The 72,089-nt window shown below is 41.8% G+C and overlaps 3 protein-coding genes and 1 pseudogene across 7 annotated transcripts; 1 reads left to right on the top strand and 3 right to left on the bottom strand.

Annotated features, from left to right (window-relative positions):
• Positions 1-5,869, bottom strand: part of LOC112219141 — a 228,866-nt pseudogene extending 222,997 nt beyond the window's left edge.
• Positions 5,870-36,913: 31,044 nt separating this feature from the next.
• znf277 (zinc finger protein 277) lies at positions 36,914-46,449 on the top strand. Of its 3 annotated transcripts, none has more exons than XM_024422024.2 (12): positions 36,914-37,056; positions 37,735-37,933; positions 40,100-40,316; positions 43,321-43,409; positions 43,523-43,605; positions 44,023-44,225; positions 44,506-44,638; positions 44,782-44,846; positions 44,982-45,078; positions 45,191-45,233; positions 45,497-45,671; positions 45,906-46,449. In XM_024422024.2, exons 2-12 carry the CDS (start codon positions 37,843-37,845, stop codon positions 46,090-46,092), a joined length of 1,383 nt encoding a protein of 460 aa, XP_024277792.1. In that variant the 5' UTR covers positions 36,914-37,056; positions 37,735-37,842; the 3' UTR covers positions 46,093-46,449. The 3 variants fall into 3 exon arrangements, with proteins under 3 accessions (XP_024277792.1, XP_024277794.1, XP_042157656.1); XM_024422026.2 differs by having other exon boundaries at positions 36,918-37,056; positions 37,735-37,876; XM_042301722.1 differs by lacking the exon at positions 36,914-37,056 and having other exon boundaries at positions 37,268-37,933.
• Positions 46,450-51,302: 4,853 nt separating this feature from the next.
• Positions 51,303-58,617, bottom strand: tmem168b (transmembrane protein 168b). Its single transcript, XM_024422028.2, has 5 exons — positions 57,264-58,617; positions 56,810-57,115; positions 56,421-56,563; positions 53,702-53,976; positions 51,303-53,539 (listed from the first exon to the last, which is right to left on the bottom strand). The coding sequence occupies exons 1-5, from the start codon at positions 58,089-58,091 to the stop codon at positions 52,992-52,994; spliced, it is 2,100 nt and encodes a 699-aa protein (XP_024277796.1). The 5' UTR covers positions 58,092-58,617; the 3' UTR covers positions 51,303-52,991.
• An 850-nt stretch (positions 58,618-59,467) lies between these two features.
• Positions 59,468-71,762, bottom strand: bmt2 (base methyltransferase of 25S rRNA 2 homolog). Of its 3 annotated transcripts, none has more exons than XM_024422030.2 (5): positions 71,641-71,762; positions 63,964-64,105; positions 63,544-63,675; positions 63,248-63,362; positions 59,468-62,887 (listed from the first exon to the last, which is right to left on the bottom strand). In XM_024422030.2, coding segments are annotated over exons 1-5 (1,023 nt in total). In that variant the 5' UTR covers positions 71,642-71,762; the 3' UTR covers positions 59,468-62,254. The 3 variants fall into 3 exon arrangements, with proteins under 3 accessions (XP_024277798.1, XP_024277797.1, XP_024277799.1); XM_024422029.1 differs by lacking the exon at positions 71,641-71,762 and adding an exon at positions 70,844-71,108; XM_024422031.2 differs by lacking the exon at positions 71,641-71,762 and adding an exon at positions 64,371-64,656.
• Positions 71,763-72,089: the final 327 nt, after the last annotated feature.

Raw genomic sequence — 72,089 nt, 5'->3', positions numbered from 1 at the left:
GAAAATATTTGGCATGGGTCCTCAGATCCTCAAAAGGTTCTATAGCTGCACCATCGAGAGCATCCTGACTGGTTGCATCACCACCTGGTATGGCAACTGCTCGGCCTCCAACCACAAGGCACTACAAAGGGTAGTGCGTACGGCCCAGTACATCACCAGGGACAAGCCTCCTGCCATCCAGGACCTCTATACCAGGCGGTGTCAGAGGAAGGCCCTAAAAATTGTCCAAGACTCCAGCCACCCTAGTCATAGACTGTTCTCTCTGCTACTGCACGGCAAGTCTAGGTCCAAGAGGCTTCTAAACAGCTTCTACCCCCAAGCCATAAGACTCCTGAACAGCTAATCAAATGGCTACCAAGACTATTTGCACCCCCGCTTCTGCTACTCTCTATTATTATCTATGCATAGCCACTTTAATAAACCTACCTGCATGTACATAATTACCTCAATTTCCTCAACACCGGTGCCCCCGCACATTGACACATTGACTCTTAACCGGTACCCCCTGTATATAGCCCCACTGTTGTTATTTACTGCCGCTCCTTAATTATTATTTTTTTCTTATCTCTTACTTTTTAGTTATTTTTTCAAACTGCATTGTTGGTTAATTAAGGGCTTGTAAGTAAGCATTTCACTGTAAGGTCTCTATACCTGTTCTATTCAGCGCATGTGACAAATAACATTTGATTGAATTTTATTTGAGAATGGAATTTGTGTCATTTTTCACTCAGAGAGCACATATTGCATGCAGGCATTTTTCATACTCTGTTCTCCGAGACGACAGCATGACGGCCAGACATGTGAAATAACACAGTGACACAGACAGATCAAAGACAGGCTAATGCATCAGTGGCTTTAATTAACACAACCACCAGAGCCCTATACTACTAAGCAGGTTTGAGGAGTTAGCGAGGCAACTTATGTCAACTCTGAGTTCAACTCGGGATAACCGGTCATATGACAGTTGCTCACCTTTAGCCAGGTAAATTTATATGGCAAAGAATCCTTCAGAACTAACCTGCTCCTTGGCAGGCAAACTCACGGCTATCTCCCCTTTCCCTGAATGAAAATGACTGTGAGCTGTGAGTTGAGGACCAATTAAATATTTTGATTAACAACAGTTACAACACAATATACAAACATATCTTACAAAAAATAGAACGAATTAAGGACCAATGAAATCAGATTCCCTTCCTCTCTGAAAGATTGTGTCATCAGCACCTTAATTGGAGGAAGACGACTGATTAAATATTTTATTAATCAAAATGTTGTTGTTGTTCAAAATAGTCATTAAAATAATTATCACATTACACATTTAGTAATGCCACGTTGCATTTGAAAGTTCATGCACAGTAAATGATTTTAATAGATAAACCTGTGGGGGAAAAGTGCTTGTGCATTGATAATGCCAAAGCACATCAAAGATAGTAATAAAATAAAATGGCACCTATTTCACTGCATAGCCTGCTGAATTTCCAAGATAACTTTTCATGTTTATTTTGGTAGAAATTAAAATGTGGCACTCACTAACCCATGGATTAATGGTTAAGCATTAACTCAATGAATAGTTAGGCATTTGACTAGCCATGTGCGACATGCACATGTGGTTACAAGCCTGCTTGAGTTAGCGGCAGCTGCATGATCAATATCCACCTTCGTAGTATGGATGAAGCCTGAGCTGGAATGTGAAGCTAACTGAAGCTGGCTAGCTTTATAAAAACCTGAATAGATCTAGCTTCAGTCGTAGTATACTCCTCTGGCAGATACTCAAAACTTTGTTGTGACTGAGCATGAGTTTGAGACTTTTGAAAGTATCCACTTCAGAGGGCAGGTGCATCAAATAGGCATTTGTGGTTCATGTCCTTACCTAATGCTATGCTTATTAGCTTGAACTCAGCAAACCTAGCATCCATTTGTGAGAATTTCAAATAGATAGAGTTTCCCGACCTGGTGTCCTAGCTGTTGACAAAACAAAAAATAGAGACATAGCAGTGTCTATTGCTTTGAAAGAATAACAACCCTCCACGCAAATACTGTTTGCCCACGGCTGGTGAAAATGGTCAACAATATTAGTTGTTTCAACTTGGTTTCATTGTTATTTCAAAGTCCTTAATACAGTGTTGACAAACATTGTTACTGAATGTTATTGAATAGGTAGGTACCAGTTGGTCCCCCACTTCAAAAGTGTTTCCACTCAGGGAGATAGAAACCTTGGAAGTAGAATAATAGAAGCTTTTCAAACAGACAAAACAGAGGAGAAAAGAACAGGAGACAGGTAGACACGGACAGAACAAGATCCGCCCAAGGACACAACCCCCTAACCAATCAATGGTCAACTGCCCGTTAGAACAAACGTATCTGGTTTTAAACAGCCTATGTCACCGCGATATGAGTCAGATGCATTAATTCTAGTATCAAAATTGACTACAAAGTGTAAAGAGGATCATTTTGGTCATAAAGTCAGTCTTGTCAAAAACTCAGTTTTGTGAGTTCATCACGACTTCCTGGAGGGTTGGGTATGGATTACTAACAAGCCCACGTTTGCCAATGATGCCCAATATTAGGGCAGGGAATTGCCAGGAACCTCACAATACAATAGTATCATGATACTTAGCTGCCGATACAATATCTACTGGGATTCTCACGATTCTATGTGTATTGCGATTCGATACTGCAATACTGTGTATTGCGATTCTATGTTCCAAACATATTGCTCACCATATGTCTGCTGCAGAGGGACAAGAGAGACCCATGAGCAGTGGTGTAAAGTATTTTTAAGTAAAAAATACTTTAAAGTACTAAAGTATTTTTTTTGAGTATCTGTACTTAACTATTTATATTTTTGATGACTTTTACTTTTACTTCACTAGATTACTGAAGAAAATAATGTACTTTTTACTCCATACATTTTCCCTGACACCCAAAAGTACTCGTAACATTTTGAATGCTTAGCAGGACAGGAAAATGGTCTAATGCACGCACTTAAAGAGCAAATCCCTGGTCATCCCTATTTATTTTCAAGATGGAGAACAAGCTATGAAGGAAAAAAGTTTTGGTGTGGGTACAGCTGACTAGCGCAAAAATAACATTGTGATAGTCAAAACGATACGATATATTGTCAAATCACTGCTTGCAATCCATATCCTGGGCATCACTGCTGCAACGCACACACATTTAGCTCGACAAATAGGAGTGAAAATGCGCTTCCATAAAAGTTGTTCAACAATCTTGGGCAGATGGCCAGGATATGGATTTCATCTGACTAGCTTCTTCTTGGGCTGTGAGAGGAAGATTTGCATGGCTAACATTAGACCTGAAGACAGGACCACCATTAATAATGTAATCAGTGCTGTGTGTGTTTGTGTCTTGTATGTTGTAAGGAGGTGCCTCCATATCCATAGTGCTGCAATGGACTACTCCTGGGCCTAGGTGAGTAATGCCAACCAGTCAGTGCCATGCTGGCACATGTGCCTTGTGAATTAGTTGTGAATCACAATCTCTGATTGGCTATGTCCAACTGTATATTTACTGTTGGATTCCATGACTGTATGGTGACAGTCTTGCTCCCCCTCCCTCTCTCTCTGTTATAGGAGCTAGCTTGGATCTGTAAGTCAGGCTCTTTCATGACCAGTATCTGTGACGAGAGGTCTAGAGCTGGTCTACTGGCACTGACAAAAACGTCAGAAGGGACGAAAGATGATTACTAATAAGACAGGACATCACAAGTGTTTAGTAATATCAGAATCACCTTTATTCACCAAATACATTTGCATGTAGAGGAATTTGACTAAATTAACAGATTTTACAGACAGTCAAACTGAATATACGGACAATATAACCCCACCCTTTCAATACATGTGTCACTCATCAACTCTAACTTGTTTTTCTACAGATGGAGGACAGAAGTGAAGCTTTGGTCATGGAGTCCTCTGACAGAAAGATAGGTTGATACTGATGTCTGAATTAGGAAAGATTGTGTACTCCGCATTAAAATGATACCAGACACATCTATAACTTTTCAATGTCCTTCCTTCCGTGGCCTCCAATTGCTCTTAAATACAAGTAAAACTAAATGCATGCTTTTCAACCGATCGCTACCTGCACCTGCCCGCCTGTCCAACATCACTACTCTGGACGGCTCTTACTTAGAATACATGGACAACTACAAATACTTAGGTGTCTGGTTAGACTGTAAACTCTCCTTCCAGACCCATATCAAACATCTCCAATCCAAAGTTAAATCTAGAATTGGCTTCCTATTTCGCAACAAAGCATCCTTCACTCATGCTGCCAAACATACCCTTGTAAAACTGACCATCCTACCAATCCTCGACTTCAACGATGTCATTTACAAAATAGCCTCCAATACCCTACTCAACAAATTGGATGCAGTCTATCACAGTGCAATCCGTTTTGTCACCAAAGCCCCATATTCTACCCACCATTGCGACCTGTACGCTCTCGTTGGCTGGCCCTCGCTATATTTTGCTTCACTAAAGTTGCTTTGAAAAAGTAGTTCACCACGTCCAAACTACTTCATGATATATCATATCTAAATCTGAAATAGACTATAAATTGCAAGAACTGATTACTCTGAGGTCAGATTTTAACAGAATGTGTTATTTAGACTATTACACACAAAAACTGTTTTAGTGAGAATTAGGCAGGTCTGATGTCAAAAAAGAAAGGACAATTCTTGCCTACTTCATTCATAATTCATGCTATTTTTGTGTGTAGTTCCAGTAGTTAGCTACACCACTACATGGCAAAAAAGTAATTAACTACTGAAAACACTACCGAGATCTGAATTTAGTTAAACTACCACCAAGCTACTGCATTTAGTTCACTACACCCCAAAACTGCCCATAACTGACAGAGGCTGGACCATCCACTGTGTGACTCTTCAATGACATCCAGCTCCAACATCTTCCCCACTTCTTGTTTTATTGCCGCTCTCTTCACCTCTGACACTCTGTAAGGTTTTTGATGGACCCTTATCCCCGGAGGTGTGATGATGTCATGTTGGTTGTGATGGGTGTGTCCTGGCAAGGAAGAAACTCCATCTTTATTTTTCATAACCAACTCACGTAACTCTTGGGTCTGGGATGGCGATACCAAGGGTAATCTCCAGCAGGTTCTCGGTGGAAGTGGCCAAAAGTACTGACGCCTGTATGTGTGAAAACGGGGTTGAAACCAACAGCTGCTCCACTGTGACATCATTGGACTGGTGAAAGGTGAGTACACAAGCAGGATTTATATGTACACCATCTATTACCTTGACATTCTGTCTGGCGTTCTGTAGTGTGGGATCTTCTAGCTGAGCAGTACCAAACCTTCCCCTATTCTGTGTTACATCTCATGGGCATAAGAATTTCCAAGCCTCTCGCTTCCTGTTACTCTTCTTCCACCATTTCTGGCCCATTTATCCCTACTGGTTTTCCTGCCTCTTCGTCGCGTCCTTCCCCTTCTTCTCCCAGGAGAACTTGAGTGTCGGCTATGGGAGTCGGGCAGGTAAGTACCAATTTGTTAGTTTTCCTTTCATAGGTCAGGGAGTTCTTTGGTAGAGGTTTCACTTTCTTTTCACTGAAAAATGTAAATCGTATCTGGCATGCCCTATTACTGGCATCGCAATCTCCTGTAGTCCTTTCCACAATTCTTGAAAATATGGGCAGTTGCGATCCAGTAGCACGGGATATCGCAGGTTCTCAATCAACCCTAGGTTACCTCTGAACCGCCCTCTGGTGGTGTTAATCTTTACATCTGCGGTTGGGTAAGTTTGGGTGTCCCCGTGTACACAGGTGATGTCCCTGGTTGGAGCGGCAGTCCTCTGCAGCTGGGTTAATAGTGATAGCATGATGAGGGAAACCATGCTCCCGGAGTCTAGAAGGGCATCTACTTCTTTTGAACCCGTACTTGACTGAGGTGAGTGGGTGGTGGTGGGATTGGATATGGGCAGAGATTACATGGCAGTGGTTTATATTGGAAATGTCAACCTGCATGGGTTCCTCCTTCCTGGGACAGTGCCATGCGATATGCCCTATTTCGCCACAGTGGTAGCACTCCCGGGTGTCGGTATCAACCCCTCTATTCCTCATCTTTGCTTCAGGTTGGAAACCCTGATCCTGGCGCCCACGTTCCCCATCCTCTCTTTGGATTCTTCCTTTCCAAACCCGGGGAGTCTCCAGTTGGGATGTCTTGCTTCCCCCTCCTTTGAGGCCTCCCTTTTCCTGGGTGGTTCTGTCCGGACGACTGGGTTTGAGCAGTTCGTCAGTTTCTCAGCATCTCTCAACGAGGTCCACCACTCCGTCCGCTGTGGTGGGACTGCCCTGGCTGACAACCTTCTTTAGCTCGTAAGGTATGGTCCGGATGTAGTGGTCATTCACTATTCCCTTCCACAATGTCCCCAGTACTGAGAGTTGCGGGCTCTAGCCATTTGTTTGCTAGGTGAACCAGGTCAAACATCTATGACCTGGGTGCCTTCTCAGGTTGATATGTCCAAGTATGGAACCTCTGGGCCCTCAAAGAGACACTGACTCCCAACCATGATACATTAAGATGGCAGCAGCACAGTTTTGCTGAGCATGTTGTGTCACACTGTGTGTTTGTTTCAATTGTTACAAGTTTTTCTTACCTAGCAAAACCGTTATAGGCTGCGAGAGTTGTCATTAAACAACAGGCCAAATCTAAAATACAGGATCGAAGCAATTCAAATGTTAAATTGACATCTGTTGGTTTCTACCCGAGATGATAAAGCCGGTGTGGTGCCCTCCCTGAAAGCAGAGAGGATACATCTGTGCTGTGACTGACGGTCTAAACACGTTGGGCCGACTAGCCTTGGATACTCCTCCACAGTCAGGTTTTTATCTGTGCTTCGCCACTCTACCGGAGTCTTCGGACTCCTCTCCTGCCCCGCTGTGCAGTGGAAGCAGGAGGTTGGTATCTGCCCTGTGAAATAACGTTTAGATGCACTGGGCTTCCTAGCTCAGGATACCCCGCCCAGGATACCCTAAACCCTACTTTGACTGATGGTATAGCAGCTGTAGTCTTTCAGAGGGATCCGATTGTTTTACCATTTGACTCGTACTGTGACATGCACATCAAATCTTCTCATCTACAGGGTTTGGTCTGGCTAAAACTGTGTTTGTTCTATCAGATGATTGTAGTTTGGATTATTTTAAATCATCTAAGTGCAGAGAAATTTTAGGAAGAAACAAATCAAGGTGTTTTATTATTCTTCTGCTTTTGGTGTCAGGAAACATTCACCCAAACCAAGGCCCATTGGCTATGGATGAACTTCCCACTCCAAATGATTTTAAAACTACATCAGGTTTGGGACTGATGCATATTAATGCAAGGAGTTTGATGCCAAAATTAGACATGATAAAAGTCTGGGTTCACTCTGCTGACCCAGATGTCTTAGTACTGTCTGAGACCTGGATTAAGAAACCTGTTATAAATCAGTCTATAGCCTTGGATGGTAATAATGTTTATTGATGTGATTGACAAAGTAAGGGGGGGGGGTATAGTCATCTATATTAAAGACATATGTGGTTTGATAGGATGTTATAGACCTCCATCTGCAAAAGTAGAATCAGTGGATTCTCGGGCTGAACTGATACATGGTTGGGGGGGAAATGAAATGGTCCTCATGGGTGATTTAAACTGGGATTGGTTATCTCCAAACTCTGAAGCCATAGAGGACTGTGTAATACATGACATTTTACTCAAATTACAAATGCGGTTACAAGACTCAATCCCAAAGACATCCTAAGTCAACACTTATCGATGTTATTCTAACAAACAATCCGCATAAATTCTCGCCCGTTGCATTAGAGACACCAAAATCCAGTGCCCACTCGGTTCATAGTCAAACAAAGTTTTAGGCAGTTCTGTGAGCAGGCATTCCTGCATGAACTTTATGCATGCAACTGGGATATAATTGTGCTTATTCCAGATATCGAAGAGGTATTCTCCTATTTTCATTCTGTGTTTTCTACTATCTGTGATTAACACATCCCTCTCAAAAAGTACCAGGTAAGAGATAGAGACAATCCCTGGTTTACAGTGGAATTATCTGGTTTGATCCATAAACAAAATACACAATGGGCCAAAGCCAGAAAGGGTCATTCCCAGACTGAATGGCAGTTATTCAGGGCACTGAGAAATAAGTGCACCTTGTCAATACGGAAATGCAAATCTAGCTTCTATTAGGCATCTACCAAGGCAAACCTCAATAAACCCTAACGAAATTATGGAAAACAATTAAATCCATGAATGCTAACATGTACTCCTCTGGTCTTCCGCTGAAATTGACCTCAAATTCAATGGATGTGACTGACAAGAATAAACTGCTTGACATGTTTAATGAGTATTTAGCTAAAGTTGGGAATTTATTTGATAATGAACTCCTTCCAAACATCTCAAACGTGGCTGTGAATGAAACTGTCACATGCCGGCCTACGGTTCATTTATTTGTGTGTCACACTTTTACATAAAGGTGTAGATCTGTCCCAGTTGGATAACTATCGTCCCATATCTAAACTGTCTACACATTTGATTTGAACACAGTTTGTAGCTCAGTAGGGTATGGAATCTGAGTTTCGAAGGCTGACAAAAGGACTCCCCAGGGCTCAGTTTTAGGTCCGATCCTTTTTACACTGTATATAAATGATTTAGGGAAGACTGTTGACTCTGCAAATCTCCATCTGTATGCTGATGACACAATTATTTATTCCAGCGCGTCTAATATTGAGAAGGCTTTTCAGGACTTACAGTTGGACTTACAGCTTTCCAATTAAAGCGTGCTTAATGAAAGGAAAACAACGTTTATGGTTCTCTCTTCCCTGAAAGTTAACAGATGGAGTCACTTGCATATTTGAACTATAACAGGCCAGCTAATTGATAGGGTCACCTATAAGTATCTTGGGATTTGGTTAGATGAAAAGTTTAACTTTAAACAGCACATTGTTACCTTGACCAAGAAACTGAAGTTGAAATTGGGTTTCTATTACAGGAACAAATATTGCTTTTCAATGTTAGTCAGAAAAGATCTTATTCAAAGCATTTTATCATTTCTGGATTATGGTGATATTGTTTATATGCAGGCCTCAATGTACCTTGAAACACAGTGTATCATGGTGTTTAAGATGCATTATAAATGCTAGATCACTTACCCATCACTGTGATTTGTATGCTATGATGCAATGGACCTCTCCACCAGGAGGCTAAAGCACTGGGACACTTGTGTACAAAGCATTGATGGGACAACTCCCTTTGCATCTCTGTTCTTTACTGACCAGATCCGTTACTCAATATGGTCTTCGTTCACAGTCACTGCTGTCCTTGTCTGTTCCTAAGGCTAGAACTGAGATGGGAAAACAAATGTTTTCACATAATGCCCCTTCATCCTGGAACATGCTTCAGAAGATTTAAATTAGGGGAGTTAGTGTCTTTGCCGGTTTAAGACTCTGATCAACAACACTATTTGTGTTAACTGCAGTTGTTTCTAATCTTCAGTTGTATCTTTAACTTGTGACACTGTCTTTTGTATGTATTCTGTAATGCTTTATGGACACGCTGCCATTTCCCTGTTTTGCCTTCTTGCCAGGTCACCCTCGCAAAGGAGGTTAACCTCAAATGGGTTTTACCTGGTTAAAACTTAAAGCGAGGGGGCACTATTTTCATGTCCGGATGAAAAGTGTGCCCAAAGTAAACTTTCTTCACCAATGTGGCAGTTTTAGCTCTTTGTAAGGCAGGGTTTATACATACACAAGCCACAGTCCAAGTGAAGGGTTAAACTGGTTTATTATTATCAGGTTTCAGCAGAATTCCTGATATACACAACTCAAAACAAACAGAGTAAACACTTTGTCACCAGTGGAAGGTCCTCCAATTTTGGTCTTTGGGGGTTCAATCCTGAAATCATCAGCTCCTTTCTTCTGGTAAACCTCCTTTGCCACTGTATGCTCTGTCTCCCCAATAACCTCCTACTCCTTCACCTGCTGGGGTCCAAGGAAAGACAAATAAAGAAAACCTAGAGCACGTTTAAGTAGAGGCCTTGATTGGTTTCACCTGTCTGCAGTTTGGCTCCAATTACAACTGGAGACAGATGTGGCTGTTCTGCTGCAGTCTAGAAGTTTCCCCTGAGCTGTCCATGGCCCTGCCTCTGGAGAATACTTCACATTGCTGTCAGTGGCCCTGGCAGCCAGAAAATACAGAAACCTCGCAGGCACATACCGTCCATCCAACACACAACCCCGGAAACCGCTACACTATACTTAGAACTGAGTTAGCTCACCATCTTGAGATGGCAAATCAGTCAGAAGGGGAGAAGTTCTCAACGTCAAAACTGTATTCTCTCTATAGCAAAGCTAGCTTGGCTTACCGTGCTGTGCTCACCACTGCCCTTGTTTGTTGTTATTGAATGGCAAAGACAAACCCAATATTATTTTGCATGTTATTAGTTAATTGTGGAAATAAATTAAGATATGCAATAATTTTATATATATATATATATATATATATTTTTTTTTTTAATTTTTTTTTTTTTTTTAAATAACAGTATACAATACAATCGAGGTGATGGCATTGGAAATGTTTTTGACTGTTCATTTGCTTCCGTTCTGTAGGTGGCACTGTGTGCTTTTTTTAAAAGGATGGTGACCAAGAATCTCTCAAAGGCCCTAGGATCCAGGTGGGTAGAGGTGGTCTGCCAGTCACTGGGACAACAACCTAACTTGGGATGGGGGAGGTTTTAGCAGGTGGAAAAGTGGAGAACAATTGTAGGTTTACTCAGTAGCTGTGCAAATATTATGGTACAGCTATATGGACACGGAATCATTGGGGTACTTTTTAATGGTAAGTTTACAAACATATATTATGAGAAATATCATTTAAACTTGTATCTCATTATGGTAAATGGTGAAATAAGAAAAGACAGTTATAATTGTAATGGCATAGCAGATAACAAGAAAAGACAGTATCAGTATTTACCTGGCTAAAAGAGAAGGAATATAATATAAATTCTTGACAGGAAACTCATTCAACAATTTTAGATGAAGTTGTGTGGAAATATACTTCTCCCATGGGCAAAGAAATTCAAAAGGGGTGATGATATTATTTAACAATAATTTGGATCAGAATGTGCAAATAGTCCAAACCGATCCGCAAGGTACTGTAAGTATTCAGACCCTTTGCTATGAGCCTCAAAATTTAGCTCAGGTGCTTCCTGTTTCCAATTATCCTCTTTGAGATATTTCTACAATTTCATTGGAGTCTACCTGTGGTAAATTGAATTGATTGGACATGATTTGAAAAGGAACACACCTGTCTATATAAGGTCCCACAGTTAGCAGTGCAAGTCAGAGCTAAAAGCAAGCCATGAGGTTGAAGGAATATTCCGTAAACCTCAGAGACAGGATTGTGCCGAGGCACAGATCTGGGGAAGGGTGCCGAAAACAAAATCTGCAGCATTGAAGGTCTCCAAGAACACAGTAGCCTCAATCATTCCTAAATGTAAGAAGTTTGGAACCACCAAGCTCTTCCTAGAGCTGGCCGGACCGCCAAACTGAGCAATGGGGGAGAAGGGTCTTGGTAAGGGAGGTGACCAAGAACCCAATGGTCACTCTGACAGAGCTCCAGAGTTCCTCTGTGGAAATGGGAGAACCTCCCAGAATGACAACCATCTCTGCAGCACTCCACCAATCAGGCCTTTATGGTCGAGTGGTCAAATGGAAGCCCCTCCTCAGTAAAAGGCACATGACAGCCTGCTTGGAGTTTGCCATAAGGCACCTAAAGACTCTCAGACCATGAGAAACAAGATTGAACTCTTTGTCTGCAATGCAAAGTGTCACGTCTGGAGGAAACCTGGAACCATCCCTATGACTCCATCATTTGTAACAAGTTTCAGCTAATTATTTTGGTAGCATTTCTATGTTAAAAATATAAAAAATATTTGGGGCATTTTCCCCAAAATTTAAGCCCTAGAAATCCAGGGCTTAAAAACAAAAGGCGTCATTGTATGCTGATAATTCATGTTTTCTTTAAATCCGCAATTTGAATCCCTCCATAGCGTCATAGAGGAAATGATGATAAATGTACTATATTATATATTGGATCACTAAAACATACAACTTTTACATTACCGTGTAGTTTACCAATAAAATTATCTGACGGTGAAGTGGACATACTAGGTATTCTTATCCCGAAAGAAAGAAATGATCTCACTACAATACATTTTAATAGAAAGTTGGCAAAAATAGATAAGATCTTGCTTCCATGGAAAAGAAAATGCCTGTCAATTTGTGGAAAAATCTACCTGATTAGCTCTTTAGTCATATTGCAGTATACTTTTTTGCCTATGGCCCTGCCTAAACCCAGTGGTGTAAATAGCTTAAGTAAAAATACTTTAAAGTACTACTTCAGTATTTTGGGGGGTATCTGTACTTTACTTTACTATTTATATTTTTGACTACTTTTACTTTTACTTAACTACATTCCTCAAGAAAAGATTGTACTTTTTACTCCATACATTTTCCCTGACAACCCAAAGTACTCATTACATTTTAAATGCTTATTAGGACAGTAAAATTGTGAAATTCACACACTTATCAAAAGAACACATGGTCATCCCTACTGCCTATGGTCTGGCGGAATCACTGAACACAAATGCTTTTGTAAATAATGTTGGAGTGTTGCAGTGTGCTGTCTGGTTTGCTTAATATAAGGAATTTGAAATCAATTATACTTTTACTTAGACTTTTGATATTTAAGTATATTTTAGCAATTATATTTACTTTTGATACTTAAGTATATTTAGAACCAAATACTTTTAGAATATTACTCAAGTAGTATTTTACTGGGTGACTTTCACTTTTACTTGAGTAACTTTCTATTACGGTATCTATACTTTTACTCAAGTATGAGTACTTTTTCCACCACTACCTAAACCTAACAACTTGATTTTTTAATTATACGAGCAAAAAATATTCAATTTGATTTGGAATGGCAAGCCAGACAAAATAAAAACAGTCCTATTTATATAATGAATATGAATTTGGAGGCCAGATATTATTAAATATTAAAGCATGAGCCCTCTCACTAAAGCCTTCAGTCATACAAAAGCTATACTTTAAATCCAACTAGTTCTCTAGCAGATTAGTAAGAATGGCTCACCCTGTGTTTAAGAATGGCCCTTTTCCGTTTATTCAGATTGCAACCTCTCACTTTCGGTTATTTGAAAATAGAAGAATCTCCAAAATATAGCTATTTTTAAAACAAGCCATGGAAAGGTGGTTACGCCATCCCATCAGATTTGCGCGTAGTAGGAATATTATTTGTTTTTCAACAGGACAATGACCCAAAACACACCTCCAGGCTGTGTGAAGGCTACTTGACCATGAAGGAGAGTGATGGAGTGCTGCATCAGATGACCTGGCCCAATTGAGATGGTTTGGGATGAGTTGGACAGCAGAGTGAAGGAAAAGCAGCTAACAAGTGCTCATCATATGTGGAAACTCCTCCAAGACTGTTGGAAAAGCATTCCTCATGATGCTGGTTGAGCGAATGCCAAGAGTGTGCAAAGCTGTCATCAAGGCAAAGGGTGGCTAATCTAAAACATATTTTGATTTGTTTAACATTTTTTTGGTTATTACATGACTCAATATGTGTTATTTCCTCATTTTGATGTCTTCACTATTATTTTACAATGTAGAAAATAGTACAAATATAGAAAAACCCTTGAATGAGTAGGTGTGTCCAAACTTTTGACTGGTACTGTATATGTCTCAACAAATTAGCTAAAGTTAAGACGTCAGCTAAATGATATGGTCATTATTTAAACTTGCTAGCCAGTTAACTTAACATTGGCTAGCTAGCTAGCTAACAAGCTAGAAATGAACCAAAACAAGTCATGGCTGCTAATATTTCAAATGAGGATGGATGAAAAATGAGGCAAAATCAGGAAGTGCAGTCGCCCTTTAAGATCAACCTGCAGCGCTCTGTGCTCAGACTCTACCTCTGGCCCTATGACTGCTCTGTTCTGCTCCGGCCCCAGTCAACCTGCTGTAACGAAGCTAATTAAAAAGGCCACGCACAGAGCAGGTGGAATCAACCTACATCCATGGCACTCACACACACATTGCTGAGGGAACACACACACACACACAATTATATAGCCTATGCAGACACACACACACACACACACACTGAGCCCTACAGCATCCGACCCAAACAAATTCATGATTTCCGCACCCCTGTATACTTTATGTCCCATTTAACACCGTCATCTATTTTCCCAACCCACCATAGGGTATTGTAAGACATCAGTTACCATGTGGTAGAGGGAGAGGAACACCAGCATGAAGGCAGAAAATCAATAGTAGTATAACAATCCATCCTGACATGACCACATTGCCATTCTTACACTTTCATAGATTACATAATCCATATCAAAACCAATTGAATCAAATAAGGCATTAGGCCTATAGCGAGCTACAGTGGGTGTGAGGGAGGCACAGAGCAGCTGTCCTGCATTAGGCCAGCTTTCCTCCTGTGCTGACTGCTTGCAGTTGTGTTTATATTAACTGACAACCTTGTATTGATTCATATCCACCTAGCCAATACAGTATAGATCTGTAAACCTATTAGGATACTACTACCACCCCATTACCTGGTATCTGGAAGCAAAAAGTATAGTTTCTCACACATTTTCCCCACACAGTTCCTCTATTCAGCCATGAGAAGACTGCAGAGTGAGGAGACACAGAGAGAGCGAGAGAGAGAGAGAGAGAGAGAGAGAGAGAGAGTGTGAGTAGAGAGAGTGAATGCAGTATCAAAGAAAGGGTCAGAATGAAAAAGGTGAGATAGAGGGTATAGCTTGATGTGTAGCCTGAGGTAACGGTAACGGCTTATAATATGTCTAGGTAACACATTCTGTGTGTGTGCAATGAGCATGGGCTAATGCATGGGGAATCAACTCCCCCCCCCCACACACTGAGGCATGACCAACCACCCTCGGCCTCGTCTCTCCATTTTTCTCCCCACCATAGGTTTTGCGTTTTCTGTCACTGGTCTGAAATGTCTTCCTTTGCAGTGCTGCCAGATTGTTGTATTATATGTAGGCCTACCAATAATGCATGAGGAGCCTGAGCGTGGCATTGTTTACTGCGATGTGACAACTGCACTCAAGCACATTAAAGTGTGCTCCACTGATGGAAAAAGCCTTTGTCAAGGCTGAGGCAAATGCATTAATACTGTTGACACGGTGACAAACGAGTTAACGCACCACATCTCTCTTTGAGCATTTGTATTCATGATGATACCCAGCTCCGTAACAAGCTGTGGCAATACTCTAGACAGATTATCTATCTATCATAAACAAACATTTATCTGGTAATGTTATTCTATTGTGCTGCTTTGAAAAAGTGGGCATCTGAGATTTTGTTGATAAAAAGAAAATGGACTGTAGTTGTTATAAAGTAATGATCTACCTAAGGAGTCAGTTTATGAAGTCCATGTCTGAACATTTCCTAAAAGACATTGGAACTAAGATTGGAACGGGCATAGTTCTATAGGACCACACACACACTTCACCGAATGTTGATCTACCGTTCATCTGCCATTCGTTTGGTGTGGTGTGTTTTAGGGACCAGTTCGGCATGGTGTGTTTTAGGGACGTCTGACTTCTGGCATTTTCGCAGAATCGGTTTCCTAATTATGACGACACACTGTTCAGAGGTTCTAAGGGTAATTTCCATGTAAAAGGACCCGTGACCACCAAAATGTGAAGTTCATAGGAGCATATAAAATTGGGTGTCAAAAGAAAGCTAAGAGTTTATCCTTTTGAGAAATTAAGGCATATGCAGTTGAAGTCAGAGGTTTACATACACCTTAGCCAAATACATTTAAATTCAGTTTTTCACAATTCCTGACATTTAATCCTAGTAAAAATTCCCTGTCTTAGGTCAGGTAGCATCACCACTTTATTTTAAGAATGACAAATGTCAGAATAATAGTAGAGAGAATTATTTATTTCAGATTTGATTTCTTTCATCACATTCCCAGTGGGTCAGAAGTTTACATACACTCCATTAGTATTTGGTAGCATTGCCTTTAAATTGTTTAACTTGGGTCAAACATTTTGGGTAGCCTTCCACAAGCTTCCCACATTAAGTTGGGTGAATTATGGTGGATTCGTCCTGACAGAGCTGGTGTAACTGAGTCAGGTTTGTAGGCCTCCTTGCTAGCACACGCTTTTTCAGTTCTGCACACAAATGTTCTATAGGATTGAGGTCAGGGCATTGTGATGGCCACTCCAATGACTTGACTTTGTTGTCCTTAAGCCATTTTGCCACAACTTTGGAAGTATGCTTGGGGTCGTTGTCCATTTGGAAGACCCATTTGCGACCAAGCATTAACTCCCTGACTGATGTCTTGAGATGTTGCTTCAATATATCCACATAATTTTCCTTTCTCATGATGCCATCTATTTTGTGAAGTGCGCCAGGCCCTCCTGCAGCAAAGCACCCCCACAACATGATGCTGCCACCCCTGTGCTTCACGGTTGGATGGTCATTATGGCCAAACAGTTCTATTTTTGTTTCATCAGACCAGAGGACATTTCTCCAAAAAGTACGATCTTTGTCACCATGTGCAGTTGCAAACCGTAGTCTGGCTTTTTTAATGGCGGTTTTGGAGCTATGGCTTTTTCCTTGCAGAGTGGCCTTTTAAGTTATGTTGATATAGGACTCGTTTTACTGTGGATATAGATACTTTTGTACCTGTTTCCTCCAGCATCTTCACAAGGTCCTTTGCTGTTGTTCTGGGATTGATTTACACTTTTCGCACCAAAGTACGTTCATCTCTATTAGACCGAACGAGTCTCCTTCCTGAGCAGTATGACAGCTGCGTGGTCCCATGGTGTTTATACTTGCGGACCTTTGTTTGTACAGATGAACGTGGTACCTTCAGGCGTTTGGAAATTGCTCAGAAGGATGAACCAGACTTGTGGAGGTCTACAATTCTTTCTGAGGTCTTGGCTGATTTATTTTGATTTTCCCATGATGTCAAGCAAAGAGACACTGAGTTTGAAGGTAGGCCTTGAAATACATCCACAGGTCCACCTCCAATTGATAAAATTATGTCAATTGACCTATCAGAAGCTTCTAAAGACATGACATCGTTTTCAGGAATTTTCCAAGCTGTTTAAAGGCACAGTCAATTTAGTGTATGTAAACCTCTTACCCATTGGAATTGTGATATAGTGAATTTTAAGTGAAATAGCCTGTCTGTTAACAATTGTTGGAAAAATTACTTGTGTCATGCACAAAGTAGATGTCCTAACAAACTTGCCAAAACTATAGTTTGTTAACAATAAATTTGTGGAGTGGTTGAAAAATGAGTTTTAATGACTCCAACCTAAGTGTATGTAAACTTCCGACTTCAATTGTATATGTTTTTCAACAATTTTCCATCCTAAAAAATAGGAAAAAGCAAAGGCTTTGATTTCTTGTCAAAGATGGAAAAGGGGTCTTTGAAAACATATACAGTGGGGCAAAAAAAGTATTTAGTCAGCCACCAATTGTGCAAGTTCTCCCACTTAAAAAGATGAGAGAGGCCTGTAATTTTCATCATAGGTACACTTCAACTATGACAGACAAAAGAGAAAAAAAAATCAATTTTTAAATTTTAATGAATTTATTTGCAAATTATGGTGGAAAATAAGTATTTGGTCACCTACAAACAAGCAAGATTTCTGGCTCTCACAGACCTGTAACTTCTTCTTTAAGAGGCTCCTCTGTCCTCCACTCGTTACCTGTATTAATGGCACATGTTTGAGCTTGTTATAAGTATAAAAGACACCTGTCCACAAACAGTCACACTCCAAACTTCACTCTGGCCAAGACCAAAGAGCTGTCAAAGGACACCAGAAACAAAATTGTAGACCTGCACCAGGCTGGGAAGACTGAATCTGCAATAGGTAAGCAGCTTGGTTTGAAGAAATCAACTGTGGGAGCAATTATTAGAAAATGGAAGACATACAAGACCACTGATAATCTCCCTCAATCTGGGGCTCCACACAAGATCTCACCCCGTGGGGTCAAAATGATCACAAGAACGGTGAGCAAAAATCCCAGAACCACACGGGGGGACCTAGTGAATGACCTGTAAGTAACAAAGCCTACCATCAGTAACACACTAACACACTAAGTTTGCTAGAGAGCATTTGGATGATCCCAAAGAAGATTGGGAGAATGTCATATGGTCAGATTAAACCAAAATATAACTTTTTGGTAAAAACTCAACTCGTCGTGTTTGGAGGACAAAGAATGCTGAGTTGCAGCCAAAGAACACCATACCTACTGTGAAGCATGGGGGTGGAAACATAATGCTTTGGGGCTGTTTTTCTGCAAAGGGACCAGGACGACTGATCCGTGTAAAGGAAAGAATGAATGGGGCCATGTATTGTGAGATTTTGAGAGAAAACCTCCTTCCATCAGCAAAGGCATTGAAGATGAAACGTGGCTGGGTCTTTCAGCATGACAATTATCCCAAACACACCGCCCGGGCAATGAAGGAGTGGCTTCGTAAGAAGCATTTCAAGGTCCTGGAGTGGCCTAGCCAGTCTCCAGATCTCAACCCCATAGAAAATCTTTGGAGGGAGTTGGAAGTCCGTGTTGCCCAGCAACAGCCCCAAAACATCACTGCTCTAGAGGAGATCTGCATGGAGGAATGGGCCAAAATACCAGCAACAGTGTGTGAAAACCTTGTGAAGACTTATAGAAAACATTTGACCTCCGTCATTGCCAACAAAGGGTATATAACAAAGTATTGAGATAAACTTTTGTTATTGACCAAATACTTATTTTCCACCATAATTTGCAAATAAATTCATTAAAAATCCTACAATGTGATTTTCTGGTGAAAAAAAATCTAATTTTGTCTGTCATAGTTGAAGTGTACCTATGATGAAAATGACAGGCCTCTCTCATCTTTTTAAGTGGGAGAACTTGCACAATTGGTGGCTGACTAAATACTTTTTTGCCCCACTGTACCAGAAAAAGTCTTGAACGGTATTAATCTCTCTCTCGCTCTCTCTCTGAATATTTCTCAATATGCAAAGACGAATAATGCATTTTTCTACCTTTGTTTACCTATTTAGGATACATCACCATGAAGAGAATTACATTCATATCCATAGTTATGCATTTTTGTGCAGTACAAATCAGGGACCTATGATGAAATTCCATTACCGCAATTATGTTACCGGGTGTTTTTAACTCAACGTGTCATATAATAGCTGACACCCAATTCTTTCTGCATCTGAATCTTTGATTCTTAAATTTGGAGCGGATATCTAACGACGTTTTTGGAAAACGTGGTCGCATAAAATAAATGAAGGAGATTTTACCGACCTTCTGTTGCCAAACTTTGCATCTGCACAGTTCTTTCAGTAAATTTGCAATTGGATTTCTAGGGCTCTGTCTTCCATATCAGCCAATGAGTAATGTTCACATAGGAAAGGCATCTCTGCCTAGTAAATCTACCAGGGATAATACGCTAACGGCATTTTCACACATAGTTTTGAGCTATAGTTCGAATCAGAGTTTGACTATTTGTTACATTGTATTTTTTTTCTCCATTTGGTCTGGTTAATTTCACATTACCAAATATCAAAGGAACTAAAATTCCTAAACAAAACCATGTTTCCCAGCCTGGTCTCATAGACTAGACATAACATAAATCAAATCAAATTTTATTTGTCACATACACATGGTTAGCAGATGTTAATGCGAGTGTAGCGAAATGCTTGTACATTAGTAGTAAATGTAAATCCGGGACACTCAAATTAGTACGAGATGTTACGTTTGAAGATTACTTAAGGCAAGGTTACTTAAGGCAAAAACTAAAGGAAGCTGGTTGGTCATGGTGGATGGGTGGGCTTATAACACGAACGTCTAGCAACCCAGAGGTTGCGTGTTCAAATTTCATCACAGACAACTTTAACACCTCAGCAACTTTGCTTGTGTTGCAGTACCAAAATGTCATAATACTTATAATACCAACTTTTTTTGTCCCTACCAATCTAAAGAACCCGCTGGAGCCAGTTATAACATTTTTATAGAGTCATTTGTTTATAAGTTCAGTTAAATGTTTTAAGCAACAGCAACTAGTCTCTTGTATGCACCAGTCCAATAATGTCCACTTCACTTTCATGCGTATATCCCTTTGGGCAGCTGCAATCAGCCAGCCACATTCCTTACCAGCCATCACTCACCTGCTTCTCTCTGTCCACTCTTCCTGCACATCTATTCCCCCCATATATGTTTTTAAAATATAATTTAGCCTTGATGGCGAGCAGGGATGGAGACCCTGATCAGTCTTCTGTTTTTACATTTCTACATTTGATACATTGGATTAGTGCACAGAGTGAGAAAAGTTGATACATTGGATTAGTGCACAGAGTGAGAAAAGTTGATACATTGGATTAGTGCACAGAGTGAGAAAAGTTGATACATTGGATTAGTGCACAGAGTGAGAAAAGTTGATACATTGGATTAGTGCACAGAGTGAGAAAAGTTGATACATTGGATTAGTGCACAGAGTGAGAAAAGTTGATACATTGGATTAGTGCACAGAGTGAGAAAAGTTGATACATTGGATTAGTGCACAGAGTGAGAAAAGTTGATACATTGTACACCATTTAATCCCTGATATAACCAGGAGCACAGGCCAGTCTGAGTATTGGCTTTGCAAGTTCGCTGTCACGCAGCAGTGCCATAGGAAAAACAGCTTCGTGACAAGCAAGCTTACAGCAATGAAAATGGCTCGTCTCTAGCTCAAACAGTTTTAAAAAATATGACATAACCGGAGCTACCTTTTAATCTTCATGCGGGATTTCACACGCATTTGATATAATTTCACAAACCATGTCGCGGCCCGCTAATTATTGGTTTGATAACAAACACCATTGTTCAAGTCATGTTACCTAGCTAGCTAACAACCTGGTAACTTGACAGTAGTCCTAGGCAAATTTGATTGCCACAGGAAGAAAGTAAAAGGGTCTGCTACTCATGAGATGTGCTTCAAAAGGTAGAATTCATATAGGCCTAACTATATAAAACAATTGATCTCTTTCTGGTGCTCCTTACATTCGGTTTGGTGCCTAACATTTTTTACATTTGGGAGCAGTGTGTGCATGTTTGTGGTAGAGAGAGTGGTGTGTGTTTATGAGAACGAGGGAGACGTGTGTCTGTGTGTTAACTAAAGAGTAAAGGTTTCATGCAGTATTTTCCCCTTACTGCCACAATGACATGCAGATCAGTATGCATGTACAGTATATTCCTTCCTCACATTCCTCCAGCCAACTCACAGGTAGGCCTTTGCAAATATTAGCAAATTAGCCATTCTACGCAGTATTGTATGATACAGTGAACAGTGTGTAGTTAAATTCAATATGTGTTGAATTGAGTAAAACTGTGAATATCAGTGACAGGTTTTTGGTGTAGCACATGCACATAATGTTTAGAAAACAGGAACAACCGTAGGTGGGACGGGGCGAACAAGAAGCTAGGCTACTCTGAATTTTCCCCCCGTGGTATCGCATTACAACTTGGTATCGTGATACTTGGCCTGGTATTGTTAGTAAAATTTGGTATTGTGACAACACTAAACTTTACAACTACTTAGCATGTTAGCTAACCCTTCCCCTAACCCTTTTATCTAACCCTTCAACCTAACCCTAACCCCTAGCCTAGCTAACATTAGTCAGCTAGCTAACATTAGCATTAGACACCTAGCTAACATTAGCCACAACAAATTGGAAGTCGTAACATATCATACATGTTGCAAATTCATAACATATTGTATGAATTGCAATTCGCAACATATCATACTAATTGTAATTTGTACCATATTATACGAAATGGATAATGGACATCCTGTCAAGGCTCAGGAGAAGATCCTGAAACGAAAGGGCAGGCAGAGGTCAGTAATCCACAGCAGAGTCCGAAAGGTAAAGAACGGCAGGCAGAATGGTAAAAACCGGTAAAACTAGAAAACAGGAACTAGAGAAAGACAGGCGCAAGGGAAAATGCTGGTAGGGTTGACGAAAAAAAACAAACTGGCAACAGACACAGGTATAAATACACTGGGGATAATGGGGAAGATGGGCGACACCTGGAGGGGGATGGAGACAAGCACAAAGACAGGTGAAACAGATCAGGGTGTGACACATCCACAAATTAATACATACCATAGGAAATATAACATATCATACTAAATGGAATGTCTCGGGTTTATGTACAGAACAATATGAAATGGTCTGAAACCAGGTTGCAGCCTCAGCCCAGCCCAGTTCCATGCGAGTAATGTGTTTATTGGACAAAAATTATTAAATTAAATCCATTTATGATTAATGAAGCATCACTTGTGTGTCCCAATATTCATATTACTTTTGTTTTGGACTTCCAACAACATATGCGAGGAAACAGCGCAATAGCTGCTCTAACTGAGATGGGAATAGACTATATTCAGTAGACTATATCCGTGGTATAGACCCCGTCTCTCCTAATCTGCATAGGATGCGCTTAGAAATGCGCTGCTACTGACAGAACGTTTCAGAGATATCAAGTTATGATGCTGCGTGTATTTCATCAAATGCTCGCAGTCAAACAACCAAAAATAAAGCTCAACTCTGGCTATTTTCCTGTGTTTGGTCCTGACTGCGCTCGCATCTACAGCGAATCGCACCACATTAAGAATTGAATGTGACCAGGGCCACCCTCTTTGAACGAACCACAGTGAGTTGTTCAGTGCGCCCCTGAGTGCAGATGGGTATCACACCCCTGTAAACAAACCAAACTAAGAGTTTAAACGCACTAGAGTTCGGAAATTTGGTGTGAAAATAATGTCCCCTAAGGAACCAAGGGATACTGATTTCAGCCAGCTGTTACTAGTTTCCCCCAAACTCTTTGCAGTTCTGCCTCTGCATTATTTCTCCTCAGTTTACCGAAAAGCACTCCGATCCCTACAAAATCCCACCCTGAGATAGGGCTTGATTTGAGCTTTAGAGAGCCAGAGCTTGGCAGTAGCAACAGAACAAACTGGAAAAAAGGGCAGGGTACCAACCAAGACTTTATAATGTCAAGACCAGACATAATACTGAGTAATGTATCAAACTTCAGAGTCAATTAAATGTATGCAATGAATGTTCTAAGCTCAAATAACCTCATAATGATTCATAATTTCTTTGTGGTGAACATGTAGTAAAAAATGTAATGTAACCAACCTCCAAACGAACTTCAATGCCATACAACACTCCTTCCGTGGCCTCCAACTGCTTTTAAATACAAGTAAAACTAAATGCATGCTCTTCAACCGATCGCTACCTGCACCTGCCCGCCTGTCCAACATCACTACTCTGGACGGTTCTGACTTAGAATATGTGGACAACTACAAATACCTAGATATCTAGTTAGACTGTAAACTCTACTTCCAGACTCACATTAAGCATCTCCAATCCAAAATTAAATCTAGAATTGGCTTCCTATTTCGCAACAAAGCCTCCTTCACTCATGCTGCAAAACATACCCTCGTAAAACTGACTATTCTACCGATCCTTGACTTCGGTGATGTCATTTACAAAATAGCCTCCAACACTCTACTCAGCAAATTGGATGTAGTCTATCACAGTGCCATCCGTTTTGTCACCAAAGCCCCATATATTACCCACCACTGCGACCTATATGCTCTCGTTGGCTGGCCCTCGCTACATATTCATTGCCAAACCCACTGGCTCCAGGTCATCTATAAGTCTTTGCTAGGTAAAGCCCCGCCCTATCTCAGCTCACTGGTCACCATAGCAACACCCACCCGTAGCACGCGCTCCAGCAGGTATATTTCACTGGTCATCCCCAATGCCAACACCACCTTTGGCCACCTTTCCTTCCAGTTCTTTGCTGCCAATGACTGGAATGAATTGCAAAAATCACTGAAGCTGGAGACTTCACCCTCTCTAACTTTAAGCATCAGCTGTCAGAGCAGCTTACTGATCACTGTACCTGTACACAGCCCATCTGTAAATAGCACACTCAGCTATCAAATCAAATCAAATCAAATTTTATTTGTCACATACACATGGTTAGCAGATGTTAATGCGAGTGTAGCGAAATGCTTGTGCTTCTAGTTCCGACAATGCAGTAATAACGAACAAGTAATCTAACTAACAATTCCAAAAAAACTACTGTCTTATACACAGTGTAAGGGGATAAAGAATATGTACATAAGGATATATGAATGAGTGATGGTACAGAGCAGCATAGGCAAGATACAGTAGATGATATCGAGTACAGTATATACATATGAGATAAGTATGTAAACCAAGTGGCATAGTTAAAGTGGCTAGTGATACATGTATTACATAAGGATGCAGTCGATGATATAGAGTACAGTATCAACGTATGCATATGAGATGAATAATGTAGGGTAAGTAACATTATATAAGGTAGCATTGTTTAAAGTGGCTAGTGATATATTTACATCATTTCCCATCAATTCCCATGATTAAAGTGGCTGGAGTAGAGTCAGTGTCATTGACAGTGTGTTGGCAGTAGCCACTCAATGTTAGTGGTGGCTGTTTAACAGTCTGATGGCCTTGAGATAGAAGCTGTTTTCAGTCTCTCGGTCCCAGCTTTGATGCACCTGTACTGACCTCGCCTTCTGGATGACAGCGGGGTGAACAGGCCGTGGCTCGGGTGGTTGATGTCCTTGATGATCTTTATGGCCTTCCTGTAGCATCGGGTGGTGTAGGTGTCCTGGAGGGCAGGTAGTTTGCCCCCGGTGATGCGTTGTGCAGACCTCACTACCCTCTGGAGAGCCTTACGGTTGAGGGCGGTGCAGTTGCCATACCAGGCGGTGATACAGCCCGCCAGGATGCTCTCGATTGTGCATCTGTAGAAGTTTGTGAGTGCTTTTGGTGACAAGCCGAATTTCTTCAGCCTCCTGAGGTTGAAGAGGCGCTGCTGCGCCTTCCTCACGATGCTGTCTGTGTGAGTGGACCAATTCAGTTTGTCTGTGATGTGTATGCCGAGGAACTTAAAACTTGCTACCCTCTCCACTACTGTTCCATCGATGTGGATGGGGGGTGTTCCCTCTGCTGTTTCCTGAAGTCCACAATCATCTCCTTAGTTTTGTTGACGTTGAGTGTGAGGTTATTTTCCTGACACCACACTCCGAGGGCCCTCACCTCCTCCCTGTAGGCCGTCTCGTCGTTGTTGGTAATCAAGCCTACCACTGTTGTGTCGTCCGCAAACTTGATGATTGAGTTGGAGGCGTGCATGGCCACGCAGTCGTGGGTGAACAGGGAGTACAGGAGAGGGCTCAGAACGCACCCTTGTGGGGCCCCAGTGTTGAGGATCAGCGGGGAGGAGATGTTGTTGCCTACCCTCACCACCTGGGGGCGGCCCGTCAGGAAGTCCAGTACCCAGTTGCACAGGGCGGGGAGACCCAGGGTCTCGAGCTTGATGACGAGCTTGGAGGGTACTATGGTGTTGAATGCCGAGCTGTAGTCGATGAACAGCATTCTCACATAGGTATTCCTCTTGTCCAGATGGGTTAGGGCAGTGTGCAGTGTGGTTGAGATTGCATCGTCTGTGGACCTATTTGGGCGGTAAGCAAATTGGAGTGGGTCAAGGGTGTCAGGTAGGGTGGAGGTGATATGGTCCTTGACTAGTCTCTCAAAGCACTTCATGATGACGGATGTGAGTGCTACGGGGCAGTAGTCGTTTAGCTCAGTTACCTTAGCTTTCTTGGGAACAGGAACAATGGTGGCCCTCTTGAAGCATGTGGGAACAGCAGACTGGTATAGGGATTGATTGAATATGTCCGTAAACACACCGGCCAGCTGGTCTGCGCATGCTCTGAGGGCGCGGCTGGGGATGCCGTCTGGGCCTGCAGCCTTGCGAGGGTTAACACGTTTAAATGTCTTACTCACTTCGGCTGCAGTGAAGGAGAGACCGCATGTTTCCGTTGCAGGCCGTGTCAGTGGCACTGTATTGACCTCAAAGCGGGCAAAAAGTTATTTAGTCTGCCTGGGAGCAAGACATCCTGGTCCGTGACTGGGCTGGGTTTCTTCCTGTAGTCCGTGATTGACTGTAGACCCTGCCACATGCCTCTTGTGTCTGAGCCGTTGAATTGAGATTCTACTTTGTCTCTGTACTGGCGCTTAGCTTGTTTGATAGCCTTGCGGAGGGAATAGCTGCACTGTTTGTATTCAGTCATGTTACCAGACACCTTGCCCTGATTAAAAGCAGTGGTTCGTGCCTTCAGTTTCACACGAATGCTGCCATCAATCCACGGTTTCTGGTTAGGGAATGTTTTAATCGTTGCTATGGGAACGACATCTTCAACGCACGTTCTAATGAACTCGCACACCGAATCAGCGTATTCGTCAATGTTGTTGTCTGACGCAATACGAAACTTCTCCCAGTCCACGTGATGGAAGCAGTCTTGGAGTGTGGAGTCAGCTTGGTCAGACCAGCGTTGGACAGACCTCAGCGTGGGAGCTTCTTGTTTTAGTTTCTGTCTGTAGGCAGGGATCAACAAAATGGAGTCGTGGTCAGCTTTTCCGAAAGGGGGGCGGGGCAGGGCCTTATATGCGTTGCGGAAGTTAGAGTAACAATGATCCAGGGTCTTTCCACCCCTGGTTGCGCAATCGATATGCTGATAAAATTTAGGGAGTCTTGTTTTCAGATTAGCCTTGTTAAAATCCCCAGCTACAATGAATGCAGCCTCCGGATAAATCGTTTCCAGTTTGCAGAGAGTTAAATAAAGTTCGTTCAGAGCCATCGATGTGTCTGCTTGGGGGATATATACGGCTGTGATTATAATCGAAGAGAATTCTCTTGGTAGATAATGCGGTCTACTTTTGATTGTGAGGAATTCTAAATCAGGTGAACAGAAGGATTTGAGTTCCTGTATGTTTCTTTCATCACACCATGTCACGTTGGCCATAAGGCATACGCCCCCGCCCGTCTTCTTACCAGAAAGATGTTTGTTTCTGTCGGCGTGATGCGTGGAGAAACCCGCTGGCTGCACCGCTTCGGATAGCGTCTCTCCAGTTAGCCATGTTTCCGTGAAGCAAAGAACGTTACAGTCTCTGATGTCCCTCTGGAATGCTACCCTTGCTCGGATTTCATCAACCTTGTTGTCAAGAGACTGGACATTGGCAAGAAGAATGCTAGGGAGTGGTGCACGATGTGCCCGTCTCCGGAGTCTGACCAGAAGACCGCCTCGTTTCCCTCTTTTTCTGAGTCGGTTTTTTTTTTGGTCGCTGCATGTGATCCACTCCGTTACACTGGTTGTAAGGCAGAACACAGGATCCGCATCGCGAAAAACATATTCTTGGTCGTACTGATGGTGAGTTGACGCTGATCTTATATTCAGTAGTTCTTCTCGGCTGTATGTAATGAAACCTAAGATGACCTGGGGTACTAGTGTAAGAAATAACACGTAAAAAAACAAAAAACTGCATAGTTTCCTAGGAACGCGAAGCGAGGCGGCCATCTCTGTCGGCGCCGGAAGTATGATGCTACCTCATCCCCATATTAGTATTATTTTTTGCTCTTTTGCACCCCAGTATCTCTACTTGCACATCATCATCTGCACATCTACCACTCCAGTGTTAATGCTGAATTGTAATTATTTCACCTCTATGGCCTATTTATTGCCTTACCTCCCTAATCTTACTACATTTGCACACACTGTACATAGACTTTTATATTGTGTTATTGACTGTACGTTTGTTTATCCCATGTGAAACTCTGTGTTTTTGTTTTTGTCACACTGCTTTGCTTTATCTTGGTCAGGTCACAGTTGTAAATGAGAACTTGTTCTCAACTGGCCTACCTGGTTAAATAAAGGTGAAATAAAAATAAAATAAAACATGCAGAAGGATACAGCCAAGTGTAAATCGTACTCTCCTTGCGTTGTGTTTTGTCCAAATAATCACATCAGCCATTTCTGTTGCGGATGTTAAATAGGAAACAGCACGTTAGTTGTGCAGGGCTTAACAGTATTGATGGCCGTCGATGGCAAAATCCCTTGCATCACATTTTTTAAATTTAAATGTTTTTAGTAGCTACTAAATTTTCTCCCCAATTTCATGGTATCCAATTGTTTTTAGTAGCTACTATCTTGTCTCATCGCTACAACTCCCGTACAGGCTCGGGAGAGACGAAGGTTGAAAGTCATGCGTCCTCCGATACACAACTCAACCAAGCCGCACTGCTTCTTAACACAGCGCCATCCAACCCAGAAGCCAGCCGCACCAATGTGTCAGAGGAAAGACCATGCACTGCGGCCCGCCACAGGAGTCGCTGGTGCGCGATGAGACAAGGATTTCCCTACCAGCCAAACCCTCCCTAACCCGGACGACACTAGGCCAATTGTGCATCGCCCCAAGGACCTCCCGGTCACGGCCGGTTACGACAGAGCCTGGGCGCGAACCCAGAGTCTCTGGTGGCGCAGCTGGCGCTGCAGTACAGCACCCTTAACCACTGCGCCACCCAGGAGGCCCCTGCATCACATTTTCATACTGGATGAACAAAATACAAAAAAACAATACAATATATAACATGTGTAAATAGCTGTTGTTAAATAGGAAACAGCACATTAGTTGTGCAGGGCTTAAGGGTATTGATGGCTGTCGATGGAAAAATCTGTAGCATGAAGACAACTGTGTTAGCAGTGGGCTTATGTGACCACTACGTCGGTGTATGCTAACACACTTATTTACAGCAATCATATGCCAAAGCACTTCCCAGAAAGACCCTCAATCCCTAACAGGTACCATATACCCACACATGTATAAATCAGTAATGTACAGCAAACTTGTAAGCATTGCAAAATAGAAAATAGAAAATAGTATTCAGAACGTTACCTACCCCTTGCATCACATTTTCATACTGAGAAGACCTGACGTTCGCGATCGCCCCCTATCTGCAAGCGGGGCCAATCACAACACGCCTTATTGTCATCAGAGTTGAACCAACCAATAAGAATGCTTGAACATTAAATACACCTTTCTTTAGAGGCAAGTGGAAACATAACCAACCCTGTTACACAAGCACCAGCTGCCTAGCTGCTCTCTCACTAAGCCATGCCTATAGTGCATTGGGAACTCAAACTTTTGAGCACAGCATGTGACAGGCAACCTCCACGGCACATCGGGCTACAATCGCTGCTCATCTATGGTCTGTTTTAGCTAAGAATCAAGCAGTTTAATGAAGGGAACACATGAATAACAGCTTCATAGATGTAGCAAGCAGACCCCTGCCCATTACTAGAGTACTGTAATCATTGGTATTAGCATGCCTCTGGGGTCCCACAGTCCCAAAGTTGAAAGATTCATGGCTTACTAAAAACATGTACTTATGAAAAATAAACGGTAGCTATTTGGTTATGGTAAGAAAACTGTATTTTTCTAGATGTTTAAAGACCCCCGAAGCAACAGTCAGAGCTGCAGACACCAACATATTTGAAATCAATAATCACCATTGGCATGTGGGGGAGTGAGGGCAACAGAGCTAGACCCTTAGCTAGTATAGGTGCATTTCCATATAAATGGACTCATGAGCACCAACATGTGAAGTTCATAGGAGCATGTCAAATTGGGTGTCAAATGAAAGATAAGGCTCTATATTGATGAGAAATGAAGGCATACAGTGCATTCGAAAAGTGTTCAGACCCCTTGACTTTTACACATTTTGTTACTTTACAGCATTATTCTAAAATGGATTCAATTGTTTTTTTCCCTCATCAATAATTGTCCATCCTAACAATTAGGAATAAGCAAAGGCTTTGATTTCTGGTCAAACAGATGGAAAAGGGGTTTTATGCAACATCTAAAAATACATCAAAACACAATGTTGGCCTCCCGAATGGCGTAGCAGTCTAAGGCACTGCATCACTACAGACCCGGGTTCAAACCCAGGCTGTGTCACAACCGGATGTGACTAGGAGTCCCATAGGGCGGCGCACAATTGGCCCAGCATCGTTCGGGGTCGGAGGGTTTGGCCGGGAGGGGGGGTCATTGCACTCCTTGTGGCTGGCAAGGCGCCTGCAGGCTGACTTCGCTCATCAGTTGAACCGGTGTTTCCTCCGAAGCAAGCGGGCAGGTGTTAAGGCGCGCCGTTTGGCGGCTCATGTTTCGGAGGAAGCATGACTCGAGCTTCGCCTCTACCAGCCTGTTGGGGAGTTGCAGCAACAAGACAAGATCCTATTTGGATGTGACAAAAAGGGGGTACATTTAAAAAAATAAAAATCATAATAATGTTGAAGTAAAGACCCCTGCTAACTAACATCAATACTTATTTGCCTTCTGTAAATGTAAGAAACATTGCCTTGTGCCTTGTAATTCTGAAGGAATTACCGAAAAATCAGTAATGGAATTACTGCAGTTGAATTGGCTACAATGGGAAATAACATTAGTCACAAACCACAGTTGGGTCACCTGCTACTGTCCTCCCTTTCACTGGCATACTGTTATGTTCAGCTCATAACTGGTGGTCAAAGCAAGACTGTGAAAACAGTCTGGACAACCCCTCACTGTCCTTCTCTCTGCCACTCTCTCTTCTACCTGTCTCCAGTTAATGTCACCTCTACCAACTCATACTGACACTTACCATGACACCTACCACCTACTCTCTTTCCATTTACTGTAACAAGCATCCTCACCCCCTGAGCACTGACCGAACACCGGACGTCCACGGACTTGAAAAGTTTGGTCAGTCCGCCCTGGGTCGACCAAATCTGAACCAATCATAGACGTCTATGTTTCACAAGTTTGGACAGCACAGTACAGAACAGTAAAGTAAAGTACAGAACAGTACACTACAGAATAGAACAGTACAGTACAGTTGTACATTAGAGTAGAGTTCAGCACAGTAGAGCACACTAGAGTAGAGTACAGTATAATCTACTGTATTGTACTGTACTCTACTGAATTGAACATATCTATTTTACTGTACTCAACTGTACTGAACTCTACTGTACTCTAATGTTCTGTACTGTGTCTAAACTTGTGAAACAGACGTCTGTGATTGGTTCAGATTTGGTCTGGTCCGGACCAACCAAATGTGTTTTTGTTTGGAGGCGGAGCTCATTAGAATAATAACCAGTGTGTAGAATAATACCCAAATATGCAAAAGAAGGATACTACATATTTCTATCTTTGTGTACCTATTCAGGATACATCACAATGAAGGGAATGATATTCACAATTATGCATCTCTCTATAGGTCCCATGATGTAATTCCGTTACCGTAATTCCATTTCCGAATGTAAATCCACTTCACCTACTGTAGTTCAATAACCAAAATACATTTTTTCAAACTCAAGGTGTCATGTCATAGCTGACACCCCATTCTTTCTGCAGACATCTTTGATTCTTAATTTGGAGTAGATATTTAACAGAGTATTTGGAAAACATCTTCACATAAAAAAACTGAGGGAGATTTTACCGTAATTCTGCTACAAAACTTTACATCTGCACAGTTCTTCCAGTAAATGTGTTTTAGTGAAGTTTTCTGTGTAAATTGTTCAAAGTACTGTAGTCCTTGTGCATAGACTTGTATGGTTTGTTAAACTTTGAAATCAAGGGTTTTGGTTTGGCATACATTTTAAAGTGAAAAATCAGTCAAAGCGTAATTCCTTTAACGTGGAATTGCCCATAGCCTAATGGAGGGGAAACAGTGGTCTGAGAGCTTGCCATGCACATTTAACCACCACCAGGCCTGTTGTCAGTTAGCCTACACCCATCACACCATTCCTGAAAGGTTCAGTGGGTTCAAACTGCAGACACCACACTGAGAGAAATAAACTAATAAGTAACAAACAAGTCAACTTTGTCTCCTGTATGTTAAAAACACCAACTATCTCTCTCTGTCATCTGTCTCCCTGTCTCTTCACCAACTACAGGAATAAAGCACTAATTAGAGAATCACATTATCAATATGAGAGACCGTTTTTTCCATTAGAGAGATGGCATCGAGCCCCAGCAGCAGATTGATTTTTCCTGATGAGTGCTTAATTAAAGACAAGAGTCTACTGCAGACGGAGAAGTATCACCTCACTGCCTCCATCTGTGACTACCGCTACCGCACTGCTCAGCAGGCAGTGTCCATGTGGCCAGTCCACACGGCAAGTTGTGTGAAATGGTGCATGGTGGATGAATGTATCCTTCCTAGAAGAAGGTGGAAAATGTCTGCTGTGATTACTCCATATTATTAATCTTATCCCTTTGTGATTCATATACTGTAATACAATCCATTTTGAGTAGTAGGCTATTTGGGTGGTGGGATAGTCTTAAGAAGTCTTCAAAGGTTGTATAAAATAAGTTGTATACTGACTAAACCCTTTACCCTAATCACTGTCTCTTTATTAATCTCTTCCAGACACTGAGCAGCCTGGTGTGATGCAGGGCATCAGCTAAAACTAAGTTGACTATTGGAGTGGTGTATAAGGGCACAAGTCGAGACCCAGATTCAGACACAGGACGCAGGTGGTTAGAGTCCAAGATGTTTATTAACAATCCAAAAGGGTTAGGCAAGAGAATGGTCGTGGACAGACAAAAGGTCAAAACCAGTTCAGAGTTCCAGAGGTACAGAATGACAGGTAGGCTCAAGGTCAGGCAGGCAGGAATGGAGTCCAGAAAAACAGGCAAAGGTCAAAACCAGGAGGACTAGTAAAATAGAAAAGAAAAGCACAGGGAAAACTACACTGGTTGACTTGAACATGCAAGACAAACTAGCACAGAGATACAGGAAACACAGGGATAAATACACCAGGGAAAATAAGTGACACCTGGAGGGGGTGGAGACAATCACAAGGACAGGTGAAACAGAATCAGGGTGTGACATGGTGTCAGTTTGACTGTAAGCTCATGGGTACAAGCCCAATGCCCAGGCCCACAAATGGGATTTGTCTCTCAAGCAGAACATCAGACTCACTGTTTGCCTGCACCTGGAAGATGAATTACGACAAATCCCTGCTTCTGATGACTTTGGGTATTCAATGGGAAGTTTAAGGTCTGAGTGACAATGTAGGCTAATCACTACGAAGGGTATACCTATTTAGGGAAGTAATGTGGTAACTGCCACTCTGAAGTGTAGAATTCAATAATATAACAAAGATAAATAAAATGTACCATTTCATGAACTTAGTCTTTATTCATGCAGCAGGTAAATAATGCCATAGAAGGTTTTGCCATATCGAGAAGATTGAAATACTGCTAACTTCCCTTTTCGTCCTCATGCTAGCTAGCAGTAGCCACAGCAGCCATTATGGAATGGCATATTGTGTTGAACAAAAAGGAGCTGATTGGCTGACACTGCCATTCCAAAATGACGGTGTCGGCTACTACTAGTTAGCATGAGGACAAAAAAGGCAGTTTTCCAGGAAATTAGCAGTATTTCAATCTCTTCGACGTATCAGTGTGGATAAAGGCAACATTTGGAGTACAGTGGCATATTCCATTCCTGCGTTGAGGTACGTTTCCCGACCCATATCTCACACAGGCTCCATAGTGTATTAATGTAACCATGATTGTGTACAGACTCCAGTGCAGCTCAGCGTAAACAAGAGTAATGTTAGGGTAGGACTCTTCTGGCAAAATATAGGGCCCCCCAGAATCTCACATTTCCCTTATTTTTTATTTATTTCAGATACCAAATCAGTAAGCTGCTATATTGACTTTACTTCATATATGGGTTATTGATCTGATAATGAAAATATAACTCCTCCCCTCCGCCTTATAATAAACATTTAAAAATGTTAGAATGTATTGTTGTATTTGTGAATCCACAAAAATGCTAAATATTTTTGGTTTAATGTGTTTTCAATTGCTAAAAAGTTATCAAACACTTTTGAACAACTGGTGCTTTAATTTGGAGCAGATACTTATGGGTTTGGTAAGGAACAGATTGAAGAGAGATCAGAGCAGGAGCCTATCATTCTTATCTCTGCTGGGACAGAACATCCTGTACTCTCAGCTGAATGTCTTAAATGGCATATGAAGAGAAATTGGGTATTGGCTACAATATCTCCTCATTCATGCTTAGAGCTATGAAAATACAAAAAAAAACGTGAATTATTACTCACACAGCACATTCATCCTGACCCCCTAAACCATTTCTGTGGAGAAATTGAGCCTCACAGCTACATAATATGGAAATTGAGGCCTGGGAGTAAAAAAAAACTTCTTAACAAAAAGGGGAAATGGGTGATAGTGAAATAATTTAATGAAGTATGCAGAAGTAAATGTGCCAATTAATAGCTAGAGTATGTCACGTTTTCCCGGCATGGAGATTCAGCTCCAAATCTTGTTAAGGGTTTGAGTTTCTTTAGATAATAAATGGATCAAGCTAAGTTATATTCAGCTCAAGGCTCTGACCTTGGAGCAGTACAGTAGGGGGATTGAAGATGGATAAGTAGGCTAAGGAAGGACACTGAGGATGCTCTACAGTAGGATTTGTTTATAGAGCCTGTCCGATTCTCATATTGGTTGTCTTTGATCATTCTGGAGAAGCTGCTGGGTGGACATCATCTCAACACATAGCTGCCAATGGCAAGGACAATACAGACATTAGCCTGCACTGAATTCATGCATGAACACTGTGGTCTAACAGCAGTTCAGAGAGGAAAGCCATAGAGGGATACGATTATTTTCTCCAATAATGCTCAGATTATTTGTATTTATGGTAAGGATCATCTGGAAATACATAACAGGAGAGTGCCTCAGGTATGAACTACACAATCTAAGTATATTTATGTATATCCTGTTTATTTCTTATATCCAAGACTTCACTACACCTCTGCATCACTAAAGGAATAATAGAAAGCTGTCAGCTAGACATCTGGATAGGTTTATCACAAACCTTGTTGCATTGAACACGATGTGAGAACATTATGTAATGAACAAAAGCCGCTATGGCTTTTTAAGAAATAACTTAAGTCTAAGAGAGAATTGATTGTGAATGGTGATGCTTCTTTTTAATGTAAACTTGGCAAATGCACACTGAAACCATACAATGGTCTTATAGAAGATGTGCTGCTCAGCTTACCCATAGAACACAACAGACAAGCTGTTTACAAAGAAAGTAAGCAATGACTTTCCAGTTGTTGGGTGGGTGTGTAGAACTAAACAGATTAATAAACGCAGCATTTTCCTGAGAAACGTGTCACTCGTGGTTGAATAGAATAGAGGGTGGATAAGAAGCACAGTTTGAAATGGGGACAGCATACACACAGACTTATAAATCAAAATCCACATTTGGAGAAGACAAAGCTTTGCTGATAATAAAGAGTTGGATTTTCCTTGAGGGCTTAATTAAACCCTTAGAATCAAAATGCTATTATCAGTCCCCAACCCTGCACTGCAATTGACAGCATGGCCACTTGTCTTATGAGTCACCAACCATTAGGGCCCTCTGATATTTGTTAGGTAACAATATATCAACATCACTGCAACGTTGATGAGACATAAACGTGTTTCTCTGAGGGGCTATATGGCATGATACGCACCCAGTAGTTATGTCTAGCCTATATAGGGAATAGGGTGCCATTTGGGATGTAATCTATGATTTAAAGTAGGTGGTTACACACCAGTGCTCAGTCTGAAAGAAAAGGATCATGCTTCTGGACACTAGGCAGAGTGACCCATGCGGGTGGTTCTTCCCACATAATGACATCTTTTGAGGCTGCAGACTTCTAAATGATAAAAACAGGTGCTGAGCAGGTAGTTGCTATGCAACAATCAGGTGCGAAGCTAGCAGCAGCAGCCAGGTGGGCTTCAGCAGAAAGGAGTGAGCACACACAGAGGTGGTTATTAGAGACCTCGGAACACTGTGGGGAACTCTAAAAGGCTGCTGGAACCACAGGTAGGACGGAGACTTTTCCAGTTTAATAGGCAACCTGCAGCTTGGGCTTGTCTGGTGAAAGAGAGTCGAGCATAGTGGTTCTCTAAATTGTTTCAAATTCAGAGTTGTAGACTTGAGTCCAGAGCGCTATTGTAATGCACAATACTGTATTGATTGCTTCTTTTCACATCCATTGTGTCAAAGAAAGAACATTCTGTCCGGCCAGGCAAAAAGAAATACACATTTTCTTATTGTAAAACATAAATATAAAGGAGAAAATGAGGCACAAAGATTAAATAGATTGGAGTTGATTGAACTGTTTCATGACAAATTGATGCTATTTGAGCATGCTGTTATAAATACATTTGAAAGTGAGATTGCCATTGCCATCTATGACACCGGTTTATCTCTGAAATAATTCTATCCACAGATAATAAGAGCATATTCTCGCTTCGGTATTTGGAGTTGAGATTGGTTGAGCAAAGAGGGGAACAGTGGGCTGAAACAAATCTACCTCCCTCACCACCGCAGTGGAGGCTGGTAAGGGAGGATGGAATGTAATGAATGGTACCCTTACCACCACCTTCCCTTAATCACCACCACTCCCTCCTCTCTATCCCCAATCCCTGGAGTTTAATTAGGCTCTCTAAGCTCTGTCTGAATAATGCAACACCTGAGCACACCTGAATGTCTCTGCTCAAACAGACAGAACGAGAGAGAGAGAAAAAGAAAGAGGGACAAAGAGAGAGGGGGTGGAGGGGGAGAGATGATTTGCATTTTGCGCAGTACTTCCTGGTAAGCCTGCACTCCAAAGCTATGGTATAGAAGAAAATAACATAGATATTTGTCCACAGATGGGAACATTATAGATTGTATGTCTACAATAATTTACATTCAATAACTGGGTTTACGTCTTTTTTTCTTAAGTGTATGACCATTTGAAATGTGCTTGAAATGCAATGACAAATACTTTACAAGACTACCATCTAGTGGTGTTTTTACACATTTACAGCTGGTCAATTATCCTTCTCCAGGAGGAGAGGGATGTGGAAGCGCGAATGAGCAAGGCGGGGGCTAAGGAAATTATATGGGCACTGGTGGTGCAGAGCTGGCAGGAGCAGTGGAACAGCAACACTAAGGACAGGTATCTATTCCCTGTTCAAAGTCGGGGAGGATGGTATGAAGGGACAGAAGAGAGGAGGCCATTTTTATAAGGCTACGGGTGGGACACAGCCGGTTTAATAAGTCATTATATGTGATAGAAAAGCGTCCAGCAGGAAGGTGTGATTACCGCAAGACATTGGAGGGGTGGGTATAATTTGTGGAACGTTCCAACAGGAATCCGTTCCAAAAACGTCTTAAAGTACAAGGTTGCCAACAAACGCATACAATGTAACATGATCAATTCACCTAACGTTTGCTAAATAACTATCGAGTAGGCATCAACTCACCACGTAGCTTATTCTTAATGTTTGTCAATAGGTTACCAGAGTGAGGACAGACATTTTTCGGAATAAACATGGTGAGTGAAAAACGTTATTAATTAGCCCACTCCCAACCCGGTTTCGTATTATGCCACTATACGACTTTGTATGCGTTATTTGTGGGCAACCTTGTTATTTACGAAGTTTTTGGATCAGATTCCTGTTGGAACGTTCCAAAAATTATACCTACCAACATTGGAACATGTGCTGATACAGTGTGGGCAGTATGATAGGGAGAGAGACTGAGAATAGGGGAGAATGGGATCCAGTAATTGAGTAGCATACTGAGTTGAACATAGTTAGATACAATCACAAATATGTTGTTATATTTTTTAAAGAGAAACGTAGCTGGCAGATAGGATTCAGTTCCTCCCAGTACAGTGGGTGGCGCTAATGCACCATAACGTTGGATGCCAACTGCTGTATTGACCACGTGACATTTGAAGATGGCTGCCTGCGTGGAGAAAAAAATGAATTCAGGTACGTGTCACTATCTCTGGATAACGCAAATAATTAACCCATATGACTCTATAAGAGGTATATATGAACGCAATTTCCTATTTAAGAAATACATAATTTAATACACGTTAACCCTTCAATATTGCTAAAGAACTAGCCAGCTGTTCAACTTGTTAGCTAGTTGAGCTAGCTATACCTAAAGTTACCTGTAAAATGCAATTCTGACAAGTTATTTTTCAGGATTTACTCATACGGTATAATGACTTTGGTACAAATAAAGTAGCTAAGTAATGTGTATAATGTGTTGGAGTCAGTTATTCACAATGTGATATTGTGCTTGTACTCATTGGGGCCGATTCAGACTTAAGAACTTTACGCCTTTTCCTTTTCCTACGCACTTCTCAGTATTTAGTATTCAGACTTACCTTATTCAGTCCCATAACGTGCTCTGCAGTTGTGGCTACCCAAAATATTTTCTTGTGGAGTTTTCATTCAATAGGATTTTCAATACATTATCTTAAAGCCATCCCGTTTAAATACGGTGTACGTTTTGGTTTTTTAGCTCGAATTCTGTCAACAGACTAGAATATCGAGAACGTGGTTCAGAATATTAAGGATCAAATAAAGAAATCCATCAAAATATATGTATATTCCTCTGTTTCAGCTACAATTGGTAAATTTGAAAGGGGTACACATAATCTCTGAATGTCTCCCCTATGTGGAAGCTGGGTAGTAAATTGCAACAGCACTAGGCTGCATTCAAAAGACATTTGCCCGTAACGTGGCGGAGACTCACGCTTGAGCATTTTACTTTCGGTTTTGGTCCACCAGCTTTAAACGGTTGTAAAAATGTTATTGAAAATATTCACATCGATTTTAATGGTACAGGGATTACTTTTCACGATTCAGTATTTGATTTCTCACAATTTCAGTTTGAGTTAACTGTAGAATTTAACAACCAGGAAATGAGTGGGCTGCTTAACCCGATTTCCACTAGATAACTCGGCCACAAAATACAATATAATGCAAAAATATATATAATCCTATGTGTAGCTCCTTTAAAAATAGTCTGATTTTGTAGATTATTTAGATTTAGTAAGTAACGTTATTTATGAATCAAAAGTTCTACAACCCATGTTGGAATATTAGCGTACATAGAATTATAATGGTGAGAAAAGTGTACAAATAGTAGGCTATACCCTCATTTATTGCCGGCAGTAACCATGGAACTGTGTGATGACGGGCAAAGTATTGCGCCATGAGTCGGGTTCTGTTACTGCTTGGTCTGCGTTCCGCTCCATAACGATTTAAAAAGCCTACATGTCTTTCAAAAACATATATTATCAACTGTTACTAATCCTCAGCAACAACCGCACGGCCGTGACTGTGTTTACAGAGGAAGCAAATTAAGGTAAACGAAACGATGTAATTAAATGGAATGATAATTTAGGTTATACCAACTGAAGGGAACTAAAAGTAAATTGACAGTTGAATGTGTGGTTATTAGGCCTACTGACGGTCGATACTGATAGTGGCTAATATTTAACATGATAGAAATGGTAAACGGCTAAGTCTGGGTAGCCTGAAATTAAGACATTCTAGGGTGCCCACCCTGCTAGTTAAAAGGCTGTACAATTTAAATTCTGCATAATGGCACAGCATTTCAAACTGTACTATGGTAAAGTTGATATGCTTCAGTTAGCCATATGACTGGTTTCACATTTGTCTCCAGCGATTTATAAGGTAAAATAGATCTAAAACAAGTGTCATTTATATTTATTATTCCCTTATCCAGATGGATTACTCATTTAACTAGCTCTTATCAAGTTGTAAATTTAAAGTGCATGGAGAATGGTGGTGTTTTTATTGGGGAAAAATAAAGTAGATGCTTTATCCACTTGGAACTGGCAGGTTCACTAGACCTTATTCGTGTTTTCTTTGCGCATAAATGTGGAATTATTAGGGAATTAAGTCAAGGTCAGAATACAGCGTATCTGTAGACACCTCCACCACACCTTCATATATTCTATCTCCACCCCAAATGAATAGCAGGTGAATAGCATGCTGTTCTCATGCTTAAATTCAAGATCAGAATATGCATAGAGAGAGGTGCATACAAAGTGAATTACGTTCCAGTAACTTTTTTTGTTGTCATATTGCTTAGTTTTAATGCTCCATTTTTGAGAAGGGGTGAGAATCATATCAAGTGATGTTTAATAAGAGCATGTTTCACTCTCCCCTCAGATGAACAGGAGTGGATACTGGAGCCTCTGTGTTTCCCTGAGCAGCCTGCTACAGACATCGGCACCAACTCATCCTCTCATCATGACATGGAGGTGGTGACCTGTGTGCTCTGCTCTCACTCCGCCCCTTTGTCAGAGAAGGACCGCCTCCTAAAGCACCTAGTACTGGTGCACAAGCTGGTCATCGCTGATGTCAAACTCATCGCTGACTTTCCTAAGTATGTATCAGAGATACTATATTTGTGGATATTTGAGTATACAAAACCATTATTTTCATGACATAGACTGACCAGTTGAAAGCTATGATCCCTTATTGATGTAACTTGTTAAATCCACTTCAATCAGTGTAGATGAAGGGGAGGAGACAGGTTAAAGAAGAATTTTTAAGCCTTTAGACATTGAGCCATGGATTGTGTATGTGCCATTCAGAGGGTGAATGGCAAGACTAAATATTTTAGTGCCTTTGAACTGGGTATGGTAGTAGGTTCCAGGTGCACCGATTTGTGTCAAGAACTGCAGCGCTGCTTGGCTTTTCACACGCTCAACCGTTTCCCATGTGTATCAAGAATGGTCCACCACCCATAGGACATCCAGCCAACCTTGTACAACTGTGGGAAATATTGGAGTCAACATGGGCCAGCATCCCTGTGAAACACTTTCGGCAGCCATGTGTGGGCCTTGGAGGGCACTGGGGAGTCAGGTCCAGCCAATCAGAATAAGTTAATTTTTTCCCCACAAGCTTTATTACAGAAAGAAATACACCCCCCGGATGATCCCGTAGGTGAAGAAGCCAGATGTGGAGGTCGTGGTCTGCGGTTTTCTAAAATAATGTTGGAGGCAGCTTATGGTAGAGAAATTAACATTTAAATTATTTGTCAACAGCTCTGGTTGACATTCCTGCAGTCATTATGCCAATTGCATGATCCCTCAACTTGAGACATCTGTGGCATTGTGTTGTGACACAACTGCACATTTTAAAGTGGCCTTTTATTGTCCACAGCACAAGGTGCACCTGTGTAATGATCATGCTGTTTAATCAGCTTCTTGATATGCCACACCTGTCAGGTGGATGAATTATCTTGACAAAGGAGAAATGCTCACTAACAGGGATGTAAACAAATTTGTGCACAAAATGAGAGCAATAATCTTTGTGGGTATGGGACATTTCTGAGATGTTTTATTTCAGCTCATGAAACATGGGATCAAATCAAATCAAATCAAATTTTATTTGTCACATACACATGGTTAGCAGATGTTAATGCGAGTGTAGCGAAATGCTTGTGCTTCTAGTTCTGACAATGCAGTAATAACGAGCAAGTAATCTAACTAACAATTCCAAAAAAAACTACTGTCATACACAGTGTAAGGGGATAAAGAATATGTACATAAGGATATATGAATGAGTGATGGTACAGAGCAGCATAGGCAAGATACAGTAGATGATATCGAGTACAGTATATACATGTGAGATAAGTATGTAAACCAAGTGGCATAGTTAAAGTGGCTAGTGATACATGTATTACATAAGGATGCAGTCGATGATATAGAGTACAGTATCAACGTATGCATATGAGATGAACAATGTAGGGTAAGTAACATTATATAAGGTAGCATTGTTTAAAGTGGCTAGTGATATATTTACATCATTTCCCATCGATTCCCATGATTAAAGTGGCTGGAGTAGAGTCAGTGTCATTGACAGTGTGTTGGCAGTAGCCACTCAATGTTAGTGGTGGCTGTTTAACAGTCTGATGGCCTTGAGATAGAAGCTGTTTTTCAGTCTCTCGGTCCCAGCTTTGATGCACCTGTACTGACCTCGCCTTCTGGATGGCAGCGGGGTGAACAGGCAGTGGCTCGGGTGGTTGATGTCCTTGATGATCTTTATGGCCTTCCTGTAGCATCGGGTGGTGTAGGTGTCCTGGAGGGCAGGTAGTTTGCCCCCGGTGATGCGTTGTGCAGACCTCACTACCCTCTGGAGAGCCTTACGGTTGAGGGCGGTGCAGTTGCCATACCAGGCGGTGATACAGCCCGCCAGGATGCTCTCGATTGTGCATCTGTAGAAGTTTGTGAGTGCTTTTGGTGACAAGCCGAATTTCTTCAGCCTCCTGAGGTTGAAGAGGCGCTGCTGCGCCTTCCTCACGATGCTGTCTGTGTGAGTGGACCAATTCAGTTTGTCTGTGATGTGTATGCCGAGGAACTTAAAACTTGCTACCCTCTCCACTACTGTTCCATCGATGTGGATGGGGGTGTTCCCTCTGCTGTTTCCTGAAGTCCACAATCATCTCCTTAGTTTTGTTGACGTTGAGTGTGAGGTTATTTTCCTGACACCACACTCCGAGGGCCCTCACCTCCTCCCTGTAGGCCGTCTCGTCGTTGTTGGTAATCAAGCCTACCACTGTTGTGTCGTCCGCAAACTTGATGATTGAGTTGGAGGCGTGCATGGCCACGCAGTCGTGGGTGAACAGGGAGTACAGGAGAGGGCTCAGAACGCACCCTTGTGGGGCCCCAGTGTTGAGGATCAGCGGGGAGGAGATGTTGTTGCCTACCCTCACCACCTGGGGGCGGCCCGTCAGGAAGTCCAGTACCCAGTTGCACAGGGCGGGGGTCGAGACCCAGGGTCTCGAGCTTGATGACGAGCTTGGAGGGTACTATGGTGTTGAATGCCGAGCTGTAGTCGATGAACAGCATTCTCACATAGGTATTCCTCTTGTCCAGATGGGTTAGGGCAGTGTGCAGTGTGGTTGAGATTGCATCGTCTGTGGACCTATTTGGGCGGTAAGCAAATTGGAGTGGGTCAAGGGTGTCAGGTAGGGTGGAGGTGATATGGTCCTTGACTAGTCTCTCAACACTTTATGTTGCGTTTTGTATTTTTGTGTTGCGTTTTGTATTTTTGTTCAGTGTATAAAATATATTTTCTACGGTATGTAGCCTCTCTTCAGTCCTCCTGACCACATAACTAGAATGCATCTATTTCTATGGTCCTAATTATCAAGTTCCCTATCACAATTGCGGCACAGGTTTGATGATGTTTGATCTATACAAACAGTTATAAAACGGTAATAGCCGTCATGAAAACTGGGATAAATCACATGGAGAGATTGTCAATCGTGGCTGGCTACTTTTTGTGTACAGTTCCCTCCCTCTTCTCCAGAGGAAATGTATCACATACTGCCTGTCTCACACAAAATATTAATTGTGTTCTACTGTGTCCATTTCTTTCAGATACATGGAATACTGGAAGAACAGAATCTCTGAGCAACCCATCACAGATTTCTGCAGTGTGATCAAGACTAACTCACAGGGCCCTGTTGGTAAGTAGTATTAATTTACTATAGATAGCCTGAATGTTCACAATATCGCTGCTTCTACTTTACCCTGTTCTTGCATTATATTATTAAATATACCCTCTTTATGTGCTTTTCAGAAAAACAGGAGCACTACTTCCTTCTGTGCGATGTCCTGCCAGAGGACAGGGTCCTCAGAGAACATCTACAACAGAAACGACTGGTGAGTTACATTTGAGTCATTTAGCAGACGTTCTTATCCAGAGGAAGTTACAGGATCAATTAGGGTTAAGTGCCTTGCTTGACAGATTTTTCACCTAGTCGGTGCTGGGGTTTGAACCAGCGACCTTTCAGTTACTGGCCCAACGATCTTAATCGCTATGTTATCTGACAAGTTTTCAGAACAAGCTCTATTTTATGTATACAATATACTGTATCTCCCTAGGCTAATATTCACAAAGCATCTTAGAGTAGGAGCGCTGAGCTTGGATCAGGTCTTCCCTGTCCGTAGAAACATTCTTATTATAATTTAAAAGACAAAACTGATCCTAAATCAGCACTTCTACCCTGAGACACTGACTTCCTACCTGGACTGCATAGTTTAATTTATGCTACTAACTCACACTGTGTTGGTCTACAGGAGGAGATCCTGGAGCAGCAGCAGAGGGAGAGGGATGACGACAGCTTCCAGCGCATCTGCATGTTCTGCAATGACGAGTTCAATGGGAACAGGTCGTCACTGCTCAACCACATGGCCAGGGAGCACTCGTTCAACGTGGGACTGCCTGACAACATAGTGTACTGCGTAGAGTTCCTTGACCACCTACAGAGCAAACTGGATAAGTAAGTTAGTTTTTGGAATGGATATCCTTTTTATGTTAATGTTTGTTTATGCGATTTTTATCATTTGAAAAGAAAATTGTCATCTGTAGCCATCTGTAATTCACTAATTGGTAACACTGTAGTAATGTTTTCCAGTACTTTTTGTTTTTCTGTGAAGGAGAGCGCTGCTGTAGTAACGTTTTCACTGTGAATGAGTGCTGGTTGGTGTCACACATTAGCATTACTCAACCAAACAATGTTTCACAGAGCTTTGAGTGTTTCATTGTTTTTTTGTTCCCAGTCTGCAGTGCCTGTATTGTGAGAAAACATTCAGAGACAAGACGACACTGAAGGATCACATGAGAAAGAAACAGCACCGCAGAATCAATGGCAACAACAGCGAGTATGACTGCTTCTACATTATCAACTACCTGGTACGCTCAGTGTTGTGTGAGAGTATAATTCATATAAATGCATATTGCCATATTTGACCTGAAAATATATTATTTTCACATTTAATTAAGGGTCATCAAATAATGATAAAGTGATAAAGACTGGTCTATTTTCCCTGTGACAGGAGCTGGGGAAAACATGGGAAGAGGTCCAATCTGAGGATGATCGGGAGATGGAGGATGAAGATGAGTAAGGATTGTCCTAGTGACACAGTCATTGTTGTTTGGGTTAGATTTGTAATCAGTGTTCTCTAGGATTGAATGGTATGCACCTTTGCAGTGTTGTATTTACCATTGAGGAAATGTCTGTCTGTCCTCTCTTCAGTGATTGGTCAGACTGGCAGGCTCACCCAGTGTGTGCTGTGTGCCTGTTCTGTGAGCAGCAGTCAGAGAGCATGGAGAAGATCTACACACACATGGAGGTAACAGTCCCCTTATGCAGTTGTTGAAAAATTCGGCCCATGAATTGCCAGTTTGGGAGCAGCTACTTCAATATGGTTCATGGATCTGTTTTTCTTCACCATGCATTTTCAGGAAACCCACGGATTTGATCTGCACAAGTTGAAGACCGAACTCAGTAAGTAATATTGCACAACTGCTATGCTTTGTTGTACAAAACCCACCATAAAAACAAACACATACACCCATCCAAATGAATGGGCATACCAGTCTTTCCCATACTAGGGCTACATTTACAGGCAGCTGAGTTACATTTTTCCTCTAATTGGTCTTTTGACCAATCGGATCAGCTCTTTTGCCAATAATTAGGCAAAGGACCAGAATTTGGTTGTGTGTGTATAAATGCAGCCTAAGTGGCCTGATAAGCATGTCTTCTCCCAGATCTGCGGTTCTACCAGCAGGTCAAACTGGTAAACTACATCAGACGAGAGATCCACCAGTGCCGTTGCTACGGTTGCCAGGAAAAGTTTGGGTCCAAACCTGAGGTTATACGTCATGTAATGGAGGCAGGTCACGTGATGCAGCTACCCGAGACGTCAACCTGGGACCAACCACAGTAAGTTTGGAGCTCTCGTAAGTGATGTGCATGGAAAATGTATTGTTTACTTGTAATATTGTTAACTAAAACCATATTAATAACAAGACTATTGTTTTACTACAGTTTAAATGTGATGTGTTATTGGAGTGCTGAATGAATGGTATTGTCAATTGCTCAGCTCTCCATCTGGTGGCTATTGTGACTGTTTCTGATGTCTAAATGCCAGTCATTACAGCTCATTCTCCAATCCAGGTATTACTTCCCCACCTATGAGAACGACGCCCTCCTCTGTGCCTTGTCGGACAGTGACAGTGAATCGGAACACACAGGCCCTTGGAGAGACGTCCCTGTCATAGCTGAGGACATCTCTAACCTGAAAGTCCTGAAGCAGACCAGCGTCCTCAGCCACCTTCTGAAGAACACAGACAGCTCTAGTTAAAAAGCTGTATGGATGGACCAATGATGTTATAAACACAGTGGAGGATGCTCAGAGGAGAACGGCTCATAGAGGAACACCGTGCTTCGCTGTATCTCCAACAAGACGGTGATGCCCATCAGACACTGTGCACTTAGCAGACCAGCACACATGTGCAGAAATGAACATGGCCTGTTTCACAAGAATTTCCTGAGCCTGGACTACATTTATGTATGATTTAATGTCATACTTGGTACAAATCACCATGTACAACATACCTGCAGGTGGATTTGTTTCATATAGTATGATTGCTGACAAACGTGACCTCTGCAGAGATGTGACAATTGCTAAATGTAAATAAACATTATGAATATACTATAACTGATGATTCCCTCTCGTTTAGCTTGCTTATACAATAGTTGAAAGAATGGCAGGTAGCCTAGTGGTTAGTGTTGGACTAGTAACCGAAAGGTTGCAAGATCGAATCCCCGAGCTGACATGGTAAAAATCCGTTCTGACCCTGAACAAGGCAGTTAATCCACTGTTCCTAGGCAGTCATTGAAAATATGGATTTGTTCTGAACTTACTTGCCTAGTTAAATAAATAAAAACACAACACTACATTTTCTAAAAACCCTGAGCTGCAGTAAAGTAAAAAACAGTGCAGATTAAATTGGAATCTGTCTGTTACTTAATAGAGAGGGGATGGACTTCCATTTTCTAGTGCTTTTTGTCAACCTTGGTGGTCTTGACATGAATAATGTGTTGTGTGGCTTTGTCCAGAACCACCTGCCGTACAGTCGACCCCCCCCCCCCAAACTGCAAAGTACTCTGTCTCCACCACGTCGTTCACATCAGGACTCACATTCAAACACATCACTGAAACAGACAAACGCAGAAGTAACACATTTTGGATAAGTAATACGTTCAGTTAAAATACATCACATTATCAATCATAAGCAATTCATCCTGTCAAGACATTTCAATATTCATATTTGGAAATGTGGGTGTCCAGATTATTTTCAGTATTTTAGAGGTAAACATTACCTTAGCATCTCTACTGATACATGGCTGAAGCAGGTGTGTAAATTTAAATGTCACATGCAGCGTGTTACATTTCAGGGCACTGAACCTAAGCACAGAGAATACCTTCTGTAAGTCATGGTCCTCTCAAATGCACAAAAAAATGTATAACAATTGTCACAGAGTTCCAGAAGGCATGCCTAATCAAGCCAAGCTCAATGATTTCAAAGAAAAGATCTGCCCCTCACATCAGTGTGAGAGCTACCTGTCCCAGGGACGTCAAGGATTTGTTGATGTCTGCGGTCTCGACCAGTCTGTCGTTTGGCTTCTGTCTTGGCGATGAGCTCGGACCCCGCCAAGTCACACAGGGTCGGGGTATTGTGAGACGACACACTCTGTACCCTCCAGTCAGGGTGAGCAACAGGTGGCCCGAGAGTTGAAGAGGGAGAGGCTCTTCCTAGCAATGGGTTCACAACCATACTGGTATTGACATGACTTGGCCTATCTTTTTTTGTTGTTGGTTGAGCCAATCTTTCTATTATTTTCTCCATTTCCATCACGTTCAGAATGCCGTCCTCGGTCTTCAACTCGACGTGGGTCAGCCCAGACACAGAGATGGACTTCCCCTAGGTCCATATCTCTAATGAACTGGTGGGACTTTGACCGGAGATCATTTAGGTCAGGGTTTCCCAAATCCGGTCCTGGGGCCCCTCAGTACACGTTTTGTTAAGTGTCCTAGCGCTACACAGCTGATTTAAATAATCAAAGCTTGATTATGAGTTGGTTATTTGAATCACCTGTGTAGTGTTAGTGCAAAAACCTAAATGTGCACCCAGGGTGGACCCCAGGACCGAGTTAGGGAATCGCTGATATAGGCTGTCATTGTTGATTTCCAACGTGTGTAAGTCGTCCTAGAGCTTGTCTGACCATAGGCTAGAATGCAGACTACTGTATATCCATCCGCACAAGACCTTACTATGGGCAGGGTCCCTTCAAATACTTCCTCCTGCATGGAGAGACAAATTGAGAGGGCACACCGGCACAAAATCTAATGCCATCACAAAAACAACTGTTCTAATCCTCAATCCTTAATCGGGGATGGGCTCGTGGTAATGGCTGGAATGGTATCAAACATCAAAAACATGGTTTACATGTGTTTGATGCCATTCCATTTGCTCCGTTCCAGACATTACGAGCTGTCCTCCCCTCAGCAGTCTTCTGTGGTCCTAATCCATTGGGTTCTGTTTCAATTAATTTCACCTACCTGTGAGGTGCTGAAGGGTTAGACTTTATCAAAGAGGAACTTGTTCTTGGTTCCCTTGTTGTTGACCAGATGCGCCTGGTCTGAGTATCCCCCAGGAGCTTCAGCAGCTTGTTGTAGAGGGCCTACTTGTAGAGCAGGGATGGGTTGTGGGGGCCACAGAAAAATCTGAACTCATCATTGGGGGGGGACAAAACATTTTTAGCGCCCCTCTTTTAACAGTATACTTAGGGTCATTGTCCTGCTGGAAGACTGAAACAGGTTTCCCTCAAGAATTTCCCTGTATTTAGCACCATCCATCAATTCTGAACAGTTTCCCAGTCCCTGCTGATAAAAAACATCCCCACAGCATGATGCTGCTACCACCATGCTTCACTGTGGGGATGAGGTTCACGGGGTAATGAGAGGTGTTGGGTTTGCACCAGACATAGCATTTTCCTTGATGGCCAAAATGCTCGATTTTATTCTCATCTGACCAGAGTACCTTCTTCCATATGTTTGGAGAGTCTCTCACATACCTTTTGGAAAACAACAAAAGTGTTTGCTTATATTTTTCTTTAAACAATGGCTTTTTTTCTGGCCACTCTTCCGTAAAGCCCAGCTCTGTGAAGTGTATGGCTTAAAGTGGTCCCATGGACAGATACTCCAATCTCCGCTGTGGAGTTTTGCAAGTCCTTCAGGGTTAGTTTGTGTGGGTGGCCCTCTCTTGGCAGGTTTGCTGTGGTGCCATATTCTTTCCATTTATTAATAATGGATTTAATGGTGCTCCATGGGATTTTCAACATTTCAGATATTTTTTTATAACCAAACCCTGATCTGTACTTCTCCACAACTTTGTCCTTGACATTTCGGAGAGCTCCTTGGTCTTCATGGTGCTGCTTGCTTGGTGGTGCCCCTTGCTTAGTGGTGTTGCAGACTCTAGGGCCTTTCAGAACAGGTGTACAGTTGTGGCCAAAAGTTTTGAGAATGACACAAATATTAATTTCCACAAAGTTTGCTGCGTCATTGTCTTTAGATATTTTTGTCAGATGTTACTATGGAATAGTGATGTATAATTACAAGCGTTTCATACGTGTCAAAGGCTTTTATTGACAATTACATGAAGTTGATGCACAGAGTCAATCTTTGCAGTGTTGCCCCCTCTTTTTCAAGATTTCTGCAATCCGCCCTGGTATGCTGTCAATTAACTTCTGGGCCACATCCTGACTGATGGCAGCCCATTCTTGCATAATCAATGCTTGAAGTTTGTCAGAATATGTGGGTTTTTGTTTGTCCACCCGCCTCTTGAGGATTGACCACACGTTCTCAATAGGATTAAGGTCTGGGGAGTTTCCTGGTCATGGACCCAAAATATAGATGTTTTGCTCCCCGAACCACTTAGTTATCACTTTTGCCTTATGGCAAGGTGCTCCATCATGCTGGAAAAGGAATTGTTCATCACCAAACTGTTCTTGGACGGTTGGGAGAAGTTGCTCTCGGGATGTGTTGGTACCATTCTTTATTCATGGCTGTGTTCTTAGGCAGAATTGTGAGTGAGCCCTCTCCCTTGGCTGAGAAGCAACCCCACACATGAATGGTCTCAGGATGCTTTACTGTTGGCATGACACAGGACTGATGGTAGCGCTCACCTTGTCTTCTCCGGGACAAGCCTTTTTCTGGATGCCCCAAACAACCGGAAAGGGGATTCATCAGAGAAAATTACTTTACCCCAGTCCTCAGCAGTCCAATCCCTGTTCCTTTTGCAGAATATGAGTCTGTCCCTGATGTTTTTCCTGGAGAGAAGTGGCTTCTTTGCTGCCCTTCTTGGCACCAGGCCATCCTCCAAAAGTCTTCCCGTCACTGTGTGTGCAGATGCACTCACACCTGCCTACTGCCATTCCTGAGCAAGCTCTGTACTGGTGGTGCCCCGATCCAGCAGCTGAATCAACTTTAGGAGACAGTCCTGGCGCTTGCTGGACTTTCTTGGGCGTCCTGAAGCCTTCTTCACGACAAATGAACCGCTCTCCTTGAAGTTCTTGATGATCCGATAAATGGTTGATTTAGGTGTAATCTTTCTGGCAGCAATATCCTTGCCTGTGAAGCCCTTTTTGTACAAAGCAATGATGCCGGCACGTGTTTGCTTCCAGGTAACCATGGTTGACAGAGGAAGAACAATGATTCCAAGCACCACCCTCCTTTTGAAGCTTCCAGTCTGTTATTCGAACTCAATCAGCATGACAGAGGGATCTCCAGCCTTATCCTCGTCAACACTCACACCTGTGTTAACGAGAGAATCAGTGACATGTCAGCTGGTCCTTTTGTGGCAGGGCTGAAATGCAGTGGAATTTTTGGGGGGGGATTCAGTTCATTCTTCATAACATTCTGGAGTATATGCAAAAAAAACTGAGGCAGCAGACTTTGCTAAAAATAATTTTTGTGTCATTCTCAACTTTTGGCCACAACTGTATATACTGAGATCATGTGACAAATTAGGTGACAATTCGATTGCACACAGGTGGACCTTAACTAATTATGTGACTTCTGAAGGTAATTGGTTCAACCGGATCTTATTTAGGGGCTTCCGAGCAAAGGGGGTGAATACATATGCGTGCACCACTTTCCATTTTTTTTTTTTTTTTAAACAAGTCATTTTTTTCACTTCACCAATTTGGACTATGTCCATTACATGAAATCCAAATAATATCAATTTAAACTACAGGTTGTAATGCAAGAAAATAGGAAAAACACCAAAGGGATGAACACTTTTGCAAGGCACTGAATGCGAGTCCCCGATTTGAAAAACACTGCATTAAGTTTGTTCCAAATCTGTAAACTCCGTCAATATCTAGCCTAATGTTCTCTGATAGGTGGTTGGCTGCATTAGACTAATTGACACTTAATGATCTTATGAAGAGATTACAGCAAAGTGGAATAGACAGGCACACAAGCAGAGCGCATAATTTGTCCATATATCAATTAAAAACACTGAAATCTCCATTTTTATTGCATAGTTGAGAATTCTGTCAATGCTTAAGATTAAAACATTTCCATACACACAGTTGATTAGGCTAAGCTTGCATATCTAAATCACTGTATATGATAAACCCCAGAATACAATCACGCATGAATGCAAGATCACATCCTACATTGGGTCCATATTCCTCCAGGTAGTGCAATCAGTATAGGTACAGTAACAACCCTCAGACTCCCTGAAGTAATTGTGGTAGATACCAGATGTCCCAAAAGCAGTACAAACAAAGTTATTCATACAAAATAAATGAATAGCAGATGTGAAACAGCAGTGATAGGGAAAGGGGGATACCTAGTCAGTTGTACAATTGAATGCATTCAACTGAAATTGTCTTCCGCATTTAACCCAACACCTCTGAATCCGAGAGGTGTGGAGTGCTGCCTTAATCGACATCCACGTCTTCGGCGCCCGGGTAACAGTGGGTTAACTGCCTTGCTCAGTGGCAGAACGACAGATTTTTACCTTGTCAGCTCTGGGATTCGATCCAGCAACCTTTCAATACTCTTCAAAGCTTTGACATAAAGTAGTTAACTAAAAGCTGAATATACAAATAGGCCTAGATGTATGGAAACGCATGGATAGCAATCAAATATGAAAGTATCGAATTAGAAATCCACATTCCACTCTTGAAAATAAATGAAATAACTATTATCGTAATACAATATCTTAGTAACCTGATATCCTTTTTTAAACAGGGACAAAAGGCCATTTGTGAAAAATATCAGATTTACAAAGCTGGATGGGGGCATGCATTGGTCATAATAGATGAATGGTGCAATCAGTGTAACCACTGCAACTTTTTGTTGTTTGAAAATCCAATCTGGGAGAGTGACAATATGATACCACTTCACTACAGCAGCAGGGCTTCTCAGCCTGAAATTGTGATAAACAGGGAAAAAGAGGTATACATTTAAATTAGAATTTTTAGAGCGATTGAATTTCGAGAAAAGTTTTTAAAAGGTGGGAATAAGCCGGTACAACTGGAGTTCAGAGAACGGTACAACTACCCCAATAAACCCACCAAAAGACTAGAAATGAAATGATTTAAAACAAAACTCTAATCAAATCAAATAACCACCACTAATGAATCTATAGAATGACTTAAGGAATAGCCAAACAATAATTTGGGAAAGAAATATGTAGTACTACATCAAAATATCATAGTACATCAAAATCAGGAACCTCATATCAGTAACTTAGTACTTTAGCACACATAAGCAAAACATATAGCTCACACACACACACTATCTGTAACTGTCTAGTTAGTCATTAAAGGGAAACCTTGGGATTTCAGGTATGCTAGCAGATACCCATAGACATCCACTCATTGTGCTAACGCTAGTGACCTCTAACTTCCTTCATACTTGACACAGAGACATGATATCTACTAGTTCATCTGACTCTGGGGAAGTAGATAAAGAGCCTCAATGCCAAACACCCGAAGTATCCTTTTAAGATTTCACAATCAACAGCTGCCTCCACTGAGGGTCCTAAAAACTCAGCGATTAATATCACGCAACCAATCAATCAATTACAAAAACTGATTTAGAAAACATTTCTGTACGGTAAAAAACATGTAAATACAAAGTGAAGAAGCCTTAGACAGTATGATTCTTACAGAGGTGAATTTCTAAGATTTGACCAACTTGAATCCTTGGCCAGTGTCTAGTATGGCTGGGGGAAACCAGTTGAGTTTGACCCTTTTGAGGCACCGTAGGCAGACACTGCATAGCCAAAGCAGGTTCAGCCCCCCACACCAGAGCGCTAACTGGACCACGGGGTAGGTCATCCTGGGGAAGTACATCCTCCAGTGTTGAGTGACATCACTTTCTGTGGGCAGGTGCAGTGTGTAATCACTCCAGTGCTTAGAGATGCCGTAGGCAGCGGTGACAGTCCTTCCCCTCTCTGACCACTGGACGGTGCTGTCTGCATTGCAGTTGTACTCCACCCACTGAGAGGTGAAGTCCCCAAGCTGGGGGGTGTCCTGGAGCTCAATATCCGTGGCTCGGGCTAGCTGGGCCCCCTGCACCGCCACATAAAGCCCCCCCACCTTCCTTACCTCCTTCACCCAGGGTAGGGAGTTCTCACTGTCCAGGACCAGGATGAGGCGGGAGCAGGAGTCATTGTTCTTCTCCCTCCACCATTCCAGGATCTTATCCAGTTGAAGGGTGCCCCCCCCTGACAGACAACCACAGCACAGGGCAGAGTTAGAGAGCAGTGGAATGCTGTGGTGGATAGTACTTTATTTTGTGGTTTCAGTACCATAAAAGAATGTGCTACAGAGAGTGAGTTAAAGTAACTGAGCTTCACAGAATGACAAAACTTCTAAGTGATTGGTACCTGCTAGTGCCCACTCCCCGCTGCGGTGGGTATGCCCACTGTAGAACACCACATAGGTGTCGTGGCGAGGCCCATCGGCTGTGCAGAGCTCCATGAAGGCTTTGAGCTTCACCTGTAGGGCTTCCAGAGTCACCCCGCTGGTGGAGTAGTCGCAGCCGAACGTCTCGATCATGTGGTGGGAGAAGAAATTCTGTATACTGTTCAACATGCCCGTGGAATGCATGTTCAACATATGTACCTGGTCTGGAGGTAACAGAGTGGGCTGCCCATCAGGACTGCAAGGGAGAGAGGAGTGAGGATGATTGCAGTAAGGGTAAGTTAAATTAAAGACTGTACAAAAGTATGTGCCCGTGTGTTGAGTAAGTATAGTATAGTTTGTACTGTACAGTGCCTTCAGAAAGTATTCATACCCCTTGACTTGTTACACATTGTTGTGTTACAGCCTGAATTCAAAATGGATTAAATATTATTTTCCCCTTACCCATCTACACAATACCCCATGACAAAGTGAAAAAAATGTTTAGAGATTTTTGAAAAAGTATTGACAATTAAATACAATAGTATTTAGTATCTCATTTATATAAGTATTCACACACTTGAGTTAGAATCACCTTTGGCAGTGATTACAGCTGTGAGTCTTTCTGGGTAAGTCTCTAAGAGCTTTGCACACCTGGATTCTACAATATTTGCACATTATTATTTTTCTAATTCTTCCAAGCTCTGTCAAGTTGGTTGTTGATCATTGCTAGACAGCCATTTTCAATACGATTTAAGTCAAAACTGTAACTAGGTCACTTGGGAACATTTGATGTCGTCTTGGTAAAGCATCTCCAGCGTATATTTGGCCTTGTGTTTTAGGTTATTGTCTTGCTGAAAGGTGAATTGGTCTCTCCGTGTCTGTTGGAAAGCAGATTGAGCTAGGTTTTCCTCTAGAATTTTGCCTGTGCTTAGCTCTATTACGTTTATTTTTTATCCTGAAAAACTCCCCAGTCCTTAATGATTACAAGCATACCCATAACCAATGTGCCCTCTAATATGTGGTGTTCAATGCAGGCCTACATTGCATGAGACTTTTAGAAAACATTTTTAGATTATGAAGGGCTTGACATTAATTAATGATCTTTTACTTGATCTGTAACACCATGGGCCAAATATGTGACTGTAAATTGCATTGTGAGATGCAAGAAACCACTTTACAAAATATAATGAATTATTATTACCATACAGAGAATTAGATCATGTAGGCTACCCCTCTACCTATTTGCATAATCAAGCCTGTCTCAAAATACAACACTGCCCCTTGAATTATAACAAGCTTTTTTTTCCCTCTCACCTTACTGGCTTTACAACAACAGCTTGAAATGTAGCCTACCCATTTTGTGCTCTTGTAGGAAACAGTAACTCCCCATTGCTGACCTATACTTATCTATAACTGGGCTAATAACTCACACCTAGCAAAGAATATCAACAAATGTGCACATGCGCAGCTCTGCACTCTGATCTGAATAGCGCATTCACTCGCTGATTAAAAGACCGCTTGTGGGCTACACCTGACGATAGAATTCTCTGGCTCTGCCTACAACAAATTTGCAGACTTAATCCTGCAAAGTTAGATTTGGTTTGGTCTGTTGCATTGAAAAGGGGCAGATTTGAAGTTGATTCCATCACAGAAAAAAACTTTGATCTATATAGTGCAAACTAGTTGTGCAAACTCAGTAGTTTCATCTCTTGCGTCTCTGCGCGGCATGGCATTTCTTCTGCGTGTCCTGGAGGAAGTGTGCGGCTGCGCAAACGCACAGTTTAGAGGGAATATATCCCAAAACATGATGCAGCCACTATTATGCTTGAAAATATTGAGTGGTACTCAGTAACATGTTGTATTGGATTTGCCCCAAACATAACACTTTGTATTCAGAACATAAAGTTAATTTATTTGCCACATTTCTTGCAGTATTACTTTAGTGCTTTGTTGCAAACAGGATGCATGTTTTGGAATATTTTTATTCTGTACTGGCTTCCTTCTTTTCACTCTGTCATATAGGTTAGTATTGTTGAGTAACTACAATGTTGTTGATCCATCCTCAGTTTTCTCCTATCAGAGCCATTAAACTCTGTAACTGTAAGCTGAGTTAGGAAAGACACCTGTATCTTCGTAGTGACTGGGTGTATTGATACACCATCCAAAGTGTAATTAATTACTTCACCATGCTCAAAAGGATATTCAATATCTGCTTTTTCTTTTACCCATCTACCAATAGGTGTCCTTCTTTGCAAGGCATTGGAAAACCTCCCTGGTCTTTGTGGTTGAAATTCACTGCTCGACGGAGGGACCTTACAATTATGTGTTGGGTACATATATTGGGTAGTCATTCAAAAGTCATATTAAATACTATTATTGCACACAGAGTAAGTCCATGCAACTTATTATGTGATTTGTTAACAAATGTTTAACTCCTGGACTTAAGGCTTGCCATAACAAAGGGGTTGAATACTTATCGACTCAAGACATTTCAGCTTTTCGTTTGTAATTCATTTGTAAATATTTAAAATAAAACTTTGACATTATGACGGTATTGTGTACAGGCCAGTGACATAAAATCTCAATTTAATCCATTTTAAAGTCAGGCTGTAACATGAAAATGTGGAAAAGGTCAAGGGGTGTGAATACTTTCTGAAGGCACTGTATATATTTGGGTGTCAACTATCCATACATTCCTACCTGCAATAGTTGGTGGGGATGACCACTGCATACCCCACACATGTGCCGCCTAGGCAGTTCCCCAGCTCATAGAAGAGGCCGTGGAACAGAGACTCCAGAGCCAGGACCAGCAGGAGCATACTCATAAAGATACTGCTGGAGGACTGAGACACAGACAGACACAATGGGTCACATTCACACACTAACCAAATAAGGAGGACTATGAAGTTGAGAAGATGGCTCTGAATATCTATGACCTCAAAAACTATGGGAAAGTGTCCAATCTCAATTTATTTTACGCCAGTTAACATAGCTTATCAATAAAACAGACTAAGTTATATGAGCCATTAATGTATAACATTGCTGATCTGGACTGAATAACAGTGCTATATCAATGACTGGAGACATACCTGCCATGATAAAGCAGCCAAGATGACAGTGGACACCAGACTGAAGAGCACCAGGCGTTCAGAGATGAGACAGAAGTGTCTGACTCCTTTAGAGGCCATAACCTTGTCTAGGCAGCTGCTCCCGGCTCCCTGGGCCAGACACACCCTCTGGCAGTCACTAAGCTTGGTGTGGAAGCCCCACAGAGTGATGATGAACACCACGTGACAGATGGCCCAGAACACCCCACTCAGCATGAAGCCCGGAATCATCAGGTACCACCGGTCCAGGTCCACCAGCTTCAGGGCTGCCAGGATCCAGAAGCCCACCTGGGAACAAGGACCACAATGCAAGTAAGTCTACTGTTGACTATGTGTTTTTATCCTCAATTATTTTGTGTGTGCATCATTGTACTCACATGGCTGGGGAAAATCTATATGCATTTTAAATGTGTCAAATAAAATGAATTCAAATCACCTCCGCCAGCAGCAAAGGCAGGAGGGACAGCCTGCGCCACAGCCCCCTCCAGGCAAGGTAGGGCAGCCAGCGCTCGGTCACCGACAGCCCACTGAAGTACACATCCAGCAAGGGGTCGCAGATCAGCTGGCTGAAGAAACATGCCAGGGCGAAGGGGTTGGTGGTGATGCCCAGAGCCTTGAAGAACAGCACCGCAGTGATGATGGAGAAGCAGACCAGGTTGGGCAGGGCCAGGAGAGCCTTCATGCGCAGGGCCACCATCAGAGTAGCCAGGGCCACCACCAGCACCACTACGCTCATGGACTTCTGGATGAATAAGACAGTACTGGCGATGGCAAAGCCTGCTAGCTCCAGGGCCTCTGCTGAGGTGAGGAAGGCAGGGCGGTACCTGGTGCAGCCACACATCCTCTCCAGCAGAGCCCACAGTGTCCTCAAGACAACACTGGCCAGCAGGAGGTAGTTGGTGGCTTGCTCTTTGATGTTGCTCTCCAGAGTGGAGTTGTTGAGGAAACACAGGAGGCCAAGCAGGAAGCCAAACCACAGGTGGAGGAGGCTCAGGCTGACTCTTTCCATGCTGAAGTAATAGTACAGTATGCTTGCTATACCGAGGACAAACAGGGCCAGAACAAATATGATGAGGATCATGGGTTCCTCAGTCTTCTCCCATCGCACATAGAGCCCCAGGCAGAGAGCCACAAGCAGGTTCAGACCAGACAGGTAGCCAAGACATCTGACAGAGGACCACATGTTGACCTCTCCGTTGACCTCCTCCAGTCTGGTCATCGCTGCATGCAGACAGTGACTGACACAGTACCGTAAGCGAAACATTTTGATATGTAAGAGTAGCTAACAGTTTGTTACAGCTGGTAACGTTATTAGTTAAGAGTTCAGAGGCAATTAAAACCTTTCCAAGAAGCAAACTTAGCTAGCTAGATTGCAAGACCATGGCGAAAGAAATGTCACTCACTAGCTAGCCACCTTGAACTAACAGCAAACTTTGAGCTAGTGATAGGTCGTCTAAGCTAGCTAACGTTAGCTAGAAGTTACTAGCTAGTTAGCTAGCTACATGGTTTTTGCTAGTTAGCTAGCTACATGATTTGCCGGTAGCTAGCTTGCAGTTGTACGACTGGCAGATGGTACGCTTGATTACATGGTCCGTTTGCTGTTTCTCTTCTTTCGTATGTAAATAGATACGTCTCATACAAATCTAGCTAGCCCAAATTTATTTATTTTACTTGAAGAAGCAGGAGACAAAAATACTTATTTTCCACTTCGAAAACTTTTCGGTCAAATGACTGCCGCCATCAAACTAGAACGGCGACCCTACGTCACTACGGCAAGTCATTAGTACAAACAAAGTGGCGGAAAGTCGAAGTATGGAAATTCATAAAGTGTGATGACTAATCAATCAATCTAGACGTACTGTAAATGAGGCTCTTCCACTGAATATTACAAATACTTTATCAATATAGGTCAAAACATACTACACTTTGATATACGTATGCCCTAACTAGCATGATCAACACCTAGTAAGCAGATTGTAACGGGCTAATGTGATGCTCAATTAGCCGTTACAAGACAGGTAGTTTGGCGTAGCAGAGAATTTTAGACCAACCTTGGCCATACTATCTTCTTTAGAGTCACCCAAACATGTATCTTCTAGAATGTTGGTGTCCAGTTGCAGGTGGTTCCCTTGAATTTAGAAAATGTACCATTATTAAAATAAATACAAATGTTGTAATCCAACAATGCATATGCCACTATCTTGTCTACTTCATATCTTCTCATTGATTGAGACAGTTGAGTCCACCCAAAACTGCCGCTTGTCATGACACTCACTGGTCTCGATCAATGAGAGAAGATTTGAATTAGAAACAGATCGTAGCGTACCCATCATTGGATTACTTCATGAAGCAAAAACATTTTAATAACAGAGGATTTTCTAAATTGAAACGAACCACCTGAAACTGGACATTTTAGAAGCACATATTTGGCCGAATCGAGAACGAAGATGGTATCGCCAAATTAAGGATGGTCGAAAAGTCTGCTTACGCCAAACAGTACCTATCCTGTAATGGCTAATGAAAGCATTACATTAGCCCGTTACAATCTACTAGCTAATCAATACCATGACTCAATTAGTTTACTTCAGTCCTATAGGAAAACAATGAATGGAAGAGGACACAATAATCACACATGAACACTGCATTTCCATTCATTTATAAAAGAGAGAAGAAAAAAATGCACACTTGTCGCATTCCTTAATACTGAAAATGAAGCTATTCATGCAAGTAATGGACTTAAACTCTTGGAAGACAGATGAGATGTATCCCTAAATGCTAACTGGTACAATTGACAACGCTCAAGAAAATGAACTATAATGAGAAATGTATTTTGTATTTTCTGTTAAAGAGAAAATAGTTGAAAGTACACCAAACATGAACTGACCAGAAAGTTAACAGATTTAGAGCAAGTTGAACGCAAAGTAATTATTAACGAAAAATGACAAATTTAAACAAAATATATTGTTCTTAGGGTAAAACATTGAGCCAATGATACTTTGCAGTGGTAGATGGTAGTAGGTAGCTCATTTGGGCAGTTGCACATGACAAACATTTGGCAAAAGAAGCCCGTTGTATGCTGCCAAGTGAAGTGTGAGTTTTCCAACACCGTATGGCATGAGAATCAGGATTGCAAAAACATTACTGGGGATAAGTAAGAAGGCACCTTTAGGATTACAGGTATCCTGATGTACATCATACTGTTTATACTAATAAGACTATGGTTGTTTGTGTAGCATCCCAAATGGCCCCCTATTCCCCATAAAGAATAGGATGCCATTTGGGAGACCTAATCCTAAATCCCCCATGACAGGAATCACATGACTCATGGCAGCTGAGAGATTCATCTATTTATGAAGTAAAGTGCCACAGACAAGTACATTACAACAAACACACATCCACACTAAAAAGGGGAACATAAATACCATTCCCCATAAGATACAGTACTTTCAGGAAACACCTGGCTATTGCTAAAATGCACTTTGATGGGATCAGAAGTTGCATGACTAATGATGAGACAGCAGGGTATTAGTGCAAAACCTCATTGAGGTGAATCATTTGGAATTGTTTGAGCGCTCATACCAAGATCATTTTAAATTGTGTTTGGAGTTAAAACTTAAGCAGAGTACACATTTAGTACTTTCATGTGTAAAGTGATAGTCAAAATGTACTTCCTGATGCAATGAATGAAGCAGGATTTTGTTGATACACCTATACTAGCAACCCATGAATGAAAAAAAAACACAAAAAAAAAATCATAAAAACAATTAATATTTTTAATTCGGAAATGATGAATGCTAGTCCCATGTAGCTGTTGGTAGAGAGTGGTACTTGTAGCGCCAGGGTTATGGGTTTGATTCCCACGGGGGACCAGTATGAAAAAAGTATTAAAATGTATGAACTTACTACTACTGTAAGTCGCTCTGGAAAAGAGTATCTGCTAAATGACAAAAATGTAAAAATGCTTAAGGCAAATGTTGCTGTCCTCAGATACGACGTAGAGTAAAGGAAGAGAGATGAACAGCAACTGACAGCTAGAGCTTTAGTCTCTTGGTCGACCTGTTTCACTGCAGTGAACATAAGATGTTTTATCGCTACATACACCGGACAGGTGCAGTGAAATGTGTTGTTTTAAAAGGGTCAGCCATAATAGTACGGTGCCCCTGGAGTAAATTAGGGTTAAGTGCCTTGCTCAAGGACACGTCGACAGAGTGTAGGCAGTCTTCTTTTTTGGAATATGTTACCAGTACCCATAGAGAAGCTACCTATAAAGAAGCAAAAGACATAAATCCAGACATATTATTGATCTGATAAAGTAGCCTAAAGTATTGTTACAGAAAATAAAGTGATTACAAACAAGGATGTAATGACAAAATGCTAAATATTCTGGGTTACAACATTGAAGGTAAATTAACATTGATTAAAACCAGTTTCTTCACACCAGCACAGAAAAGAGAGCAATGACTATTTCACAACTCGTACCATGTTACACAATGAGAAAAACACAGTTAACAGTTTCACATTAGTAAAAGTAATTACGTACACCTATCTTAAAGTTCTGAAAATGCTACAAGTCTATTGTAAAAGAGCCATGAAATCAGCCAAACAAAATGCTGAATTAAAACGCCATTTTCACACATCGTGTTCAAATGGGAACAAATCAAAACATTTTGGCTGAGAGTACAATGTATTTTTATTTATTTTTTAGAAAATGTAAATGCACACCAAGAATTAGAGAAATTCTAGCCTCACCTGACTAACATCTCAATCGCTCCACTCCAACCAAACTTGACAAACCTCTGTGGTATCAATCCATTTAAGAGCGATTTAAAGTCAGCGGCTTGCTGGCACTGAAGCACATTCACTGTCTAACTACTAAGAAAAAGCCTTTGAAGGAGTAAAGATTGCTTTTCTTCTGTTAGTAGAGTGAGATCAAAGATGGATTAAAAAAAACATGGGGCAGACTTACTCTCAGTCTATCCTGAGGGTATTCAACAACCAAGTTTTTATTTTAAAAAACTACCTTATTTACTGACGTGTGTATTGTATTGTGTTGAGTGACTAACCATCGAAGATATTGAAAAAAATACACTGACTTCTGTAAACGTCTTTTTCTTTCACTCTGTGCAAACTGCATTGTTTAGTTAAGGAAGAGGAGGAGTGTGAGAAGAATGCAGCAGGTTCATTTGGTAGCGCAGCAGTTGTGTACAGACAGACTGTATCCCTCCCCCCTTGGGCCTAACCACTCGATGTTGCATGTCTGAAGGCTCTGGATAGGTATAAGTAGTGCGGCGTTAAAGCGTCACCCATATTGCTTCCACATTACAGATCTGCAAACATTGAAGGGTTATGGCCAAGAGGAGTGGTAGGGATCGAATTGGAACTGGTAAAAGAGAAGAGAGTAGCTAGTAGGGTTTTAGCTGGTCTAGCTCAGCTCTGCAGTAGAATGGGGTCCTCCAGCTCGTGTAGGAAGGGCACAGAGCTGCTCTGGCTCTCTCCGCTATCCGAGTCATATGGCGTGTCGGGCAGCTCCATGAAGCCCCACGCCAGCTGGTCGTCCTCGAAGTCGGAGCGCACCTGAACTGGCACGTCAGTGTAGTCCTCCTCCTCGGGGGATTGGAAGTCCTGAGGAATGTAGAGCATCTCGGGGTAGTTACGGCTGACCAGGTCACTGGTGGTGGCCAGGGACACCTTGCGGAAGGCGATGAGGTGCATGTGGGAGAACTTGATGTACTTGCAGCGCCTGAAGCCAAGCGACTCCACCGCCACGCGCCAGCTGCGCATCATGAGGGTGTGGCGGTTCTGGTGGGAGGAGTCTGGGGTGATGATGAGCAGCAGGCCGTGCAGTTCCAGCAGCTCGTGGGCCTTCTTGCAGCAGATCCAGCGCTGGTAAGGCGAGGGGAAGTAGGACAGGAGCAGAGAGAAGACCACTACGTGGAAGAGCTGGGCGGGCAGGGAGTCGATGGGGCTACGCAGCTGTCTCAGGAAGGCTTCCACTGTGTCGCCAGCCAGTTGCAGAGGCTGCTGGAGCTGGAGGTTGAGGAAGTCACACTTGTATACACTCTGAGGGGAAAGGGTAGAAACAGATACTTTAGAGCAACACAAGCTGTTCTCATCATTCAGTGGCATTTTAGATCCATATCTAAGACGCACTGTTCTTAATCCATTTAGTTATCTAAATCACTCTATGCTAATATTCTGCCAGTTCCTTCACAGCAGGTCAGGTTTCATTCCCATCAACTGTTGACACTTACTGTCAAGGGACAGCATTGTTCTGTGGTCTGATATTCACACAATGAATATCCCTGACATTTTAAAAATGTATTTAACTAGGCATTTTGTCCCGGTAGCAAATTAGTGAGTAAGAGTCAGGACTTTCTAGCTGGGACCGAGGGAGTGATCACAGAGAGTAATAGTACATACCTCGACCGCAGGCACTATGTCAATACCGACTGTGAGGAACTCGTCAAACTTCAGGAAGGGGTTAAAACAGCTGCCAACGTCCAGCAGCCTCATTTTACCAAGCTGGGGGATGGACCTTCAACCAGAAGCTTTATTAAGTTAGCGTTAAGTACGACAGAGTGAGAATGCTTAATGAGAGCAGTACCTAATAGAGGTAAGATGTGTCAATATGAACGCACAACAGAGCATGCTGAAACAGAGCAAAATAGTCAGATAAAAATGGACATGTTTGATTTAACACTGTCACAATACAGTACCTGGGGATAGAGGAGCTATAGGGCTGGTCACTCAGAGCTGTGGCCGACATGGCCATGGCAAGCCTGGCACTCTTCTCATCCTTCTCCAACATTCTTTTCATCCCACCATCCTGAAAATACTCCTGGCAAACACTGGAAAAATAGTCCCCGAAACATCACACATAATGGTATTAATGCCCTACTGTTAAAACAGTGATATGCTAAGAAATTTAAAAAATGCCAAAATCCTAACTTTCCAGTGGAATAAATGCATGACTAAGTGAAAATTCAATAAGCAGAAGTTAGGATTTACCCCACAGTGTTGATATCGAAAGGGCTGGATGAGTCATCGGAGTAAGCATAGAGCAGTGGCGTTCTGAGCTAGTACAACACAGCCAGAGGGTTATTTACAAGGTCTCCTTTTGTGGGGGACTATTTTACCTGCGACACCACTCGATACGTCCCTCTCCCTCGCAGGTCTTGGCCCAGTGGTTGTCAGCCAGGTTCCTCATGGCCAGGGCGTATTCACTCAGAGTCTGTTCATCTTCACAGTGCTCTCGCCAGATCTTCTCAAAATCCCCCACTGTGGAAAGATAACATGCAGCAGGAGGTTGAAACAAAGTTAACAAAGGCAACCAAATCACCTCACACCTTACAGTATGACATACATATAGGAAAACAACTTAGCACTGTAGGCTACATGAAAGTGGGCCAAACACTGATGCGTTGTTTTCCCATATCATCACATTGAAATTGAAAGTTTGTCCTGTCAGTTTTGTTTCTAAAAAATAACACGCAAGCATAGTACGTATGTAGAGTGCACAATAAGCCAACATGAATGTACCTACTTATAAAGTGTGGCCATTCATTCAAGAGGAATCACAATCGTTCAGCCCTTCAGATGAAAACACCACAGGCTAACACCGCTGCTTCAACATTTTCAAAACAGTTACTCGTCATTATATGTCTGGCATATCTGAAAACTGGATTTTCAATAGATGTCTTCACTTCTGTTCCTAGGTCTAGATCTTCACAAATTTCCTGCAACAGGTCTTCCCCGACGCACAGCAGAATGTGTGTTTCGTGAGCAAACACGCTGATAAGGAAGAAATCCCATGACCACATGGGGAAAAAACCTAAATCAGATTTGCAGAAATGAAAGGACAACAAGACGGGCTGGAATAAACAGCAGTAGTACAAAGCATGATTACTGTGGTAGCAATGCCAAGCAGACCAGATCATGCTTTACTTATTAACCAATCATGGTGTCAGCTGACAGGGTCTTTTCAAGAGCATCAGCTAGCCAGTCCTTCTGCTAAAGTGGAAAGGACCTGTTGAATGCTACTTTTTTTTTTTATTACTGTGTGATTATTGCAATATATACCTACATACCAGTTGAAGTTGGAGGTTTACATATTCCTTAGCCAATTACATTTCAACTCCGTTTCACAATTTGACATTTAATCCTAGTAAAATGTCCCTGTCTTAGGTCAGTTGGGATCACCACTTTATTTTAAGAATGTCATGTCAGAATAATAGTAGAGAGAATGACTTATTTCAGCTTTAGTTCTTTCATCACATTTCCAGTGGGTCAGAAGTTTACATACACTCAGTATTTGGTAGCATTGCATTTAAATTGTTTAACTTGGGTCAAACGTGTCGGGTAGCCTTCCACAAGCTTCCCACAATAAGTTGGGTGAATTTTTTGCCCATTCCTCCTGACAGAGCTGGTGTAACGGAGTCAGGTTTATAGGCCTCCTTGCTCGCACACGCTTTTTCAGTTCTGCCCACAAATATTCAATAGGATTGAGGTAAGGGCTTTGTGATGGCCACTCCAATACCTTGACTTTGTTGTCCTTAAGCCATTTTGCCACAACTTTGGAAGAATGCTTGCGGTCATTGTCCATTTGGAAGACCCATTTGCTACCAAGCTTTAACTTCCTGACTGATGCCTTGAGATGTTGCTTCAATATATCCACAATTTTCCTCCCTCATGACATGATGCCATCTATTTTGTGAAATGCACCAGTCCCTCCTGCAGCAAAGCACAACATGATGCTGCCACCCCTGTGAGTCACGGTTGAGATGGTGTTCTTCAGCTTGCAAGCCTCCCCATTTTTCCTCCAAAACATAACGATGGTCATTATGGCCAAACAGTTCTATTTTTGTTTCATCAGACCAGAGGACATTTCTCCAAAAAGTACAATATTTGTCACCATGTGCAGTTGCAAACCGTAGTCTGGCTTTTTTTTTAAATGACGAGTTTGGAGCAGTGGCTTCTTCCTTGCTGAGCGGCCTTCAGGTTGTGTCGATATAGGACTCATTTTACTGTGGATATAGATACTTTTGTACCCATTTCCTCCAGGAGCTTCACAGGGTCCTTTACTGTAGTTCTGGGATTGATTTGCACTTTTTGCACCAAAGAATGTTCATCTCTAGGAGACAGAAAGAGTCTCCTTGCTGAGCGGTATGACGGCTGCGTGGTTCCATGATGTTTATACTTGCGTAATATTGTTTGTACAGATGAATGTGGTACCTTCAGGCGTTTGGAAATTGCGCCCAAGGATGAACCAGACTTGTGGAGGTCTACAATTGCTTTCTGATGTCTTGGCTGAGTTCTTTTGATTTTCCCATGATGTCAAGCAAAGAGGCATGGAGTTGGAAGGTAGGCCTTGAAATACATCCACAGGTACACCTCCAATGGACTCAAATTGTCAATTAACCTATCAGAAGCTTCTAAAGCCATGATATAATTTTCTGGAATTTTCCAAGCTGTTTAAAAGGCAGTCAATTTAGTGGATGTAAACTTCTGACCCACTGGAATTGTGATAGTGAGTTCTAAGTGAAATAATCGGTTGAAACAATTGTTGGAAAAATGACTTCTGTCATGCACAAAGTAACAGACTTGCCAAAACAATAGTTTAACAAATATTTTGTGGAGTGGTTGAAAAATGAGTTTTAAATGACTCCAACCTTAGTGTATGTAAACTTCAACTGTATATACATACCATTCAGCTATTTTTTTTAGCTGCCCGGCATCTGAACAAAACAGGCTGCAGAGCAAAAATACTAATACGGCTTGAAACCAGCCCTAGCTCTGAAGTTCGGCGTTACAGCGCAATTTAATTTTAAAAGTTAATTTCCGATTGAGCCGACATATGCAGCGTTTACCTTTAATGCAGTCTCTGCTAACATGGGAACATTGCCTTTAAAACATTTGATATCGCGTTGTTGCGCAGCTGTTCAGCGCTACAGACTGAATTTAGCCCTACAGACTGAATTTAGCCCTAGACGCTGCCCAGTTTGATAATCACAACATAAGAGCACAGGGCAAATTAATCATTCAACTGGTAGAATAACTTAACACAATCTAGACTTAAACTGTGGCACTGGAAACTCTTTCAGTAAGATTAGCTAATTTGGGATCATGCATTGCTGCAACGCAACCAAAATATCTGCAGTTGAGAAGACTTGCCTCATGATAAACAGTCTGTTAGAAATTAGTGATGGGGGAGGGGACGATAAGTTACATGTACATTTTATTTTAAATATCCTGACAGTATCCTATTAAACAATATGTTTCCTTCATAGCTTGTACAATTTTTAAATAGGGAGCCAATTTGTTTTCAGCACTTTAATTTCCATGACTGATTAAAACTAGTTGCATGCTCTCTCGTCCCTCTGCAGCAGACAGTGCCTTCAGAAAGTGTTCACACCCCTCGACTTTTTCCACATTGTTGTGTTATAGCTGGAATTTAAAATGGATTATATTAAGATTTTATGTGTCACTGGCCTACACACACACACAATATCCCATGATGTCAAAGTGGAATTATGTTTTTCAAAAATGTGAAGATGCTGGAGGAAACAGGTACAAAAGTATCTATATCCACAGTAAAACGAGTCCTATATCGATATAACCTGAAAGGCCGCTCAGCAAGGAAGAAGCCACTGCTCCAAAACCGCCATGAAAAAGCCAGACTATGGTTTGCAACTGCACATGGGGACAAAGATCGTACATTGGAGAAATGTCCTCTGGTCTGATGAAACAAAAATAGAACTGTTTGGCCATAATGACCATCGTTATGCTTGGAGGGAAAGGGGTGATGCTTGCAAGCCGAAGAACACCATCTGAACCGTGACGCACAGGGGTGACAGCATCATGTTTTGGGGGTGCTTTGCTGCAGGAGGGACTGGTGCACTTCACAAAATAGATGGCATCACGAGGCTGGAAAATTATGAGGATATATTGAAGCAACATCTCAAGAGATCAGTCAGGAAGTTAAAGCTTGGTCGCAAATGGGTCTTCCAAATGGTTAATGACCCCAAGCATACTTCCAAAGTTGTGGCAAAATGGCTTAAGGACAACAAAGTCAAGATATTGGAGTGGCCATCACAAAGCCCTGACTTCAATCCTATAGAAAATGGGTGGGTAGAACTGAAAAGGCGTGTGCGAGCAAGGAGGCCTACAAAGGAGGCCTACAAACCTGACTCAGTTACACCAGCTCTGTCAGGAGGAATGGGCCAAAATTCACCCAACTTATTGTGGGAAGCTTGTGGAAGGCTACCAAAAACATTTGACCCAAGTTAAACAATTTAAAGACAATACACTCAATTAGTATTTGGTAGCATGTAAACTTCTGACCTACTGGGAATGTGATAAAAGAAAGAAATGGTGAAATAAATCACTCCACACTATTATTCTGACATTTCACATTCTTAAATTAATGTGGTGATCCTATAAGGGGTCTTATAATTAAATGTCAGGAATTGTGAAAAACTGAGTTTAAATGTATTTGGCTAAGGTGTATGTACACTTCCGACTTCAACTGTAATTGTATGGTCCCTCAGTCAAGCAGTGAATTTCAAACATATTCAAACGGAGGTTTTCCATTCCCTCACAAAGGGCTCCTATTGGTAAAAATAAAAAAGCAGACATTGAATATCGTTTTTTAGCATGGTGGTTATTACATTTTGGATGGTGTATCAATATACCCAGACACTATAAAAACACAGGCGTCCTTCCTAACTCAGTTGCTGGAGAGCAAGGAAATTGCTCAGGGATTTCACCACGATGCCAATGGTGACTTTAAATTAGTTACAGTTTAATGGCTGTGATAGGAGAACACTGAGGATGGATCAACAACATTGTAGTTACTCCACAATACTAACCTCATTTTTTTTTGAAGAGTGAAAGGAAGCCTGTACAGATTAAAATATTCAAAAACGTGCATCCTGTTTGCAACAAGGCACAAAAGTAATAATGCAAAGAAATGTGGCAAAGCAACTATTGTTTTGGCCTGAATACATAGTTATGTTTGGGGCAAATCCAAGACAACACATTACGGAGTACCTCTCCATATTTGCAAGCATAGTGGTGGCAGAATTATGTTATGGTTATGATAGTAATCGTTTTAGAGACTGGAGTTTTTCCAGGATCATTTTTTTTTTTTAACGGAATGGAGCTAAGCACAGGCAAAATCCTAGAGAATCTGGTTCTGTCTGCTTTCCACCAGACACTGGGAGATGAATTCACCTTTCAGCAGGACAAGTGTGGCCAAGTTAGTTTTGACTTATATCTACAGCAAGACCTGAAATGGTTGTCTAGTAATGATCAACAACCAATTTGACAGAGCTTGAAGAATTTTGAAAATAATGGGCAAATGCAAAAATCCTGGTGTGGAAAAGTAAGAGACTTACCCAGAAAGAGACTCACAGCTGTAGTTGCTGCCAAAGGTGATTCTAGCATGCATTGACTCAGGGGTTGAATACTTATCCAAATCAAGATGGTGGATTTTTTTCAATTTTTTTTATACAGAATGTTAGAATATTTCTTCCACTTTTGATATAGTATTTTGTGTAGATCATTGACAAATAAAAGGACAATCAAATCAATTTTAATCACCTTTTGTAACAAAACGTGGAAAAAGGTCAAAGAGTATGAATACTTTCTGAAGACACTGTATGATGGTGAGCAATATTTTTGGAACATCCAATCACAATAAAATCACAATACATATTGTATCAGCACCTAAATATCGTGATAATGTCAAGTCGTACGGTTCCTGGCAATTCCCAGCCCTATTAGGAATACGTTTACTGGCAGATTCCTCCATTGGTTATGTCTGTACCGCCTGCCCTACATCTGAATGGAAGACAAATTCCTGCAAAGGCCAATAAAGTGAACTGAACCAGAAATGCCTATTCTTCTGACCTCTTTATGGTGTTTGGTTTGTGACCAATGATCTGTGAAGGGTCCAATAGTGAAAAGCATGTTTGCGTTACCTTTGTTTTCGATGAAAGGACCTAAATATTTGAGTTAATAACAAGGAGATGGTATTATGTCTCAATACTAGGCCTCAGACCTTTGAGTCCACTTTTTAAAAATGTAACTAGGCAAGTCAGTTAAGAACAAATTCTTATTTACAATGACAGCACACCCAGGCCAAACCCGGACAACGATTGCACTTTGAAGGACATGTTAGAAAATGTTTGTTCAAGACAGACAGGGATCTCAATTCAGCATATGTGCTCATACTATTGGCATATGCCGGTGTCTCATAACATCACATAATGGATGCGTCTGAACTTGAGTTTTTACTTGTAGGGTCTTGTTCTTTTCAGTTTCAGAACAGGGGTGTATTCATTAGCTAGATTCCATTGCAAAACGCTTGCAAAATAAACTATAGGAACCAAACGGAGAGGGACCTGAATTTGTCCAATAGAAACTCTCGTTTTTGTTGCAAAACGCTTTCTGATTGGAGTAAACGGTTTCCGTTGCGAAACATTTTACAATAGATAAAACATTTTGCAACAGAGTCCGACTAATGAATATACCCCATGACGTCAAACAAAATGCCATACAACCCATGTTGATCTCTTTGCCAGTTCCCGTGATCCAGTATGTTACAATTGAACAACATTACCAAATCACTGGATGGCTGGCTATAGGAGGCGCGATTATTATCATTTTTTTAATTGATGACTGCCAAATCTAATGAGGGACAAACATTGCAAACATAGCCTAGTTTAAAGTGCATACTGCAGATTGAAATGTTCACAGGCGGCCTTGATCTAGCGTTAGTTTAACCGTATTTAAATTAAGTGAATGTAACGTTAGGCACATGTCCCATGATTGCATGACAATGTTTTTGTATTTTTAGACATTAGAGCAGCGAGACCCTGACATGTTGCCAGTCACTTGTTTGTGCAAGGCCCCAAAAAATAGGAAATAACGTTAGCTACCTAATCCGGGCCTTGTTTTCGATCAATTTAAATGATGAGAGACGCCGTACTCCTGAATTGGGCAAAACTAGCGTACCTTCTCGGTATTTTCTTCGCAGTTTTCTATGGACGTTCTTGACAACTCCGGACAGTTTTTCCTGCTCCTTCTTCTTGCACCGGGTTTCTTTCGGAATGAGAACGTAGCACGGCTCCAGTTCGGTTTCTGTCTCTCCTGTCTCAGCATTGTTCGCCGGGTCCATAGTCCTACGACACTTCTGCTCCTCCTTCACGTCTAGCTACTAGCTAGCTACCGGTGTCGGCCCCCGCGCACCCGATCCACTAGCCAAATACGCGCGCGCTGATTGGTTCGCCTGGAAAGATATACTGTGGAGTTGACAACTGTATGACCAATCACAGAGCTGAAAACAGAAACGCCTTCTTATAGAATTTGTAGCGTCAGCATACAGTTGCATGTGCTGTTTGCTGTTTAAATTGAATTATACCAAATATTATGGACATACTGACAAGATACATGTCTCTCCGAGTCCGCCCACAATGGGAGTCGTTGTCCACAATGTGGAACGGCGGGCTGTGTAGTTCCCGGCTTTCTTTTCTTTAGATTGGTGGAAACATCTCATTATTGTCATCTTTTTTTGAGTATAGCCCCATACCATGAATATGTGTAGCCATCTCGAGACAACTCCGATATAAAGTGTTTTTTTTTTCTCAAAGTTGCCGTGATGTCACGTGTTCTACTTATATCAGTACACTCATAACAATTTAATAATTACAAAACGTATATTTGATCACATAAACCTCGCATAGCAAACAAGCCATTCATTTTTATGTTGACCAAATTCGACACTCATTGACCTCCATACAAAAGCTCCTTACTTGGTGGGCGAAACGACGAAGAAAAAAAAACGCCACTTGCATTGAGGGAGACAGATTTTCTGCCGAGTTGGTAATCTCTCTTCCTCTTCCATGGCGTTGTTGAATATTTGTTTCTGATTGGTTTGAAGGGCATTCTAGAGCGTGGATTATTTAAGAAATAAGGCACGAGGGGGTGTGGTATATGGCCAATATACCACGGCTAAGGGCTGTTCATATGTACGACCCATCTTGGAGTGCCTAGACACAGCCTTTAGCCGTGGTATATTGGCCATATACCACACAACCCTGAGGTGCCTTATTGCTATTATAAACTGGTTACCAACATATAATTAGAGCATTAAAAATAAATGTTTTGTGATACCTGTGTTATACGGTCTGAAATACCACGGCTGTCAGCCAATCAGCATTCAGGGCTCAAACCACCCAGTTTATAATTCCATTTATAAACG

The sequence above is a fragment of the Oncorhynchus tshawytscha genome, linkage group LG19 (genome assembly GCF_018296145.1).
Source record: "Oncorhynchus tshawytscha isolate Ot180627B linkage group LG19, Otsh_v2.0, whole genome shotgun sequence".
NCBI lineage: Eukaryota > Metazoa > Chordata > Actinopteri > Salmoniformes > Salmonidae > Oncorhynchus > Oncorhynchus tshawytscha.
Note: the sequence above shows the minus strand (reverse complement) of the source record. Positions and strands in the feature narration are given on the sequence as shown.

What these genes read in the sequence shown, in the direction of transcription:
- tmem168b (XM_024422028.2), bottom strand. Translation starts at nt 58,091, where the DNA reads ATGTTTCGCTTACGGTACTGTGTCAGTCACTGTCTGCATGCAGCGATG. An exon ending in TGCCTTTGCTGCTGGCGGAG is followed by an intron (nt 57,116 to 57,263) that starts GTGATTTGAATT and finishes CCTTGTTCCCAG; the next exon opens with GTGGGCTTCTGGATCCTGGC. An exon ending in ATCCCCACCAACTATTGCAG is followed by an intron (nt 53,977 to 56,420) that starts GTAGGAATGTAT and finishes TCTCCCTTGCAG; the next exon opens with TCCTGATGGGCAGCCCACTC.
- znf277 (XM_024422024.2), top strand. Translation starts at nt 37,843, where the DNA reads ATGGCTGCCTGCGTGGAGAAAAAAATGAATTCAGGTACGTGTCACTAT. An exon ending in CTCATCGCTGACTTTCCTAA is followed by an intron (nt 40,317 to 43,320) that starts GTATGTATCAGA and finishes CATTTCTTTCAG; the next exon opens with ATACATGGAATACTGGAAGA. An exon ending in TAACTCACAGGGCCCTGTTG is followed by an intron (nt 43,410 to 43,522) that starts GTAAGTAGTATT and finishes TGTGCTTTTCAG; the next exon opens with AAAAACAGGAGCACTACTTC.
- bmt2 (XM_024422029.1), bottom strand. Translation starts at nt 71,006, where the DNA reads ATGGACCCGGCGAACAATGCTGAGACAGGAGAGACAGAAACCGAACTG. An exon ending in TATAGCTCCTCTATCCCCAG is followed by an intron (nt 63,363 to 63,543) that starts GTACTGTATTGT and finishes TTCTGGTTGAAG; the next exon opens with GTCCATCCCCCAGCTTGGTA. An exon ending in ACATAGTGCCTGCGGTCGAG is followed by an intron (nt 62,888 to 63,247) that starts GTATGTACTATT and finishes CTTTCCCCTCAG; the next exon opens with AGTGTATACAAGTGTGACTT.